At 30.7% G+C, this 72,089-nt stretch overlaps 3 protein-coding genes and 1 long non-coding RNA gene across 4 annotated transcripts in view; 3 read left to right on the top strand and 1 right to left on the bottom strand.

Annotated features, from left to right (window-relative positions):
* LOC107456586 (calcium-activated chloride channel regulator 2) overlaps positions 1-16,579 on the top strand; it is a 29,748-nt gene extending 13,169 nt beyond the window's left edge. Inside the window, exons 7-14 of the mRNA XM_087163570.1 lie at positions 2,652-2,891; positions 4,155-4,445; positions 5,930-6,157; positions 9,196-9,336; positions 11,781-11,922; positions 13,234-13,359; positions 15,205-15,432; positions 16,137-16,579. Coding sequence (XP_087019696.1) covers positions 2,652-2,891; positions 4,155-4,445; positions 5,930-6,157; positions 9,196-9,336; positions 11,781-11,922; positions 13,234-13,359; positions 15,205-15,432; positions 16,137-16,525 — 1,785 coding nt within the window. The 3' untranslated portion in view covers positions 16,526-16,579. The remainder of the gene's footprint in view (positions 1-2,651; positions 2,892-4,154; positions 4,446-5,929; positions 6,158-9,195; positions 9,337-11,780; positions 11,923-13,233; positions 13,360-15,204; positions 15,433-16,136) is intronic.
* A 3,056-nt stretch (positions 16,580-19,635) lies between these two features.
* On the top strand, positions 19,636-27,697 carry LOC147808715 (uncharacterized). Its single transcript, XR_015433654.1, has 3 exons — positions 19,636-19,849; positions 21,015-21,159; positions 25,540-27,697. It is a non-coding gene; the product is annotated as an uncharacterized LOC147808715 (long non-coding RNA).
* A 12,306-nt stretch (positions 27,698-40,003) lies between these two features.
* On the top strand, positions 40,004-45,745 carry mRpS6 (mitochondrial ribosomal protein S6). Its single transcript, XM_016074493.4, has 3 exons — positions 40,004-40,245; positions 41,434-41,573; positions 45,390-45,745. The coding sequence occupies exons 1-3, from the start codon at positions 40,201-40,203 to the stop codon at positions 45,655-45,657; spliced, it is 453 nt and encodes a 150-aa protein (XP_015929979.1). The 5' UTR covers positions 40,004-40,200; the 3' UTR covers positions 45,658-45,745.
* Positions 45,746-48,471: 2,726 nt separating this feature from the next.
* On the bottom strand, positions 48,472-69,526 carry Chd64 (transgelin calponin-3). The gene is made up of 5 exons (XM_016074489.4): positions 69,376-69,526; positions 53,661-53,800; positions 53,055-53,157; positions 51,816-51,923; positions 48,472-49,084 (listed from the first exon to the last, which is right to left on the bottom strand). Exons 1-5 carry the CDS (start codon positions 69,427-69,429, stop codon positions 48,914-48,916), a joined length of 576 nt encoding a protein of 191 aa, XP_015929975.1. The 5' UTR covers positions 69,430-69,526; the 3' UTR covers positions 48,472-48,913.
* Between the last annotated feature and the right edge of the window lie 2,563 nt (positions 69,527-72,089).

Raw genomic sequence — 72,089 nt, 5'->3', positions numbered from 1 at the left:
TTTGTGATTTTTCCTTAATTTATGATAACCAGTGTAGTAACCCTTACAAAAAAATAAGGTGTTTTTGAGGTTGTATTGAGGTTTACAGATGTAAAAAATACATCTGAGATAGAAAATGAAGTTATGTTTTGCACCAAATATAACCTCATTAATTAATCTCAATTTCAACCTCATTTACACCTCCTAAAATCACCCTCATATGTAACTCAGCGATACTTTTAGTTGAGATTGGGTAAAATTTTTCCCACCTCCAAAATACTTATTCGCTTGAAGCGTAGAAAAAATAGCCTGTACACCTCAAAAAATAATCTTTCTAAGCTGGTTCCTCTAAATTAATTTCCAACAGCCTCAAGTGTGAACATCACAACTCCATATTGGTTATAGACCTTAAAAGGTTGATCTTTTAAGGTTGTTTCTGAAGTCAACTTCAAAGAAATCTTAACGCCTCAAAACAACCTCAAAAACACCTTAAATGTTTGGTGGAAGAGAGCAAAAACTGGTAAGAAAATTATTACATCCCAGCTTGTTTTTTCGTGAACTGCATGAGATTAATGATTACTAAGGGTTTTTTTATATTTGCAACATGGTATAGGCCTGTATTAGAGGTAAATAATATATAATAAGTACGAGCATCTTACTGGGTCATCTTTGAAAACTAGTAAAATTTTCTAAATAAATTATATTTTCGAATAAACAGAATTTTTCGATAAACCTAATGATTATATAATGTATTCATAATATAATTACAAAATGACTTCTTCAGTATATCACTCTTTGACAAGCAAACAGCAGTGCAGTTGAAAAATCAACGTAAGCTACAAAAAATTCAAAATTGTGATTTTTTATATATTTGGCGTCTTTGAATCTATTGCAGAAAAAAAAATTTAAAATATAAATTTTATTTTATCATTTTTTTGAAATTCTATTTTAGCGGTCATAGCATTAGCAATAGAAGAGAAATAGTTATCTAGCCACTTTTCTCGGAATTAATCGTGAAGCACTTATGCTGTTTTTTCAATTGCACGGCAACATAGTCCTCGAAAGAGCAGAAAAAGAATTGCATAAGGTAAACACGAAAATAATTTTATTCATTTAATTATTTTTATGTATACTTATGCAAGCTTGTGTGCTCATTCAAAAGACGACTTTTAAGCCCTTGCGAAGTTGAAGAACAGATAATACAAACTGGAGAAAGGCATCACAAAGATGCTATTATGGTTATGGTTAAATTCGAGAACATTATCTCAATTCTACAGAGCATTTGGTGGTTAGACGAGCAAACTCGTTCAGGGTCAGGGTCAAAAATAGTTTTAAAAATTATTATTTATCTTTCACAGTTAAAGCTACGGAGCCAAAATATCAAATGACAACATTTACTTTTTCTCTTATAAAAGGGGCCTCCTTGACCGAGCGGTATCACCCGCCAAACGCTCTGTTAAGCGTGGAGGTGGCGGGTTCGAATCCCGCCGTAACCCTGGATGTATTCTTTGTGATGTCCTTCTCTATTGTGCTATCTGTTCTTCTACTTGACAAAGGTTTATAAGTCTTAATTGAGCACACAAGTCTGCAAATGTATGTTGTATCAATAAACCAACCAAAACTCTTTAAAAACGTATGATCGTAGTAAAAGACTTCAGTTGGAAGTGCTTAGATTTTTAGCACAAACTGATTGCTATGAGCTCAAGAAGAAGGAAACAAGATGCAGCATACAAATCATTGCCCTTCCTTCTCTTTTCCACGTTGTCGTCAGTGTTCTTATAAATTTTAGTCGTCAACGCTTATAAACTTCACAAGATACCCATTTCTTCATTTCTGCTAAGTGCCAACGCTTTTTATACTAGTATCGATCCCAATGCCATTTTAAGTATTTTTAATGGATTAATCACGTTCTGGTGGGGGGGGAGTAGCTGTTGCCATTCGAAATAACTCTGTCAATCCGAAATTCTATCGGTTTTACCTCGACCAAAATAGTTGGGAAAGGTTTTAACTCTATTTTTAACAGCATATCTTATAAATCCTTCGTAATTCTTTTTTTCAATTTTCTCACTAACCTAACATTGATAACCTATTCTCATTAATTTGACCAACAGATTCTCGACCTAAAAAATGAAATCCCAAGATTTATTTTAATTATTATTTTGAAAATTTTTTGCTCTAGATGTTTTGCTATTTGAATAAAAATAAGAACGTTTTCGAGCATTATTTTTTCCGGACTTGTTTTTTAAACTTTTTCTCAATTTGAATCATGTAAAAACTAGAATCTGCTTAGTCAACAACTAATTTATGGAGCTCAGTGCACAAAAATTTAGTATAATATTGTCGAAACATTTGAGTACGGCCAACCATTAGTTGTATTATGCCAAGTCTTTAAATAATACGGTTTTCAATGCTAAAACATGTTAATTTTATATTTTTGTGAATTAAATAAAATTGAACTATTGCACCACATTTATATTTAAACTTTAACTATCCATCTTTGTGTTAACTACAAGAAATTTTCTTCAGCATAATTCCAGACCACTACCAATGGTGCAGATATTATACCTTTATTTCGAGACAGAGAGTTATTAAGAACTTAATTTGTTAGTTTTTTAAATCATCAGTTATTCAATTTGTGAGCATTGAAGCAATTTTTGTTTTATTATTTAAAGGACAGGTTTGCAGCAGTTAAAAATGCATTCTCTCGGTTTGTCTACAATGATTTACCAGGAGGCAGTTATCTGAGTGTATATTTATTTGGAGGTGATGGAAACATGACTTTAGTGACATCTGAGAGACTGATTGATGATATTGAATCGAGAACTATTTATTTGGAAAGTCAGCCTTTGCCTGAAGAAACCTCTAGATCTGAAAACTCTTGTCCTGAATGTGTTTTAAATGACATAATTGAGGCAAGTTCACTTATTTTATAAAATGTATGTCCAGTGCGCAAAATAAAAGAGTGAATAGCTTGAATAACTTTTAATCTAATAATCGGAATTTTAGTATTAGGATGCAGTCTTAATCGCTCAAGGGTCTAACCTTTCTAAAATCCTAGCATACATCACACATTTGGCATGATTTTGAAAAATGTCGCCCGCGTCGAAATGGCGCATTAACTCTTGTCAAAAAAGAGCAATAAGACCCACTAACTCTCACCCAAATCTGCAACTAAAGATTCTTAACTTTATCGTCTTCCCAAACATCGCCAGGACTAATACGATTGTTTACGTGACGAAATCAGACACAAAATCGCTCTTTCTCTAAATAAGCATACCTTTTTTTCGATGCGTTCGGATTACTGACGGTTGTAGTTGTAGTTCCTTTACGTCGCACTAGAACTGCACAATGGGCTATTGGCGACAGTCTGAGAAGCATCCCTGAGGATGATCCGAAGACATGCCATCACAATTTTGATCCTCTGCAGAGGGGATAGTACCTCTGCTTCGGTAGCCCGACGACCTGCACGCGAAGTCGAGTACTTTACGGTAGAACAGTTTAACGAGGACCAATACCGCACACCCTCGGTCCCTACGCAGACTGATCCAAGTGGTCACCCACCAGCACACTGACGGCAGTCAGTGATGCCTGACTTCGGTGATCTGCTGGGAACCGTTTCTTAACGATCAGTCCTCTGCGGAACCGGATTACTGACGGAGGGTGGCATCTATTAAAAAAATATGGTCTTGATTTTACTTTAATTCGCTATATCTCGAAAACTTTTTAAGCTAATCGAAAAAAAATTTTGCACACAATTATAAAATTAATTTATCCAAACAAAATTTCAGGTAAAGATTAATTTCAATATTTTTTCATGTAATAATAATCGAAAATTACTTGAATTCTTGGACATACAAATTTTTACATAATTTTAAAGTATTCAATTTTAAATAGCGCATTATAAAATTTGAACGAAATAGTCCGAATACATCTCAAAAAATCACATTTTAATTAATACGACTTTTTTAAAACTTGATATCTGGACGTTTTAGAAAACTGTTATAACTTTATTCTCTTCTTTTAAGAAAGGAATCGACCTTTTAATAGTTTGTAAGTACTATCCCATTTTCTCTAAAATTTCTACTTTAAAATAATTTCCTTTGAAACAAACGTAAAAACAAATGGAAACTCTTCGTATAATAAAGATAATAAATTTATAATAAATTGTTTTGCAGCATTTAAGGAACAACAGCAATTACTCTCCTCACATTATTCTGATTACAACAAAGCTGAATGTGGATGCCACAATGTATCAGAGTCTCGTTACAGACTTGAAGGATTCTGAAACTCGTCTTCATGTCTTCATGTTTTCAAATGTCCTCCCAACTGCTACAGACAAGCATTCAACTTGGTATTCATTATGTAAGGAAACTGGAAATAATTTCGTTTTCTTGGGAAATGACCTTCTCGGAAATCTGTACAGCAGTTTCTCAAATGCTGTCCTGTCACCAACAAAAGATGCTCAAGTAAGATATGTTGCAATCTTTAAGTTTGATGTGTAGTTTAATTCTTAGTTTCCAAGTTGTTAAATACTTTTATTATAAAAATTGGTTGGAAATTGGTAAATTTCAATTGTAAAATTTTGTTGAAACTCAGTTTCTGTTTACCATGATACTCTTTCCTTCCTGTCTCTGCTTTGAATGATGTCAGCACCGGGTTACCACAATTTACCGATATGTGATTGGATCTTGGCTTATTTTCATATGGATATGCATAGGCATGTCATCAATGTCAAAGGGGCCCCCGATTCTACACTTTAACCAAAAATTATTTTTTTAACATATTCTAAATATTTATGGGTGAATAAATCTATAGATTGATTTCGTTAAGCTTTAATGAAAGGGAAATATGAATATTTTGCATTAACTATAATTGGGTACTTGCACTTCAAGACATGTGACCTATGCATGTGACCTATGACGTAAGCGCCAACTAATCTTTATAAAAAAAATGGCGGATTAAAGTTGAACTTAGTTTCTCGACATAAGTTAGAATGTTAATTAATTGAATACAGAGCCATATCGCACATCAAATTAATTGAAATATAATTCTTTTATTTAACTTAGATTTATTATTTGTTTATGTGTTTTATTGTAACTGTGATATATTTTTGATTTGTGTACCTGGCAACTTCGATGCATAATTAGCTTGCTTATGTTCCACATGGCCTCGTGCCTATCTTTTTGTTAAGTCTCTGTGTAAATATACATTGAAAGAATTAAAATCTTTGAGAAAGAATTTTTGTGAAAGAATTTAGAATGTGTCCCTTAAGAATATTGATACTTGACGAGCTTGGCTTACTCGAAAGAGAATGGAAAGAACAGTTGCAAACGTAAACAAATGATGCCAATTCAACAACCAATCAGGACCGAGATTCCCACACTACGTTCATTAATCATTTACCATACCTGCCAATTCTTCGTGATTTTTCTAAAAATTTAATTTTTACGATTAATTTTGTAGCCAGTTTTGTGCATTCAAAACTCAATTCCTGTTTTAATAAATTTGATTTTAAATAATTTTTACAACGGTTACTATTTTTCGTGTAATCATTGTAAAACAACAACTAAATATGTAAATTATAGAATGTTACGTAAATATATTACACAACTATAAAATATGATTAAGTTTTACCACTTTTGGTTTTAAGCCTTTTGTTTTAATTAATAATCAAAATCATAAATATTACTAATAATAATGTTCATAAAGGGTAATAAATATATGGTAGCGGTAAATACCGTTAAATAATGGACAACTTCAGAATTTACAGAGAATCATTATGACTTTCATTAATTTTATGCTGGTGACTACCTAAAATATCCGAATCTTTTTTGTATTCATGATAAGTCAAAGTGTTTCGACGATTTTTGTCGGTTACTTCGACACCTCCAACAGATTTTTAAAAATAGTTATGCTTATTCAATAAAAATAACATTATTACTATTTGCAGATAACTCAAGATTATCTTAATACACTAGACGAAGAAATGTTACATTTCCCCATTTCAGTCGACGCCAGCATGTCGAAGTCTCTAATTGTGTCATTAACTGGACCTTTGTTCGATTCCGATCCATTGAGGTATGACGCTACTTTTCTCAAAGATCCAGAAAACGAAAGAATATACCCACAGAAACAAGAGCTTCTTCCTGCATGGATATTCAACATCTCAAATCCAAAAGTATGTTTTTTCTAAACACTTTTTCCATACTATTCACTATACTCTATTGCAAGTTAAGAAAAAAGCATTATCCCAATGGCGAGAGCCTGTTTGCATCTAAATGTCTAAAAAAAGTGCATCTTAATGGATGTTAGGTTCCAAGCGCGAACGAATATCAACATGGCCAACTTTTGAAACGACGTACATGGCCTTAATTTGCTTATAAAAATATAGCACGAATTAAATTTCTGTCCAACGAGTTTAACTTTTAAATGCTTTTAATATTGTTTTGAAGCAAATGTATACTTATGTATACTTATACATAATGTATACTTATAATTTGATAGCTAAATAGAACGGAACTATCTGCAGTTGCGGATGATTACTTAAGTCCTATACGTCCTTAAGTCTTAACTACGTCCTTAAGTCCTTAAGTCTTAACTTGCAATGGAATACAAGAGTTTATGAATATTTTCCATGAATTATATGCTAAACTTACAATTGTACAAGGCAATCTATAATGATCACCCTCAATGCTTATTTTTAGAATTCTTGTCTAAAATGAATTCAAAAACATGCACATATCAGGAGATGTGAGTTATTACTTGAACGAGCCAAAACAAAAATGATATCGAAATTTAATGAGTCATTTATGACAAAGGCGTGTTTGAAAACATCAAAATCATTTTGATTCAGAGAATCAGAGAGAAATCAGAGAATCGATTGATTATTATTAAAAACAAAGTTTCATCAGGCAATCAAACTGGTTATGTTTTTTTTTTTTTTATCCTATCTTCGATAGTTATCGACTTATTTCGATTGCACTTGTGTTTTTTTTCCACTTAAATATTGATTTATGACACCAAATATGCCTTCTTTTTGTTACATTTTTGAAAAAGATTATAAAAATGCGTACTAAGGGCAGTAATTATGGAGCACTATTTAGCCGTTCGGTGATCAAAATATCAGGTAATCAATGCATACACAACCAATGTCTAAATTTCAGAATGTTAGAATATTTAGCTTTCATTAAATGAAAGATTAGTTTTTGTCTTAATAGCAATATATTGGTTCCAACTATGAAAGTAGCAATCACATTAGATTAATTATATAACCTCTAATCTTCTTAAGTAAGGCGAAAGGTATAAGAAAAGTTGTCAGTTTAAAATTATCACTTGTGACTACTAGGCTGTGACTTTCTTTTATACAGCACTGCTAATTCACGATAATAAAACAATAATTTTTAAAAATACCATCATTTGCAGGAACAATGTGTCACAGTTTAAGGTCAAAATTAAAAAGACGTCCATACAAATAATTTGTTTAGAAAGGTCTGAGCGGCAGAAATATTTTTTTACTATTTTTCCAGACAGCGGCATCATTGTAAGTAAACTTTGTAACTGACTTTCAAGCTTAGCGAGAACAATTTCTAACTTCTTAAACAGAACTCAGCAGCCGCACATTTCTAACTCTTTCACTGTTTTACTAATTGGTTTTACAAATCACCTGCTCGATATGATTTAAAAAATTTTCGAACCTGTAGACCAAACGTTGTTTTTTCAGAACTTAAAAATCACGTCATTATATGTAAAATTGATTTATTAAATTTTATGATTGGGCATCACTGCATATTACCTAGATTTATTCTCAATCTGAGATATGTTATATAAAAAATAACATCTGAAGTATTTATTTATCAAAAGTTCCTTGAGTAAGCCTTTTTTTAAACAAATATCTGAGTTACATTCGAGAATTTTTTATGAAACTTCTTCTTCTATTGGCATGACAGCCCTTTGTGGGCTGAAGCCTTGCCTAGAACCTTTCTTTGCCCTGATCTTTTCTTTGCGATTATTCCCAGTCAGTAATTCTTAGGATTTTGAAATTCTCTGCTACACAGTCAAGCCACCTGATCTTATTCCTATCTCTAACTCTAGTTCCAATTGGCTTGTAATTGAAGATCTTAAATGTCAGAGAAGAAGGGTGCATTCGACAGATGTGACCCGCAAGCTTTAAGCGACTTATTTTGATGTTATATATGTTGATATCAGCATCTTTGAAAAGCCTGCATAGTTCAAAATTATATCGCTGTCTCCATAAGTCATCCACATTTATAGCACTGAAAAAAATTTTAAATACTTTTTCTCAAAAACAGCAAGCGGGTCTACATATGATTTAGTTAAAGACCATGTTTCGAAACCATAAGTTAAGACAGGTCTAATAATTGTTTTATACTATAGCATTATTTTTGTCCGTCTTTTATTAATTTTGACTGTAGAAATGCTCTTAAACCTTGAAATCATCGATTTGATGCTATAATACGTTTCTTTATTTCTGTGCTTGCTTATATCGTTTAAGACATTAATATGTGAACCAAGATAAGTAAAATTGTCGTCACTTTAGGTTTTAAAATTTCTTAGAATACAGTTATAGTTCACATTAGTATTACTGTGTGCACTCTACCGATTAATAAAATTTAATTTTTGCATAATTTTATTATTTTGTAAATATTTAAAATATATAAATACAGTTACTTTTTAAAAAATGTCTAAATATATTTTAACATTTTTTAAGATTTAAAAAATTGCTAGTCTGTGAATTTGTCACATTCCGAAATGAACCAAAGAATCAATATCAGCTGATAATTACGATTTTAATGATTTAATTTTTTACCCCCTTAAAAAATAAATTGAAACTTCAGGGATACTTTTTTATTCTTTCATAAATAACGTGTACAGGTTTAACTATAACAAAAATGAAACCAAACTAAAAATTTCTAATAAATTCATTTAAATAAATTAACATTGGACTTTTTTTTCCTTTGAGTTTATATTTTTCTACATCTTTTCTTTAAATAAAAAAATAATAATAAACAACTCTACAGCTTGCCAAGACAGTCAGCTTTCCTCTTCTGGATTCATTAGCAGCAATTATTCACTAACCCATCATTCAAAATCATTTTACAACCAGTTTTTAATTCCTAGTCACATTAAAAATAATAAATTCCAAGTATTTCCATTGAAGCCAAAATGAATTACAGCACTATCATTTTTGTTTTCTAGACCGGTGAATACTCCATGCAAACTTTTAGAAAAAAGAGAGCAACAAGTCCCATTCTGATCACTGTAACCGGGAAATCATTAGAAAATGATGATCCAATAATAGCTAAAGTATGGACTGAAACAGCGGAAATGAAAACTAAAGTAAGTACTCATTCATAATATATCACTACACATCAAAAGCATAAACCATGACAAATCTATTAAAGTTTAAAAGAACCAACCACAGTGCTGACGTAAAATGTCCTCAATGGTAGACGGATGATGTATTAGAGTCCCCTTGCTGCCAAGTAAACCGTGGGATGTTTTTGTGGTTTTCCTCCCCATTTAAAGCAAATGTAAATGCGGGTTAGTTCCATCAAAAAATCCTTCCGTTTCTGCTTATCGCCTTTTCTTGTAGTTGAAATTTTTGGGTTATTTCAGTCCCTTTCAATTTGTTCTTTCCGTCTGATGCTAAGTCTTCCTGTAGATCTCAGAACTTTTGGTTCATTGAATTCCTTTTATTCCTAGATTTGCAACAATATTTAGTTGTCGTTTTTTATATATTTACCATAAATCTCTTTATTTGCCCTGAAAATGATAATATCACAAAACATTATCTGGTTAGCCATTCACAAGTTGATGTATTGCTATACCGTCAGTTAGTTGAGAAAGTTTATTTTTGTTCTCCGTGTAACGAATTAAATGATATTAGTTTCATTGAATGAGTGTTTCAAGACAATTTTTCTCCGATAATTGACTCATAACTTCTCGTTTTCATACGCAGTAATATAAAATTACCTTGTTTTTTGAACTTCCATCAGGCAATTAAAAATACAATAAGAGAAAACAGATGCTAGGGGAATAAATGAAAAACTTGAACACACAGAAAAAGAGAACGGATATGAAGGGAATCAAAAACAAAGAAATGCAAAAATAGAAGGTGGAACAGAGAGAATATAATAAAATTCTCTTAACACCTTTTCAAAGACTTACTAGTTATTAGCTAAATAAGTTTGAACTCGCATCTAATCATAACTTATCAACTAGCTTATGGTCAAATGATTCTGCTACATTCATTAGGAAGGGCGGAACACTTACATTAAAGGTTAGTCTTTATACTTATGTATAAGGGCTTGTTTTAATTTTTATTTTATAACCGGCGGTGAACAGCCTATCCAATTTCGAGTTTACAACTTGTAACCTTGAACTCAACCCAGAAGAACTCCTGGATCAAGCATTGGAACCTTCATGGAGAACTTTTCGATGGAACTACTCCACAATTGCGTTACATGGAGTAGAAAAGAGCGAAAAGTTCACTCGGTTAGCGCAACAACAAGGAGATTCTAATCCATGATCCGTCTATCGCTGAGGATATTTTAGGTAGAACTGATGTTTGAGTGAGCTGGGAAGAGAGTATACTTGAGTATACTCCAAGAGAGTATAAGAGAAATTCCGATCATTAGATCAAAAGATATTCAAGGTGATTCTTTTTTTTCCCCTTAGCGCACTATATAAATCATCCTTTCATTTACCAAACTTTAACTCTTTAAAAATATATTATGTCTTGTTTGAAATACATCAAGTTTAACATGATTAATCAAAATTTCACTAAAAATATAAATATGAATTCGAGTATGTAAATATATAAATATAAGTTAAATATAAATAGTATATCGGGATAAATATAAATTTCACGGAAAAAATCTTCAGGAAAAGCTTACAATTAGTTGTCTATGGCAGCGGGTCAGAGATGGTGTTGCGCGGAATTCTGGGATTCCGTAGAAGGCCTACATGGGTTCCGAAAGTTTAAATTCTTTAAACCAGTAATGATTTTTGAAACCTATCATTATATTTATATACAAACAAACCATCATTCATTTGACATTTTAGTTAGTTTTATGAAACCATTTAAATAAAATAACAATTAAAGAAAACTAGCAAATTTGTTTTAATATTTCTTCCAATAACAATATATTAAATATATTATAAAAATGATTTACATTTATAAAAAATTGTATTATTATTTTTCATCAAACGTTTAAATTCAAGATGAAATGCTCAAATCCTAGAATGAAGAATTATGCTTCTCTTATATCCATTTTTAACGTTTATAACAGTTATTTTTCGAAAACAATTATAATTCAACGTACTTTATTCGTTTTCTGGTTATGCCTATACCAAAAACAAATTCACCACTAGTCTAAATGCCACTCTAGACCTGCAATTTTAACTTTTTTGACGTAAAACTTTATAATTTTAAGTCTATTATTGCTAAGACAATGACTGAATAAATATCATTCTTCATATTAAAAATGATCAAAGCAATTTATAGTTAATTATTATTATTATTACTTTTATACAGGTTAGTTTTTTGGGCCACAGCTACTAATTTTATTCATGAACATAGGGTTCCGCCAATAGGTTCGCAATCGTTTAGAGTTCCATATCCGTAGAGAAGTGGGAACCGCTGGTCTGGGGTATAAGTGTCAGTTAAAACTGTTCAGTAAAAATTTAAGTGTTGTTTTAGAAAATATATCATTCTAAGTATATGCTAAATATCTATAAATAAATGATTACATATTAAGAATACATCCTATTGTTTTTAGTTTGTCCAACCTCCCATTCTTATATTTGGAGAAGTAAGGAGAGGACCTCATCCGATTATAAATGCGACAGTTAAAGCTTATGTATACCATCCCAATAATGATGGAGTGTCTGAAATCAATTTACTTGATGATGGACTGGGAAGTAAGTAATGTCATTAAGAAATTAATTGCCGTTAAAGGGTATAGAAATCAGCTACTCTATATTCTATCTAGGTAATGCGCACATTGACCAGGGTAATCCGTTAAGGTGCTAAAATTTGTTTAAGAAATTAAAAACCGTTAAAGGGTATAGAAATCAGCTACTCTATATTCTATCTAGGTAATGTGCACATTAACCAGGGTGATCCGTTAAAGTGTCAAAAATTATTTCATTCTTCACATTTTCTTGCCAGTCAGAGATATATACTTATTATAGATTTTTAAATTAATCTTAATAATATTCTATACAAATTTCATGAATTGATCAATTTCAAATAGACCCCCCCCCTACTTATACATGGATGCTCCTGAGGATAGGAAATGAACAAAGCTGATTCTCGCCTTGGGAGTAAGCCACCCTTAGATTTATACTTATTAGATTATACCCTTAGATTTAGACTGTTCCCAACAAGTTAAATTCCTAAATATAAGCAAAAGGTTTTTAATTTAGCTTTTATTATAAATTTTTAGCTTTACTTTTTATTCTATACGAATTTTTTGATACTGATCTCACGATTTGATCAGTTACTACTGAATGCTACTCCAGCCGCTAACTGCCTCCACTATTCATCTGCCTCCACTATTCATGTGCCAAATAGTCACAGTCGTCCTGTTGCTCAACTCAGATGAAGAAGTGGAGGGTCCACTTCCCGAACAGAGACTCCGTACCAACAAATATTAAGTCAAAAGCATTATTCTTTATACAACAAAAAGTTAAAGTATGTCGCTTCAGTTAGAATTGTTGCTAGAGTAAGATTTTCAATCGAAATTTGTAATTCTGGAAAGGTGCCCATTACTTTGGTAAAATGAGGAAAGCACTTTAATGGAGCTTATCACTTAATCTGTCCATTATCTGATGTAAACATTAATGACTAACGAGTTTTAGACGTAATATTTCAGGACTCACCATTGTCTTATTAAGTTTCAATGACAATGAAAAATAATTTCAGTTTTGGGAACAGGCGAAAGATAATTTAGCTATGCATAATATTTCTGAACAGCAGGGGGGGGAATTTAATCTTCACTTACACTTTACAACCAGATGCGTCCATGTACCCTGGAGATTTCATCCATTTATCATTGTCTATTCAGCTATGATGGAACAATCATAAAAGTTAGAAATAACACATTTTTAAAAATGTATATACATTTGAAACGAGGCTATTGTCTATAAAATTACTATACATATTATTATTTTCTTACTTAAATTATTTATCATTAAATAATTTATTTATTTTTATTATTAAATAATTAGGTGGAGACATAACAAAATTTGATGGAATATACAGTCGGTATTTCACGAATTTCTCATCAACCGGATTTTACACAGTTCGAATAAAAGTTACTGGAGGTATTGATACAAGTGCTGCAATTCACAAAGGTAATAAAACTGAAAAATAGATCATTTCTGCGTTTTTATATACCTTTTGTTATGTTATGTTATGTTATGTTATGTTATGTTATGTTATTAGGTAGTACAAGTTTCGTTATGTTATTAGGTAGTACAAGTTTCGTTATGTTATTAGGTAGTACAAGTTTCGTTATGTTATTAGTTTGTACAAGTTTCGTTATGTTATTAGTTTGTACAAGTTTCGTTATGTTATTAGTTTGTACAAGTTTCGTTATGTTATTAGTTTGTACAAGTTTCGTTATGTTATTAGTTTGTACAAGTTTCGTTATGTTATTAGTTTGTACAAGTTTCGTTATGTTATTAGTTTGTACAAGTTTCGTTATGTTATTAGTTTGTACAAGTTTCGTTATGTTATTAGTTTGTACAAGTTTCGTTATGTTATGTTTATATACCTTTTGTAATTTGCTATTTATGAAGGCAATTTCAAAAGCTAAATCTCATATTTTCTTCTTATTTTTAAAAAAAAAAATTCCTTTTTATAATGTCCTTCTCTTTTTTTGCTACCCTTGTAAAAAAAGCTTATTTTTCATTAGATCCCTTTAGGATAAACTTCGGTTAATTTTTGTACGTAACCGTCAATTTTGGCGATGCTTTTTTGTTGACACTGTGACAGATTTTGCATGCCCATACCATACCAGTACCAGCACCCCACAAAGTTTCTGAAAAAAGCATTAAGCATCATCTTCCACCTTTTCAAAAAGCTCAATGGCATTGTGTTGAGACGTTTTTTCAAGTTACTGAACAGGTTATAGTCATTGGGTGTTAAGTCAGGATAAAAACCCAGATAGCAAATTAAGGTTTATTTTCACTCAGCAAAAACCTTTTAATGTGAACCTAAAAAAGTTTGTTATGCGGTTTACGTGTAAATCTTTTAACCTTAAAACGAGATATGTGACAATCTGCTCTATTCTACGCACATTACCCAAATCCAAAACCTTGGAAAACAACCTTATATATAAGACCTTTGAGTCGAGGTTGACTTATGGTTTTCGAGTGTGAAAAAATCCTTTCATAAAGCTAGTTTCAAGGTGAAAATAATCTTAAATCTAGGTCATTATAAGGTTTCTTTTCGCAGCGTCTTGTATGCTTAGCTGAAATCCACCTTGTCTTGAATTTTTAATGGGCAATGCAATTTGATCCTATCCCTGGTGTGACATCAGATAAACCTCAATTGTTGACATAAGTTACCATTTTTCCTAAGTGGCAATACTTTAAAAAAAAAAAAAAAAAGCTCTAAAAAATAATTTTTAATCCTTTTAGAATGAAAGGATTGAAACTACAATATTTTTGCTTTATTGAAAAAAGGTTTTTAGTACAAATGTTTTCATGACAATGTTGCTCGTGACAGGTTGCAGTAAGGTTACATGCTTTCTGTAATGGTAAGTGCCGGATAATGTTCCATAGAAACTGTTGAAAGAGAGATACGGGCATTGTCGTAGAGAAAGCCTACGATTTTGCCTGCCATTCCTCTTCTTCAAAGCAGAATCTACTGCTTCCGCTATTTCATCACTGTTTCACTATTACCTGTGGTTTCGGGGACCTTAAAGTGGACCTACTTCGAAGACGAAGTGAAAAACCTGTTTCAACGTTTTCGTTGGGCCACGGGTGAGAAACTGGTATGACAGTGGCATACAAACCCTATAACTCAATCTAAAAAATTGCATTGAGATTGTAGTGGCGATTATATAGAAAACAGGCAAATGTTAATCTATAATTATGAAAATTAATTGTAAATATTATAGTTGGAGAAAATAGGAGACTTCATTTTTGCTGTCCACCACAAAGACATGCTGTTCTTCTATTATTCCCTTGCAGGTCCTTCATCATACTGCTGCGGATCATTCCTTCCATCTACCCAACAAGAAAGTGTTACTCAGTTTGCAAGAGAAGCAGGACCAGCTACTTTTGAAGTAACTTCAGTTCCGAGGAATGATCCATATCCACCCTCAAAAGTCACAGACCTAAATATCACACTATCTTTTGATGATGATCTATACATATTGCAATGGAGTGCAGTTGGAAGCAATTATGATCAAGGAGTAGGTAAGTAACCGCAATCTGATGTTGTTTAAGTATTCAATAAAGAAAATTTTGTAAAGTTAAAGTTGCTAACTTTTGAACTTTTTTGAGGAAAGCTGTTGTAAAGGATATATATATATATATATATATATATATATATATATATATATATATATATATATACAGAGAACATATATATGTATATATATATAGTATATATACATATATATATATAGTATATATACATATATATATATATATATATATATATATATATATATATATATATATATACAGAGATGCCAACTGCTCCGGACACGCCAAAATAATTTAAAAAACGGTAAAGAACTACAAACTAAAATTTGCAAATATTTGAACATTTTTGTTAATTTTTTTAAAGGTTTAAAATAACGCAAATGTATAGAAGTGGTGAATATATAAGCCTGCGATTTATTTAGAAATAGTGGTGGATAACAATCTAATAAATCGAATTTATTAAACAAAGAATCACAATTAATAAACTACCACTCGAAAATATTAATTAGCTGTCCGGAGCAAGTTGGCATCTCTGTATATATATAGTAAACTAAATAATAACTTTTAAGATATAACGATTAATTAGTTTATATTAATAAATACTACTTGTGCAAAATGAAAGACTTTTTTTCTTGCAATGTTATTTTTCATGTTGAATATGGTGTTAAGCAAATGTTTATTTTATTTTATAGCTGCTGCTTATGAAATAAAATTATTTCGTGATAGATCTTTGGTAAGACACCGATTTTTTGATTCTGGATTAGAAGTGTACAATGAGACAATAGAAACCACAGAAAAAGCATCTTATGGTACTCAACTCTACCATACATTAGCACTTACGCAACCTTTTGAAAATGGACTCTATTACATAGGGATTCGAGCAGTAGATGAAGCTGGCAACTATGGAGAACCTTCGAATGTTATTTCCATATGGCTGCATACGAGAGCCAGAAGCAGATTAATCGAGTGTGGACCTGTGGCGTTACCCTTCAATTTCGCCTCAAGAAATTATTTTTCATGCTCATTTCTTTATTTGTTCATCATTTATGTTCTATTCAGCGTTATTTTACTGTATAAATAATCATTAAGGAACTATTCATTTCGTTAAAATAAAGATCATGATTGCTTTTTTTTAATGATACTTTTGTTCCTTTTTTGTGTTGAAAAATCATCACACCATTTGTTTAAAAGCAAATTACACTATCATTATGTTTTACTCTAATGAATTCTAACAGATTTTTAAAAATCAAACAATTAAAATCATGATTTATACTACCAATCATAATTATTTGATTTAAATCAATAACTTCTTGACAGGATATAGAAGTCACCCCTTTAATTACTCTAATAGTGTTTAATTGCAAACGAAGCGAAAAAAATTTGGGCTCATACCTTTAATTCCGCTTTTAAGGAAAGGGGCATAGCTTGCAATGCTTTATTAGACAATAAGTATAAAGAAAATTAACATTAATCCAGGAAACAAAGTTCAGAAAACCTCAATCATTTTTAAAATATTCCAAATTTCATGTGTGCAGAATACTCTTTATTCACTGCCAACAATAGATAATTTTAAAATCTTTAGTATGAATGAAACTTAGAAAATTTTTCCCTTTAGATTAACCCCTTCCTTCTCACTCCCGTGAAAATGACGGGGTGAGTTTTCGCTCGCTATTTCTCACTCCCGTGATATTGACGGGCTGGAGTGTTCAGTAGTAATGTGCCAATAAGAGTAAAACTAATTCATTTCTTTTACCCGGAAAACATTTTATTTCTCATTTTACACACAATATAGCAGTACCATTATATTTTTAAGGTAATTGTAAATAATTAGAATATTTTAAACTAGATACTAGCACTAATCAAATACGTGTATTTGGCAAAATAGACACTTTTATGACCGTTTTCTTGAAAATTAACCGATCGATAAGAGGTTAACATATCCGCATATATACCAAGGAACTAACATCAAGTGATTAACACTTCAAAACATGTTTATGCTTTTTTGCTGTGCGAGAATTTTTGAAACCAAGATATAATAGACACCAAAACTTCAAAAGGAAAAAAAAATCCTTGCCGTACCACATTAGTTATTTTTCCTCGTTTGGTGGCCAATACCATTATTATTCGAACTAATTTTCTGAACGGCCAGTGTCATAATCAAATACTAAATTAAAAAAAATAACATACTATATCATTTTTACTGAAAGCCTACTTAGGGTTAAGGCACACAATACAGGAAAAAAAGCAATATAATTTTTAATATTTATTATCTATACCAATGGAAATGTCTTGAAACTAAAAGTACATGAAAAAATACATGCGATATATGCAACTTTTGCGTAAATACTGCAATTTAAATTTCTTTTTTTTTAATGAATTTGATTAATTAAATTTTTTAAACGAAGCAGAGCTGGAACTAGAATTGGAAATTTGGGAATAAAGAATGACTGATGCTCAAAATAAAATTTTAAGCTATTTCTTATCTTGGATAGATATCTTCTATATCTCTCCAAATTTCAGAATTATTTAACATTTTTTTTAATTGTTTACAGAACGGGATTGTTTTAAAAATAAGATTATTTGAAAAAATCGGAGGAAAAATTTTCAAAATTGGATATTTTTTTAATGTAAATACAATAATCATGTCTTATTACAAAATTAAAAATGACTGAATATCGATGATAATTGAATTTTTATATTTGTAGAGAGCGCTGATCCATATGAACAAAAAGCAAAAGGTTAAATTGTCCTTAGGTCATCACGAAACGGGATTTATTCTATACTAGATTCTCTCTTATTTTTTAATTCAGGGTTGCCAACTCACTAGGTATATTGAGAAAATTTATGTTATTTAGTTAAGTTTATGTTTTAATGTGTTATTCTTGTTTGGTTTAAAATTATTTTTCACACCACTACATGTTTGAAAGCATTAGTTTTAATTTGTCTACCAATTTTTAAAATAACAATTTGTTATAATATGGCTGTAGACCCTAATGAAACAAAAACACAATTCTCGCATGTGAAAGGCAGCTCTGTTGATTGCATACAAATCGAAACGAACAGAAGGTATAGTGCTTAACGACATGGAACAAAATAACACATTAAGTGTTATTCTAACTGTATAGCGATGGTGTTTTCTACACTAGGAAGCGCTGCAATAATACTTCCGGGTCCTGCAACAAAACTTTACTGCTGACAGCCTATACTTCCGGGTTGCAGTTTTTGGTGCGTTGTGAAGCCATTGAGTTCACGACGTGATCATAGCGTTTTGAGACACTCTATAGTAGTTTTTCTGGTATACATGTATTTCTTACGAGATTTATTACTTGTGTTTAAAAGAAGAATCGTTATTTCAAAACGTAAAAATTATCAATTGAGAAAAGAATCGTTACACCTCTTACCTTTTAAACAAAATACCAACTTCGAAATTTAAACCTAGATAATAATTTATAAAAGGAACTTAATCTCTCAGCTCGAACAATATGCTAACACTAAATTATGATGATGCACGGCTTGCAACAAGAGCAAACAGTAATAAACAAGTAAAAAGAGGCCAAATCAGAACTGCTGAAAAAGCGAATTCTTTCTAAATCGAGCAACTATGTGACTTTTTTTAACAATACATCTCTAAATAACTAAAAACAAATTTTTACTTCCAACTCACCAGAATGACTTAAAATCTTATGAAATACAGCAGATTTGAGATTTAGAATTATATAATTTATTTCTTTTATTAAAAACAAATTTATCGGTTTGAAAATATCACCTTGCAGAATTAGCTGTAGTAAGCAGCTGTATACTTTGTAACAGGAATTGGAGCAGGTCAAGAGCTCCAGATTGTTGTTGTTTAGATTTATATTGAAAATACCATCCATTCGATCAATACACCTCCGATCACGTCCCGCAATCGACTGATTGTTAAGACACGGTTCCCAGCAGATCACCGAAGTTAAGCATCACTGGCTGCGGGCAGTGTGCGGGTGGGTGACCACTTGGATCAGTCTACGTAGGGACCTAGGATGTGCGGTATTGGTCCTCGTTAAACTGTTCTACCGTAAAGTGCTCGACTTCGCGTGCAGGTCGTCTGGCCATTGAAGCAGGGGTGCCATCCCCTCTACAGAGGATCAAAATTGTGATGACATGTCTTCGGATCATACTCAGGGATGTTTCCCAGACCGTCGCCAATGATATTTGGTCAATTTAGGAATTGGTAACTGGGCGGAGTGAGCTTGACGCTAGCTTTTATCCATCAATCTTCTTATAACCCTATATTGATTGTGTGACCAAACTTTTTCGCCAAAGCAATTGGCGTTGTTTAAACAAAAGCTATTGTTAGAGGAAGCCATTTTCTGTATTTGGCTGCGCGGGATTTCATATTTTATCATCATGAAAGTTTTAATTACAGGTAATTCTTATTAATTAAAGATTTATAATATTAGTGTACGTTTCATAGCAGTATATAAAAAAATTACATGAAATTTTTAAAAAGATTAATGAATTTTATTAAATATCTGTGAATACCACGCGTTAGATTTTAAAGTAAATAGTTTGTAAAATGTATGTATTTTAAGAAAATCGTTATAAAAATTCATGTATCAAAGTTTTTCTCTGCTTCCTTAGAAATCCTTTGTTTGATCTGCCGAAATTGTGTGAAGCAGTTTAGTAATGAAATTTCATTTAGTTGAATTACTTGATCAGGGGTCTGTCCAGGCCGAATTTACTACCGTTTAGCGGTACCTTCACAAATTCAACTTTAGGAAAAACGGTAGTTTCACAAAATACTTTTTCTTAAAATTTTATTTTTGCATCCCTTAAGAAACGATAAATTCATATTTTTACCATATTTTTGTGTTGATTTTTTAATATAATTTTTAATTTTTCACAAATTAATTCTAAAATTTCACAAAATAGGTACCTCTCAGAAAAACCTAGACATACCCCTGTTGATTTATGTTTATTTTAGTGACATAATATAGAGGTATCTTTTTTTTTTCTATGAAATATATTGCTAATTAAAATTTATTATATATAGAAAGATTAATATTGAATTTTCTTAAAAATAGTGAAGAGGGTTTTGATCATGTCTAAAATAATTTGTTTCAATTTTATTGTAAACTAATCTAAAAAAAAATTCTGAGAGAAATGGAACAAATTTAGATAATATTTATCATTTTCATTCACAGTTACTGCATTCATTATTATTCTTTTAGGTTGTCTTAACTATTAAATAAATTATGAGCATGCATACTTTCAAAAAAAAATTTTATTCTATAGGTGTATCACAATTATGTGCAAAACAATTTGTACTCAATAATTTGTTTTATTTAAAATACATAATACAAATACTATAATAAATTAGAAGATAATTCAGATTAGCAAGTTATCTTAAATTTAAGTTATCTTTATTGGATATTAATATGAAATTGAATTTTTTCAATTATTTAACTTCTCAAACTATATCTATAATTGTATTTTTTTCATTACCCTAAGATTTTTGACAGTTTGCGTGGACAATGTAAAGCAAACTTTTCGTATTTCTTCTTTCTCTTCATAAAATACTTTTTTACTAGGTGATTCCTTGGAGAAGTATTTGGCTAATTACTTAAATGCTGAATGAAAATGGGATATCGATGTTTGCACACCCTGGAATCAGTGTGGACAAATTAAGTGTGCAGTTGTGAAGGGACGATTGTGTTTTTGTCTTAATTCATGTTGGTAAGTTGAAATGTAATTTATTTACATATTTAATGATTATGTATCTAAAGCATTTGTTGGCATTGTTAGTATCTTGTGTAACTATTCTAATTCAGATACTTATTTATTTTTTTATTAATATTACTTATGGTTGTGCTATAAAATAATAATTTATTTTGCTTTTCTTAAAAATAAAGGAACTAATGATGTGCAATTGGGTACAATGCCCAACTTTAAAAAACTGGCTTGTGTGGTTAATAAAATTTGTGGGGTTATTGGGGAGATTTTGTTTGGTTATCTGTGGAAGAATAATTCTGGGTAGCCAGCCGCCAGGAACTAATAAAAAGAGAAGGGAACTCAGAAGGTATAACTCGTAACCACCCCCGGACAACTATCTACATGTGTTTTTTTTTTTGTTATTAAATTTGCAAGTTTAAAATCTGTTTAGCACCTTGGCGATTGTAGTTGGCACGGCAGATCACAATACAGAAATATTTCTGAGTTGTTTTTCTCGAACGAAGAGTTTACAGGGGTAGAAGTCCTCCTATATTTCCTATTTTTCCTATATTTTTACAAAAAGCTAAGAAAGCCTCCTATTTTTCCTTTATTTTCTATATTTTTCAAAATTGGCCTATATTTTTTCCCTCTAATATTTTTTTTTTACTATAGAAGACAATTTTCTAGATTTTTCTTTCCTCAAATAGTCATGATCATTTTGAAATTCACTTGTACTCAATACTGCTTAATGACAATGGGTAAGTGAACACATAGTGTTCTCCCCCCTTCCCTATCTCTTGTTTTAGTGCTTTCTAAGCTTATACTACTTTCTATGACTTTTTTTTTTCTGAGTAGATGGCAAACTAAATTATGTTAATATTTTGCTTCAAAATGTTAACTTTCAATTAGATTATTTAAGTTTTTATTTTATTATCTTTGATTAATTTGTTTTTATATTTATTGTGTTTAATTTATAAGTACAAGTAGAAGATGCCAAATCATTTGACACGATTTCGTGATGATTGGCTTGATTTAGAGGATAAAAACAATGGTCAAAAAGTTTAGGACTGGTACCAAAAAAGGTAAAGATGATTATAATGCCTACTGTAAACATCAGTAATAGTGGCAAAATTCAGCTTTTGCAGCATTCAAGCTCTAGAAAACGTAAAAAGACTTATAATGAGAAAAAGGATACTTCTCAAAAGCGTCTCGTAATTGCTGCTGGCAATAGTGTTTGTTTGGAGCCAGGAGCCAGCTCTACTGAATCAAAAAAAGTATGGACTCTTACTTCTGAAGACAAAATATTGCAATCTGAAATTATATGGACAATCCATGTTGCCCTGAACAATTATTCCTTTTTTGTCGCAGGATGCTATAAAAGAAGTATTTTCATCTGTCTTCCCAGACTCAAATTTGTGCACTGGGATGACCTTATGTTCCACCAAAGTGTCTTATTCTATATCACATGGACTTGGTCCTTACTTTTTGAAGCAAATCACCAACGAATTCAAGAGAGAAAAACCTTATTACTCATTAATGTTTGACGAGACCCTTAATGAGCAAAACTTGAAACAACTTGATGTGCACATTCGATATTGGTGCTCTTGTGATGGTGGTATATCCGAAAGATACTTGGGTTCAGAATTGTTGGGGCATGCAACTGCTCTCAACATTTTTAATGCAATATAATCAATTCTAAATTCTTGTGAAATAGATTTAAAGCATATAGTGATGCTTGGGTCTGATGGGCCGAATGTTAATAAATGTGTTTTTCAACTATTCGACAAAGAAGTTACAGAGATTGGGAAGTATGGATTAATAAATTTGGGCACATGTAATTTACATGTTATTCATAATGCCCTTGGAAAAGGTTTAGCTATTGAAGAATTTGGGAATATTATTGACTTTTTGGAAAACATTTATTCATGGCTTTCCTAATTTCCTTCCAGGAAAGAGGATCTCAAAAAGGAAATTGATAATTTTGGTTGTGAATATTCTAAAGTGTTGCGATACGTGAGCAACAGATGGCTTTCTGTTGTTACTGTCTGCGAAAGAATCCTGCATCTTTTGCCTTCTTTAGAGGAGTGTTTTATAGAAGATCTACCTAAACAGAAAAGTAGTTTGGTAAAGCTTTATAGATTTCCAAGCATTAAAAAAGTCTTAGAAGATCCTTTATTATCAGCTTATTTACATTATTTACATTTCCTTATCAGTGTTGGATCAATTTTTGATAATATTTTAAAGCTATTACATTAAAAATAACTCATTGATTCACACTTTATACAATGAGTTAAGTGATTTGATAATAAAAATCATGCGACGCCAATCACCATTCAACTGCGGAAAATTGTTTATATAATTTTTTTTATCAAATTTTTTATAGTGTTTTATAATTAAGTTTTAAAGTTATTCATATATCATCCGTGCTTTTCAATTTAATTTAGATCTTTTTTGCCCTATTTTTTATTCCAGAAAATCCTATATTTTTTTCCTAGAAAATCCTATATTTTTTTCAAAACAATCCTATTTTTTTCTCATTGGTCACTTCTACCCCTGAGTTTAGAAATTTCTCTTGCTGAAAGATCAGCGTATGCATCAACATTTTGTTAATCTTGAAAACGTCACTATAAAGCGATTCAATGAAGTAATTAAAACTTTGTGAATTTTACTTGGGCTAATGTTCTGTGAATCAGCTTTATCTGTGGATGAATGTATTGGTTAAGATCACATGCATTTAAACTGCCAGGGCCATATTCAACTGGCAAACATCTTTGAAGAATGCATAGCAAAGTTGCTAAAAAAAGAAGTGTATTTATACACAACTTTATATACTAATAATATAAAAATATTGTAATCTTGTCTTGACATTTAGCCAGATAACCAGAACTCATCCCATACAAATAAGAAAGAGTAGTCACAGTCAGATATCTGTTTAGAAGAGATTTGGGTCCGTTAACGAACTATTCACAAAATATCTTTTCATAAAAACGGACATTTCACAAAATAATTTATCCTTTACTCAGACCCTTCACAAATTCGTTTATCTTCATTATTGTTTTGTTAATCGAATAAGCCCTTCCCGGGGGGGGGGAGAACGACAGATGTAATCTAAATAAATTTTGTCTTCGGCAGACACTTCTTCCTTTATTCGTCCGAAATGAATATTCTGCGTTCAGCAGTATAGGCAAAATACCAAATATTTGTATGTTGCATCTCTAATTTAGTAGCAGCAATTGCTGTTTATTTTTTAAATTTTAATTTTTTTAATTATAATTTTACAGTGTTGGACATAATCTTGTAAGTCTTTACAATTTAAAAACTCCTTGAAAAAGTTTTTTTTTTTATTTTTTATTTTGCAATAACAGACCCTATTTGCACAAATTCACAAAAGCAGGACCCTGGTTGAAAGAATGTGACTTAACGTTTATTTTATATTCACAAATTACAAGTAATTTTTTTCCAATTTTACAAATACGGACCTTTTACAGAATGTCTGGACAGATCCCTGACAGTACTTGAACAGATTTAGTACTATGATGCTGTAAAGAAAAATATTCAGTAGAGAGTTTTTTTCTAATATTCTTATCTGTGCTACTTTACACAATGCAGAAAATTTTTTAGATGCAATAGAATATTTTATGACTAGTTCTCTCTCTCAATGATTCTGGTTCTACCCTTAAAGGACAGAGGGAAGATTGTTTAGAGCATTGTACCTGAATTATAAATACTCTTCCACTTTAAATGCCTTTGGTAAAATATACTAAATGAATAATGCTAATAACGCTAATGAATAATGCCAATTGCTATTTCTAAATAGCAATGGGTATATGTTCAACACTAAAAGAGATTATAAAAAATTTTAGATTGCACGGAGATTGATCTAATTTTATTCTTTGTTAGCTTAAATGAGATCTAGACTTAACAGAAGCTAATATGAGTGTCTCAGTTAGTATCTTTCTCTTTTATTACTATAATGTTTTGATTATTCGGAGAATTGTATATTTTTAACAGTGGCATTATACCTTAATCGTTGTGAGTTTTTTTTCCCCAACTGTATTGTTATAGTATGGATTGTTTACTGTTAGTACAGCACTGTTTATAAATTATTACAGTATTAATAAAATAATTAAAGTCAGAATGAATTAAATGATCTTTTAATGTTTATCAGTATTTGTCTTTAATCACACCGTGGTTAAGGAAAAGACAGTGCCCTACCAGTTAGTATATTCCTCTTTTATTAATAATATATATTCTTTTACTTTGATTATTTCAAAAATATTTATTACTTTTGTTTTTATCAGTGGCATTTATTGCATTCTAAATAAAAACTAATTTAATGTTTGATCTAGATACTAATAAGTTTAGAAAATTAATTTATGATTTTATTTTTTATTCTTGTAAAAGGTTTAGAAAATAATATTCATTAAGGAACTGGTGATGTCGACAGAATTTAGATGATTAGATACTATAAAACTGGGAACAGTGCAATCAAACCTGAACAATGGACAAACACATCAACATGTACTGGCTCATCATTAAAAGTCAGCGTGGGGATAACACAACATGCACATTCCATGATCCATCATGGACTCGTGCCTTTAAGAAGCCTACGTGGCTGTCTCTAGGGTAAACGGTGACTCAACAGTGCACACACCAACTGAACAATTGGCTGTGGGGTCATTTATGTTGTGTAAAGAAAATATAATAAAATCTGTGCTGTGACTAACTATTAAATGCTGTGATGTAATGTCCTGTGATTGTCTTGTTCTTAAAGCCATTAGTCTTTATATGTAAACCCTGATTGATGCTGCAATAGAAATATTAAATAATATTAATCAGACACTTTCCCTCTCTTTCAGATGTAAGTAACCTGACTAAATTGGGGATCTGCAAAAAGAAAAAATCGAGCAACAAAGCTAATGTTGCAATAATTTACACTCCTTTTTTATGTCTTGATTTTAAAGTGACAGATGTGTCAAATCCCCGAGTATGAGTTTGAGTGATGCTTCCTCCCAAAAGAGTTGTGAGACCACTCTGAAAGTGTCGCAAGTATGCCATATGCGTGGGAAAAGATGGATATGCCAGATTTAATAATAATAAAAAAATTTCTGTGCTTATAACTTAAAACTTATACTTCTGTGCTAAAAGTTCTTTCACTCTGTAATTCAAATTGATTCAAACTAATGTATGCAATCCTTTATTAGATTCACAATTTGAAGAGTTGTGCTTTTATCTATATACTTAACCATTGGTTGAAATCTTAACAAGGTATCTTGATTACAATATTAATTTGAAGCAACTTGTTCTCTTCTAGCTTTTGCCTGGATTCTGCTGATGATTCATGTTTGTCCCGGGGAATGGTCTCACAGCATTGTCTGCTTAAAGCTTTTCTGTGAGATATATTTACCAGGACTTGATTTTCTACAATGGTTTATGCAGAGTCTCATTTAGTTTGAAGAATATCTCTGTACCGTAACAAGATAACATTTCAGTCATTGATTTTGCTATATGTATTAAATATAATTGTATATTTTTTAAATTCATAAAAATAATTAAGCTCTTTATTTTCGGGCACGGTTGTCAGTTATTAATATAACTGAAGTCTTTGATTGGATTCTGATCCACTGTAGAATTTTAAAGTAACATGATTTCTATTTTTTTATCTAGAAAAATGCTTTTATTTTACAGCTGACTAAGCAGACAATAGCATAGCTGCCAACTGTTCAGAATTTTTCGGATTTGTTCCTAATTTTTAAATCCAATCTGATATTTTTATAAAAATTCTGAATTTTCATAAAATTTTTGATTTTAAACCAATCCTTTTTTCTGATCGCCACAAGCATGCATCCTGTGATTATTGTGCTAAAGTAATTTTTAGTAGCTTTTTATTGGAAAATATTATTCCAATAGCTGTCTGTTGCTGATTATTTCACTAAATTATTATTTTTTGAAATTTTTTTTTTGTAGTATTTAAACACTTGCATCAGAAATATTTGTTTATGATGTAGATTATTATTTACCAGTGTTTTATAATTTGGAGATAAATAATTATATATTAATAGGTAATGTTTGTTTTTAATATATTATACCGGTATTCCTAATTATAAAACATTAATATTATAAGTTTCCCACAAAAGATAGTGTTTATAGTTTTGTTTTACTAATTTACATATTTAAATGTATGTCTATTAATGTTATGATTTAATAATTAAATTTTTATCTTACTCTCGTAATTAGTGCGTATAATTTTGTCGCATATAGTGTTCCTCATTTTTGATTCATAAGGTTGGCAGCTATGCAATAGTTATAAAGAAAGACTTAGCTGCTCTTTTTCTCAGGATGATGCCACTGATAGTGGTCATAGACCTTATATGATTGCATCTGCAAGCACCTTCATAGAGTCAAGCTAGCTACCATACTCTGTCTATTGTGTAAGAACAAAAACAAATATACGTGCTTCAAATTCTCAGATCCAACTTGAATAATTTTTTTTTCTTCCTTTTTTATACTTTTTACATATGCTGTACTCTTACCACTAAAAATAAATATATTCAAAAGAAAATTTATCTCATTTATTTATTCTTTCTTGAAGATGTATATCAAGAGAAAGATACTATTTTATAGTACATATGTATCCAAGGTGCTACTACTATAACACTGCAACTATTTCAGTTTAAATGAATCTCAAGTTAGAATTTAATGCTACTATATTTAATTAAAATTTTGAAAATACGTCCAATAGTACGTTTAGAAGTTATTTGACTAAAATATTGATAAGTATTGTACAAGGGCTAGCTCTTGACCTGAGAAAAAAACAAGAGTTTCGGGAAACGAAAAGCGTTAGTTAACTTATTTTTAACGAACTGTAATTCAACTTTTTTTTTATTTTCAACTAGCTAAATATCCACTCTTCGAACAGGATTAATAAAATCAAAAAAACAATAACTCGGTACTGAACAACCCAATGAAATCGTGGACAAAACTGAACGGTATATACTGACAAAATTAATAAGCAAAAACATAACAAAAACTGTTTTTTGTTGTTCAGCCCATTAAAATTGAGATTAACTGTATTCAACATTACTAGGCATAATATCGAAATTAACCATTAACTTGGAATTTTTGTAAATAAGTAATTTTTTTAATTTATATAATAGGAATTACCCATATTAATTAAGCATCATTGGCGACAATAATAGTATGGCGCTTGTTTACGATTAATCTATACGAATAAGTACCTGAACTCCATAAATGTTGCTTTTTGTAACATAACGGCTTACTTTTTAGTATTTCAATATGCATCTATTACATTACTTAAATGAACTGAGCGTCAGCATTAACACTTTGACTCAGAATTTTCATTAAATATATTTTTTTTCATTATTTCTTTGTATTTATTCATGTCAGGATAGGTGAGAAATAAATTTAGAAGTTTAATAATATTTGGTGAGATGAAATATAACGTGAAACACCATGTCTTTTCCTGCATAAAAAGTCAAATATTTCAAACGCGGTTCACTTCCAAACAATTTAACTAATATGCAGTTATTTAAATCTTAGCGAAACAGTTATTTATAATTGAAACTTCTTTAATTTACAAAATCATTAATACATTTTTGAATATGAATCAAAAAAAGATTTTTCCAAACTAATTATTTTGAATTTTATATTTCAGTAAAATATATAATTCCGTAATCTAACAAATATTTTTTATCAGCTGTTTGACTTTTTATTTTTAAAGAGAGAATACCAAAAATATATATATATTCTTACTAGGAATTAAAAGGCCAGAGAAAAAGAAAAGAGGGACAGCTGTTAATAAAACTGAAGTAATTTTCTACGTTTTTCCTAAGCAAATTAGTACCACTTTCCCATTAATTTTGCCTTTCATTGCAAAAGAATTTTTTTTTTAATTTTAATTACCGCTGTTTTTAAATTATTTACTTATACCGAAACACATTTTGACAGACGTGACAAATTAAATACGTGATTTCAGATAACTTCAGAGATAATTTGGTGACATAGTGCTACCACGTAAATTTTTTTTTCATTGTTGTTGTTTACGTCGCACTAAAGCTGCTCAATGGGCTATTGGTAACGGTTTGGTAAACATTCCTGACAATCATCTGAAGACATGCCATCACAATTTTGAACTCTGCCGAGGTGAGGCTCCCTTCGCTTCGATAGACCGACGACATGCGCGTGAAGTCAAGTACTTACGTATAACATTTTAACGAGAAACAATACCTCACACCCTCGGTCCCTTCACAGATTGATCCAAGTAGTTTTTCACCCGCACGCTGACAGCAGCCAGTTATGCTCGACTTCGGTGATCTGCTGAGAACGTGTCAACAATCAGTCAATTGCGGAACTGTTGTTGATTGAAATTATGACGTAGCGAGAAAAAAAAACTAAATAAAGTACAAGCAATAACTCTTTTTTATTGTTATCAAATAGAGCTATAAAGTATCAATGATGTTATCTTTAAGATTTTTGAGGAAACAACGGCTAAGGCTTAACCAGTCAACCCCGCTTAAAGGAATATCATCAGTTCCAGCCAAATCTATGCAATTGAGCGGGTTATTCGATTAAAAGGATAGTGCAATATTCTATCCTAAATTTCTGCGAAATTTTATTTTTAATGGTATTTAATGCAAATTATAGTGTTTTGATTAAATAAACTTAGTTTTATGATCAATAAACAATTTTGATTAATAGTATCTGTGTTAGTATCATAAAATATAAATGTCATTTAAAGTTATATAAAAATAAATCAATATTAGTGAATAGTATAATATATAGGTTAGGTACTAAAATATTATTTGATCCCTTCCGAAAAAATCTATAATTGAAGACTATTTTTATACCCGTTTAATTCGTCAATTTATCAAAATTAGATTTTCCCTTTCAGTTTCTATTAAGACTTTCATGAATAATTGCGTATTCCTCTCAAACGTATAGTCAAATTATTTATTTTAAATTTTTTTTTCTAACCTCGTCTTGAGAATTTCCAAATTAATGAGCTGTTTTAGTTTGGAATTTTTTTTAATATATCGTTTCCCAGATTCATTGCCCCCCCCCCTCTATTAATTCAAATCCATCCTTTTCTTGCTGAACTTGCAATCATTCTCAGAGTTATTCTCTGGTTTAAGCAATAATTATTCTTACTTAAGAGAAAGACACACTGTATACTGATTTGTTACGTTTTTGAAATTTTTTCTTATGAAAGCTAATAGCGCACCAGGAGGGGACCACAAATCTTGACTACAAAACAAATCACTCTGTACCTTTTTAAAATTCTAAATGATGTGTAAGTAAGTACAATTTGTCTAAAGTAAGAACTCCCCTATTCGTCTGGACCTGTGGGGGTGACTATGGTAACAAGGTATAACTATTTCAAATAGGGGTGTGGGTCACTATTTAGGATATATTTTGTCTCGGGTGGGGGAGAGAAAGGGAATCATTTTTCTTCATATTGCCCTAAAGCAGTGTTTCCCAAAGTGTGGTACGCGTACCCCCAGGGGTACGGGAACAGTTTAGCGAGGGTACGCGTCCTTATGCGAAATATCTTGCAATAAACGAAAATTTCAAACAAACTTATTTAAAAAGAAAGCTAGCCATGAAAATTTAAGATTACGTATTTTTCTATTTGCTATTTTTTGCGGAGTTTGCAGTTAATAATTAGTGGTCTCAACAGCCAGTTGTGATTTTTAACTTTTGTGCAATTTTTTTTATAGTAAAAAATACACTCATTTTTTTATTAGTGGTACACAGCATTACGAAAAATTTAGAAAGGGTACACAAAAGTCATAAGTTTGGGAAAAACTCCCCTAAAGTAAAGAGAAGCTACCCTCCCTGAAATTCGCTATTCTTGTTTCCTTAGCAGCAGACGGCCTCAGATTTAGTGGCGGGGGGAGTTCTTACCGTAAACAAACTATAATTCAAAGAGGGGTAAAACACTCGTCGCTCACTTCAATGTATAACTAGCAGCAAGATTAGATTTTTTTTTTTTTTCAATTTTACCCCTAACACCTGTTTAGACCAACTAATGAACAGGACCCTTTTGAAGTGACCACCTATTGTATCCTTATCTTAACTGAAAAACGAAAATTTCATTTTAGTTAGTGAAGCATTTCTCCAAAATAAACAAATTTTTTTCATTTCAGTACCTCTTCTTCATGCAATTAGGCGGGGACAAAAAACAAAGAATGTCAGTTTAAACGGGGAAGTTTAACATTAGTTGCATACAAAATGATTTGGTTCCATTCGTGTAAGCTTGTTATTCGATTATCCGACATGTAATTAAGTGGACATGACGCAAGAAAGTTCCAATCCGTTTTTCGCTCGAACGGTTTGTAATATAATGTTTTAATGTGAACAGTAACCTTCGTGCGACGAACTATTAGTATGCCAAATTTCATTGCTCTCTGTCGGATGGTTTAGTCCAGGGGTGGCAAACCTTTATGTCTCAACGTGCAATTTTTTCTAAAAAAATGTTTAATGAACTAATTAATGTATAGTTTGTCTAAAGTAAAAACTCGCCTAGCCATTTGTCAAGACCCTTGGCGGTGACTATGGTAACGAGGTCTAACTATTTCAAGGGATGTGGGGTCATTGCTTAGGACAGATTTTGGCTAAGATTCAGCGAGAGTAAGAGGACTTTTTTTCCAGTCTATTGTGTTAGCCCTAGAGTGAAGAGAAGCTACCTTCCCTCCCCCCCAATGCCCTCCTGTGTTAACATTGTTCGTCAATTCGGACATTAACAGGGCAGATTTGTTGGCCTCTCTTACAAGGGCACCATATTAGGTGGGCCAACGTTGCTCCCACAGTAAGGACAGATAGTACAGAGAAGAAAAGAACATCCATGCCTTGCCCGGGATTCGATCCCAGAACCTTTCTGGTGCAAAGGCAGTTCCCTAACCCCTCCACAGGCCGGTCGGCTAGCTACCTTCCCTGGAATACGCTATTCTTGTATCCATAGCAGCAGACGGCCTCAGACCATGTGGCGGGGGGAGTTCTTAGCTTAGACAAACTATAAATACTCTGTTAAATTCTGCATCCATTTATAATTACATTCATGTTTTTAAAATATAGGAAAAAACAAGTGAGTGCGAGCGAAAAGGACACATAGCCTCTAACATAATTGGATATAAATAGGAGAACAGATTTTAAATTATCTTAAGTTAAAGCTAGACGCCCGGTGGCTGAGTGGTAGTGCTTTGCGCTCCCGTGCCACCGGTCCTGGGTTCGATCCTCAGGCCGGGCAAGGTTGACTCAGCCTTTCATCCCTTAAGTGGGGAGACAAATGAGTACCAAGCATGCTTGGGAACTAAACACTTGGGGTTCCGCGTTCGGCTGACCACCTAACTGGAACATCTGCTCCTGTACCCCAGAGCCCAATGTCAAGAAAACTGAGATGGGCCCAGTAGGCCTTGGCCCCCTAGGGGCTGTCGCGCCACTGAGTTTAGTTTAAGTTAAAGCTACATTTTTTTCCTTCGGCGTAATTTAGTTAAGCTAAGATTATAAGAAGTAAAATTATGACCGCGGCAGTACCTATAGAGTGGGGGGAGTCCCTCCCCCCTCCCTATATATATATGTGTGTGTAACATAAAGCGCTTCAACTAATCTTTTTATGTTATTCCTTTGTCGAAGTCTTTTTCTTAATTTACTATTCTAAACTAAACGCTCTTGCACTTTAATATTCACATCCTGTCTTGTAATCTACTTTTGGTTACTCGAGTAACAGTTTTGATTTTTCCCCTTATTTGAACTGTGAGAAAGACTTTTTAACTCGCCTTATTTAAAATATAGATTTTGTTTTATAACCATCGTTGAACAGCCGACCCAATTTTAGGTTTACGACTCCTAATGTTCAACTCTGTAACCTTGTAATTTTGAACAAATTCAGAAGACAAGGAAATTTTTGTTTCAGTACCCTCAGAGGTATTGATTTGTTATAGGAACATGGACGACTTTGCAACTCGATAGATTTAACTTGCATCAGTCACCATTTACTACACGGACAGTCTTCGGCCGGCTGTGGATGAACCCACGAACTCTTGGGCATGGGTTCAGTGCCCTACTATCCAGGCCTATAATAGATAGATTTTATTTTATTTTATATCCGTCGTAGAACAGCTGATCCAATTTTTGGGTTTACGACCAGTAATGTTCAACTCCGTAGTTTTGTAATTTTATAATTAAAAACTGGAAAGTTCCGCCCCTTGTTTACGTTGCTGATCAACCCTCATGGTTGCTTCTCATTAATCATTGCGGATTAAGAGAAAAAAACCGTTTATTTCCTTAAATTACGATCGAATTGCTATTTACATTTTGAAGATGACTAAATTTAGACAAAACAATAAAATTGGTACCAATCAATAAAATTGGAACATCCTGTAGAGTTAATACTCAGTGAAGATGGAACCAAGGGAAAGAGTATTCGCCTCCGAATGAGGTGAACCAGATTCGAATCCCAATAATGGCTGGTCGATACGAATTCCGCACCCGGCTTGCACCTACTACAGTGCTGATGCAAAATATCCTCCACGGTAGACGGATTATAGGATTTCGTGGTTTTTTTCTTCGTGTAACGCAAACGCGGGTTAGTTTCAATAAAAAAATTTCCCAACACTTGATCCAAGAGTTCCCTTGTCTTCTGGATTGGGTACAAAATTACAAGGCGACGTTGTTGAACATTGGTAACAGTAAACCCAAAATTGGGTCGGCTGTTGAACAACGATTATGAAATAAAATAAAAACCACGCGCTCCAATCACAATATTTTTCAGTAATATCCCGATTTTTTTTTTTTTTTTTTTTGAGAGTCAGATTTAAAGCTCTTAAATATCATTACTTAAACTGCATAACATATTTGAGTTTGGATGGAGTTGGATGACTGCATTCAAATCATCCTATTACAATCATTGTTGTCGAAACTGGTTGTCGTAATAATTTCATTTAAAAACAATAAAAGGTTTCAACTTAAACAGGGCATTTCATAAAGTTCAACCTTAATGTATATTTTTAAAATCCTTGATGAAATTTAAGTAAAAAAACGAGTACACACATTAAGGGTCATAAATTAATATTTAGGTAAGGAAAAAAAAATCAAAATTTAATGAATCACGACTGATGAAGGTGGGATTGACTAAAAACTTGTGATTACTAGAGAAAACAAAACTTAGAAGGCGATTAAAACTTAACACGTTCGTGTGTCATCGGCCATTCAAACTGGTTTTCTATTTTTCATACCGCCTATTTACCAATTAATTTAACTGATACGATGAAGTTGTCATTTTTTCTCCTCTATGAAATATCAATTTGCAGCTTTCACAACGTGTTAGATGTAATTACAGAACACCCTGTATGATATACAGTATTTTACGTGATTATTAATTAGGTAATTTTCACAATCAAATTTAAATTTTAATAAGATAAATAGCTTTTCTAATACCTAAAATTTAAAAATATCATTTTTTAACTTCTTGTAATTACTACGTCTCTTCAAAATTATGTTGAAAAATTATGATGTTAAGAATGATATAAAATGTTTCATACCTTTTAAAATACACTTCTTTTTATAATCATTAATGAATAAAATACAAATAATCTTTAATTCTTAAAGGAACTTCAACATTAGTTTTGGACAAATAAATTTTACTGTAATGTGAAAATATTTTTAAATTCTTGAATTTAACTTCATAGATACGACGGAAATGCGAATTGCCATAGCATTTGTGCTCATATTTTCGACCGCTCTTTAGAATGAGCTATTGTAAAAAGTTGCATAGATTTTACGAAAAAAAGAACAACTTAGTGTTCAAACGATATTGAGGAGCATTTAGAATGTCGAAGGCACTCTGGAAAAAAAAAAAAAATAAAATTCTGCTGCTTTTATCCTTGTGTTTCATACTAGGTTTATCAGGCATGTTGCAAATATTGATGAGCTTTCTTTAATATCATTGATGTTTGGAACAGTGTAGTCGATTCTGGTAATGCTGTCATTAAACTATAACTGAAATTTCATCTAGAAAGAGTCAGTCCAGTTTGAGCTTTATCCTAAGCACACTTCTCTTCAAATACAATTAATCCATATATAAAACGTAGCAAATCAAAATTGAAACATTATTTATTGATTACCAGTTAACCTCACTATTTTCCTTAGTAATAAGCAATGAAAACTCACCACTCATGCTCTAAGGAAAATCTTTTTCAATGGTGCATTAGAGTTCAAACAGCGATTTTACAAATAAACAATTAAAAATAAATAATAAAAAGTACTGTTAAATTAATGGGGTATGCCTTTTTATTCTATGCATGAATCATGGGGATAAGTATAGGCTTACTGTTTGCGGGTTGCAGCCCAAGGATAGTCAAAGGGTCATCTAAGAAATGACAAAAATAAATAAAATAAAAAAAGCTATATTCAATAATTTTTTTGAAAAAAATGTCAAAATTCCAAAACTGCTAAACAGTATGAGAAAGAGCCTTAGTGCAGATTATACATAAAAGGCCAATTCTATACATGCAAATAAAATAAAAATTATATATATATATTTTTTTCATGAGTAAAAAATTAACTAAATATTTAACAAATCTCATTTTCTGTATTAAATTTATGAAAATTTATTTTAGCCATGATAAAAAAATGAAAAAAAAAAAAATTATATATGTGTAACATGTTATGAAAAAATGAAACTTTACTTTACTTGTAGCTTTTTTTAAGACTATGTACAAAAGCAGCTTCTTTTTTATATTAGGTTTTATTTCATACCAAACTTTGAGTACATTAACATTGATACAAATGGTAAATAAATTAAGAATTAAATATACTTTTTATGACCATTTAAACTGTAGTTGATTTAGACTAAGAAGAAATAATACACTTCTCCATTTGATTACAAAACAAGAAATTATTATTTTAGGCTATAAAGTAGCAGTAACCATGTAAGCATAAACAAATACTGTTAATTCAAATAATAAAAAACAATTTAATTCTATTTACTTAAGCTGATTTGAAATGAGATCCACAATCCCTTAAGATGTTCTTTGGTCTCCTTATGTTTCTAAACAAAGCATAAAAAATAAATGCCCTTTTAACATAAAACGATAGTTGTACTGTAAAAAAAATTTCTTCCTTCATGTTTCAGCATTCATACATAACTTTTTCAGAAAAAAAAAATCTATATATATATATATATATATATATATATATATATATATATATATATATATATATATATATATATATATGCTAGCAACATTTAGACCAATTTAAATTAGATATTCATTCAACACAAAACAATCCTATAAAAAATTTTAAAAAAAACTTTGATGAAATAAAAATTAGAGTAAATTATTTACACTTTTTAATATTGTGTTCAATAAACAAATTTTGTGTATTATAAAATCATATTATGATTGTGAGAAATAGAGACACTTTTTTGAAAAGCCACACAATCTCCGGTACACAAAAAAATATATGAAAACAGGCACGAAAGCCACACATCAATTAAAACGAAAATGTATTAAAATTCATCTGAAAGTAAGATCCAGTCAGTGGTGTTACATCCTTTAGAACTGCTCTTAGAAGATATTAGAGGGTATGTTGTAATTTTGCAGTACAGCCAATGGTGGATACGATGTATTTTAGATGTAAATATAAACTACGAAGAAGTTAAGATACGTTTTCTACAGCCTCATGGACCCTCACTGTCATACTCGTACCCACAGAAGCCTTTGATATTGAAAGTAAATAAATCACAGATCATTTAGAAGGTTGAAGTACTAACAACAGGTTAAGATTTTTTCATACCGTCTAATGAGATAAAAATAATTAACAAAAAAATAGCACTACATCATTCCTAACTATTTCATAAAATTTTATAATGCTTATATGTTTAAAAAATTACTAATTCTGTTCATAACATATTGTAACAGAGTTAATAATCATAATTTAAAAAAATATTTTCTATGAAATAAATGTTATTCATATCTTGTAACTATTTCACATATTTTTTGCATATCAAAAGGTAAACCATTTTTTAATAAGAAAAATATAATACACTTGTAATGTTATTTTCGATACATTTTAGGAGACAAAAGTATGGGATAAATACTACTTTTGGTATGAATGATCATTGATTTATATATTGGTTTAAGAATTTTAGGCTTTTTTCTCAGTTTTCCATGTATATTGTATGAAATGTCTTAAAGGGGAAAAAAGTTGTACAGCATACCACTTTCAATTAATAAAAATTTTGGTTTGCAATAATTAATGTTTTTTTTTTTTTTTTTTTTAAATTTCTATGCTACAAATTTGAAAGGTGTAGAAGAATGTTGTAGTTAAAAAAAAATATTTCTTTCATAATTCTTTGAGACCACATATCACAGGTCAAATCAGGTTGCTTTGAAAGTTGACCTAGCCTCAGAAAGTCATATAAGGTATCAAATGAAAGGTTTATTGCAATGGTGTTTCAAATCTTTTTTTAAACACCATTTACTTTCTTCTAAAGTAAAAAAAAAGTAACTTATAAAATAAAAGTTCTTAAAGTAACTTTTTTTAAGTAAAAAAAAAAAATACAGTTATTTATATGTATGCAAGTTAGTGGTTTTTTCAGTGAAAATGGTATTTTTTCAAGTGTTTATAACTTGGACAAATTTCAAATTAAAAACTGTTCGAATTGTTTACTTTATCATGTGTGCATGTTCCACCAAATTTCATTAAAATAGTAGGGGGGTCAGTTCAAAAGTGATTGATATATTGTTCAATGACTCATTATGAAATTTTTCCTTTGCTAATATTTCTTTCTACTTATTATATAAATATAATTCAAATTTTAAAGGATCTTTTTGATTGATAGTTTCTAAATCAAAAAATAAAAAATTTTACTCTTATATGCTTCAAATATAGATTTTTATATATTTATTATTTGATTGTTACAAAATTGTTTTTCTAATAAAGCAGTGGTAAGTTTAAAAAAAGCAACATTTTTATACTGCCACTTGATGCACATTTGACCTAACTCTTAATACACAGCAGTAAATAATATGTAATCAAAAATCTAATCTATCATCATGAAAGTAAGTAGTCAACTATTCGAAAATATATTTCATGTAACATGAATTTTTTTCATTTCCAATATTATTGTTATTTCCACAGAATTTTTATCATTTCAATATTATTGCTTATCATGATGTGCTTAGATTCACAAATATATTATTACTTTTCATTACTTCCAAATAAATATATAATAATTGATAACCACATAAAAATTTTACCGATAATTTTTCTCTTGCCATAGTTTTATTAACTAGCGAAAATTTTATTTTATTAAAACTGCGGGTTACAAATTCATTTATAAAATGTTAGAAGTAGAAACACTTTTAATGTCGAATAAACATAATATATAAACACTTAAACATCAATTTGAACTTTACTCCAGAATTATTTTTTATGTTACAATTATAATGCTTAATAATTAAGTACAAATGTTAGGAAATATGCATAGGATGATTAGACATTACATGGCATAATTATTCTTTTAATTTAGATCCGAATTTTCTTTTCCTTACAACAGAATGTAAGAAAATTATATAAATATTGCAGCTAAGCTTTTATAAGAGAATACTTAATTTAAAAGTATTAAGAGCAAAGTATTAAGAACATACTCTTAATATCAAAATGACATACTTTTATTTAAAAACAAATAATAAACATAGCAAAGAAAACATTCATTTTTATTGTTACATTTATAAATATCTAAAAATTCGAAAACATTTTCGCCTAATATCTTTTTTAAACACAAATCTCCTCTTTTCCAGTGTCTGTTTACGAAATAAATGTAAACACAATCCATCAATGAACCAATTGTTTCATCACACCAAATACGAGATTACGCGAGAACACAGACAGGCGTGCACAAAATTATTGAAATTTTTATTTTAATTCACAATAAACGCGATAACTTCCCAAATTCTTGCAACCATGAGTGATAGTCAACAGCCAATCACAATGCGAAAAGCCCATTGATCCGACGTCATCATTTCCTTGTTGCCATTCTGTAGTAGAAACTATGGTTTAAAATTAGTTACCAATTCCTTAAAAGATAGAGACCCGTCGCCAATAACCCATTGTGCAGCTCTAGTGCGACGTAAGTGAATTACAACAATTGCAGCAACACCTCCGATCACCAACAAGAGAGAATGGGTACCTGATTGGTGAAATATGTCTCGCTGCATCTGAACTTCCTAGGTGTGTGTGTATTTTTAGAAACTTCGTGTTGTTGTTGTTGTTGTTGTTAATTTACGTCGTACTAGAGCTGCACAATGGGCTATTGGCGACGGTCTGGGAAACATCCCGGAGGATGATCCGAAGACATGCCATCACAATTTTGATCCTCTGCGGAGGGGATGGCATCCCCGCTTCGGTAGCCCGACGACCTGCGCGCGAAGTCGAGCACTTTACGGTAGCACAGTTTAACGAGGACCAATACCGCACACCCTCGTTCCCTACGCAGATTGATCCAAGTGGTCACCCACCCGCACACTGATCGTAGTCAGAAACTTCGTGCAAGATTATAAAACAAAAAAATATCGCGCATGAGCGAATCGCATTTTGTGCGATCGCATATGCGACTTGAATGCTGTGAAACAGTTCCATTATTTTCCTTCTAAAATCTCTCCAATCAGGTACTCCCTTTCTCTAGATTATGATCAGAAATGTGTATTTCATCAAACGTGAATGGTTCCTTAGCTAAGAAATTCTAGAATAGTGATTGAGCATATTTAAGTAAGCATTTTTACTGCCTGTACTTTTTCCTCGTGTGAGGAAATTGCTAATAGCAAGAATGCTTCTTAAAACCATTACTTTTCAGTCGTTCACTCTTGGTTATTTTCGGTTAGACAAAAATAGAGAGGTAAAGGCTTCATGGAAAATTTATAAATAAACAACATGAAGTTTCTTGAATTTATAAAAAAATAAAGCTTTTATATAATTTAAACTTCGTCAGCTTCGAAATTCATACATTTTTACATATATATTTAATTTCATTTTTTTCAAATCATGCCTCTTTTTGAATTCAATGTTCTACTAAAAGCATTGCCTAGAGTGAGTATTACCTATAACTATTTATACTCAAAATCCAAGTACGATTATTTGATTTATTCTGCATTGTGTGTTGTTGGGGGTTTGAAAATCTTAGTCAATTGTCTTAAAAAGTTGAGTATCTTTTCACGTTCAAACATCAAGAAATTGGAGTTGGGACTTCCGACAACAACTTACAAAATGTACTATTGTATTTCTCATTGCTTAACTGATAATCTCCTTTTGACGAATGCTAAATATTAAAATATTGTAATATTGAACACGATAAAAGAAGATTATAGACTGAAATTTCATCAGTGTATCTATATATATTTATCTAGAAAAATAAATTAAAATTCAAAATAAGTTATTTTAATACTTAATGTGTGTTATTTGGAGAGATTGCCATATCGTGATTTGTGGCAGAATAATCGCCAAGTCTTCTCAAATTCCTGGCAGCAGCCCGTTAGAAACTAAAAAAAACATCACAGAAAGGGACCAATTCAAAGAGGTATGGGATATTTCTGTATTGTGATCTGTAGCGCCAATTACAATTGGCAAGGTGCTAAATAGTTTAAACGTGCAATTTTATTTTTTTTTAAAAAACCTGTAGATTTTTGCCCGAGGGGGTGGCTATGAGTTATACCTTTCGATGGTCCCTTTCTGTGATGTTTTTTTTTAGTTTCAAGCAGGCCTCTGCCCGGAAGTTTCCAAGATTTGGGGATTATTCTGCCACAGATTACTATACGGAAATCTCCACTTTATGTCCTTAATAATTATTTCTCATTAAAATGTTTATTTACATTATTTGATGATAGGTTTTGCTCAAAGTACTCAAATGGAGTAAAAAAATGCATTAGACACATTTTGTATTTAAATTATATTTTTAAAAAGATAAATTATAGGTAAAATGTTATTGCAGCGCAATGTTACCAATTCACATTTCTGTACTTTCTAAATAATCTACTTTATTATGAAAGTGCTACAGAGGTACATGCATAAATAGTATGACTGCAAACTTGATATCAAATAATCAATATTTTTAGAATAATTTGTGTATTTTGTTGTACATTTTGTATGTGTTCCCAACTTTTATGTAATTTCTGTCCTCAGTGTGAAAAGTGCTAAAAGATTCTTTAGTGTGAAAAGTGCTAAAAGTGTCCTCACTGTGAAAAGTGCTAAAAGATTACTCTACTATATTATTTATTACAGACTGAGATTACTGCTGCCTTAAAAAGAGTTGGTACTAGATTATTAGATGAAGGTGTAATCATACATAAAATAGAAAATCTTGGGCTCAAAGATTTACCATATCGTATGATACAAGATGGGCAACCTTTCTTCAAAGGCCAGTAAGTAAAGTAAAATATTTAACTGGATTCTGATTAATTCTAGAATCTAAATTGTTATTTCTTTTACATATATATCAGGGCTCGAAATGAACGGTGTTCCGTTGGTCCGTGACCGCTAAAATCGAAGTCGGACCAGCATAAAATAATAAACAGTGGTCCGCCGGACCACCATCCGCCGCAGCCGATCTCCGTTTTAAAAAAAAAACTAGCGTGCGAGATCTCCGTAAAAAAAAATTTAAAAAATAAATAAAGCTAGCGAAGTTAAATCTTGTTTCGCGGATGCGTCACATGGAGAGTTGCTGAAGGAGAGAAATAGGGGAGGTAGCGGGGTGGGTTCATGACGTGCACCATCCGTCGCAGCCTAGGGTCAATTCGCAGCCAATCTCCGTGAAAAAAAGGAAGCAAGCGCGCGTGAGGAAGGCGAAGTTAAATCTTGTTTTGCGCATGCGTTACATCGGCGCTGAAGGAGAGAAATAGGGGAGGTAGCGGGGTTGGTTCATGACGTCATTGTCAATCGACGACGCGGCCTGATGATGTTTCATTATTTTGGGCTCTCTCTTCGTAAAAATTTATGATTTTAAAAAAAAAATCATGATTTTTTCAATCAAACATTTTAATTTTTTTATTTTTTATTTGCAGCTAATAGGAACGCGTAGATGGGCTAGTAAAGTTTTGTGCGGACTAGTAAAATGTTTTAGTTACTGGTCCTATGGACCAGTAATTTTTTTAAAAAAATTTCTACCCCTGTATATATATGTACAGGTAGTCCCGTATATGTTGCCTCAAACATCTAGTAGCAGTTAGGTTTGCTATGCGAATTGCGTAGCAAACCTATAACCAGAAAAGCTATTGTGCGCTGCTAGAGGTGCTTCCTTAATATGAACTGTTTCTTTGTGTCTCTTTAAAGAGTGCCTTTGTTTTACTAAAATATCTTAACTCCATCTTTGTTAATTGTAAAAATTATTGTCAAAAACTGTATTCAAATAGTCTCAGAATTAGCAATTTTGTTATAATTCAATAATTTAGAGATCTTGTCAAATTAGTTGCCAAAACATTGAATTGTGCTAAAACAGTTTAAACTGAACCTATTTGAATGCAATTTTTAATAATAAGAAGAAAGCATAAATAAAAATAATTTAATGTTTATGTAAATGAAAGTAAAATGTTCAAAGCTTTATGGAGTAACGGTTCATAATAGAAAAGCAAACTTCAATGTATACATTGACATTTCTGAACATTGGTTTCCTGTGCAAAAATCGTTACATAATGTGTCTACCTTCCTTAAAAGCTTGTTACAACATTTACAGAACAGTTACTGCATACACTACCCTACAATAATTGAAAAAATGCTGCCAGGATTTGACAGTTTTTTTTCCTTTAAATTTCTTAAGAAATACTTTGAGGATTATTTCATGCTTTCAGAAATGTTTTGTTTAGCAATTTCTCAAACTTATCACTAAAGTTTGACACTTTCTTAGGTTTGTAGGATCAGCAATAAATTTTGAATGAGAAAAAAAAGATGTTTTTGAACAAGCTATGTCAAAAAAATAAAGCAATAAACTTCTTTTGATTACTTTCATTATTGTTGTCAATTAAATTAAACAAAATTTTGAGTGCAATTTTTAATTAAAAACAAAATTACTATTTTAAAATTTGAAAAAAAGTTTTACAAATTGTACAAGATATGAGCCTTTTAAGCAGTTTTTTCATGCTGTGCATGCCCGGAAAACATTTTTAAAGAAATTCACACATTTGTTGTGAATCATATTTGTTTGCAATCATATTTGGTCATTTTGGTTGTGAATCTAATTTGAAATCCACTTCTGAAGTCAATAATGCAAACTTCAAGTGGCCCAGGTTCGAATCCCAGCAATGGCTTGTAAATATGGAGTCTGCTTCGGGCTTGCACCCATCCCAGTGTGAATGTAAAATAGTCAGGTTTATAATTACAAGTCACAGTAGTTGAACATTAATACTCATAAAACCAAAAAAAAAAAAAAAAAAAAGTGGATTGACTGTTCAACACCAGTTATAAAATAAGGACAATAATATTGTGCAGGAAACAGATACTATAATCAGAAAATTATTTGGGACTTGTTTAATATTTTTAAGTGGGAAACCAAGGATGATGAACCACACTCAGTTCGACACTAAGCAAATTTGATGTATAACAATATCAAATTGATGAGATTGATGCTTTCATAAGATCACCAATGGATATTAGAAGAATTATGAAATGATAATGACAGATCATTCACTAAAATTTGTTTATTTTTATTAAAGTTTGTCCTATTTTAAGCTTCACTCATTAAAGTATATCTCACTTGTGCTTCAATTTTTCTCAAACAAAGCTTCTTACTGACTCGTCTTGGCACCCTTATTGATGATGTGAAAAGTGTATTATAACTTTTTAGCTGTTTACAGTCATAATTTTATTCTAAAAACTATTACAAAACTTCCTAGACAAAATCATACATTATTTTTAAAATGAATCAACTCAAAATATTTTGCTGAATATGAATTATGTATTTAATATACATATCAATTAAGCCCATGTTCTATTTAATTTAAACTGCACTAAGTGTCAACAAACTTTTGTCTTGTGTTAGCATTCAATATTCTTTATGTGTTTTAAAAAGAATTCATATCAAGAGAAATAAAAGATTAGCATATAGATACAGAATATAAGATTTTAAACAATTCAGAATTTACTCAGCCATGAAACTTCTATCATATTACACATGATTTTACGACATCTTGGCTTTAAATTTGTGTGAATAACAACCAAAAAATTTTATCTTCGTTTGAGAATACTGGATCATATCATGTTATTTATCTGTCCACCGCACCGAGGCAGAATCGCTGCGACATTGTTGCATAATGTTCCGAAGTTCTTGCAGAAATATTTTTCTTTTGAAAAGTAAAAAATTTTACTTTTCTTTTTTACAGAAATTTACATGTAATATTTGAATCATGCATAATAATCACTTTTTGACTCTCTCAATTTACGCCGGTACTATCGCAAATCGATGTATGTTTCAACTTTCAATTGTATTTTCGGCAGCTATTATTATTGATTTTTACGTGGTTTTTAAACATACCGATATATTTCAAACAATATGAAAAATTCGAATCGTTCATTTGAGTATTTATTTTTTAAGGCAATAATTCTATCGAAATTTTCTTAGTTATTGCTATTGATTTCTCCATAGTTTTTAAATCCGATGTTTTTATACAATATCATTTCTTACAAAAACCTAATCTCGAAACTACGGAATGTATACTTTTTAATTATTTATTTATTGTGATGATTATTTACAAAATGCGAAGAGGTAAATAATTTGTACAACCCCTCCCCCCCCCCCCCAACAAAATGTGAGAATATCACCCTTAATATTAGAGTAAAAAAATTATTAAGTGTTCAATTAAGAAAAATTGAAGTCTTTTTTTATTTTTTAAAAAAAACACATCATATTTGTTATTTTAAATTAATAACATACATGTTTTTTATTATTAAAATAATCTTGCGGAAAGATATTAGTGCTAGAGAGTTTAGTCGCAGATAGCTCAAAAAAATTCTGCTACAAGGATCCAACACATGTATCAATCATCATTTTTATCTGATTTATATTTATATAAAATTCTAAATAAAGTAAAATCAATAACAAAAAAAATTTTGCTCACCCAATGGTTAAATAGCATTAACACTTAACAGTAAGTGTGCATCGCAAGAACTATGGTAGGAAAGTGTAAAAGAGCTTCTCAAATGACCTAAATAAGATTGTTGTTAATCTATAACATTTCTTTGCTTTTTAGCCAATTTATTTTTTACTTCATGGGTTCAATGAACAGTTTTAAAAATGTTGATGATATCTGTAAGCGTGACTTGGACCTTCTAAGATTTGGTTTTGCCAATGCCTATAAAGATCTAAATCAAGACTGCAGTCTGCAAGAAGAACTACTGCCTCCTGCTTATCGAGAAAGTGTTCAGAAAATGATGAACCAAGGAAGAAGATATAAACAACTCACTAAACGACATTATAAACATGAAAGAGACTATTCATTCTTTGATGTGTATATGTAGTCAACAGTAATTGTAAACCCGATGTAAGTGTAAACCTCATCTATTATCTTATAAAGCAAAAATAAATAGCAATATTATAACATTTAAAGTGACTTATTTCACTGGCTTTAACCTTGTCTCAATTGTGTATAACATTAAAACCAACCCAGATTATCAATTCCTTTGTTATCCAATACCTCTTTCGACACACTTTAAATGCGTTCCGACAAATGCTTCATCATTATTTTAGCTGTCACCTGATTGATTCATTTTTGGACCTTGTGACATTAAAACCTACATTTAATTACTGCAGTGGCAATTCCAAAAATTTACCATTCGCTACAATAATAGAGATGTTTAAGCTGGCATTGCTAGTTTACTTACCTGCTTACTAAAAATTTATCAATGATCAATCAGTAACAAATGGTAACCAATTGGAAGACATTTCATTTCAAACTAGTGTAAACAAACATTGTCATTACCATTGTTCCATCATGTGAGTGATTTCTTATAATCTAGTGATTTTATTAAGACTCTGACTGAGGTATCTCGATCAAACAGAAAACAAAATATTATCAATGAATTTTTTTATTGATGTTGTACATTATTTAAAATACACTTGTAAGAATTTTTATTAAACTTCTTTTTTAGTCATTAATTGTTTTAATTAGTTTACTGTTTATATACTCTTAAAATCTATTTAAATTACCAACAATTTCTCATATTAATCAACAATTTCTCATTTTTCCAACATACCCTTGTCGGATAATCAGTGCTATATTGTTAATTCTTTGAAATAAATTATGATAAACTGACAAAAGATAGTAAATTATGCAACTGTTCAACATTGTTTATCTATATTTTTCATTTCAATATGTAAATAAATAAACTTTTTTTAGGTTGATAGAAATTTATAATTGCAGCCCACGCTGACACCTCTTCTAAAACCACTTCTTAACTTTTCATAACATATGTTTTGTGAAATGTGTAAATTTTTATTTCGGAACTAGCTAGCGAGATATATTAGACATAACACTTATTTGAAAATTCGGCAACTAATATATCATTAATTCCAAAAAAAAAAAATTTATTTCAATATATACATCTGTTATTATGTTCCTTATGATGTTTAATTTGTCAGATTTACTCATGCTATAAATTTTCAAATACTCTAATCAAAATAAACTTAAGTGAGCTAGATAACTAGGCAAACCTGATACTGCAAGACAAAATTTTATGTAAAATGCCAAAAAAATACCAAAATTTTAAAATATATGTTTTTTTAATTACAATACATAGAATAAATTGTGAAAAGGATATGCATTTATAAAATATTCCATAAGTATTTCTCATTGAACTTTTAAATTCAAAATAAATGAACCAAAATCAAGAATAAAGAAATAAGTTTCTCCGATAACTATTCTCAACAGTGCAAGTTTTTTTAAAACAATAATTCAGCTTCTTTTTATTCATTTTCAGCATATGCTTTAGTCTTTTTTTTTTTTTGGTTTATGCTATGAACTTTTGCTACTGTGTTCAGTAGCTACTGAACTTTTGTTTATACTGTCAGGGCTCCACCAAAAGAGGCTCAATTGATTAAGATCCCTCTAGAAATAACTTTAATAAACAATACAGTATAATGCAAAGCTGCGTAACAACCATAAATAAAAACTTTCCATCTCACCCCCAAACTCAGCATTAAAATCACGTGGAATGATTGATGATCTAATCAGTGATTTTTAGAAGTTCATTGAAGTAAGAGGTGGATACTAACCTCCTCTGCTTCTGTACCACTTTTTTTTTATACACAATACCAACCCTTAGGGGACCGGTTTGCATTATGGCTATGAAGCCAACCTTTTTTGTCTGCATATTCTTTGTTATATATATTAGTTTAATGGTATAAGAACTAGTTGTGGAAATCAGTGTTCTAAAAATCAGCCTAGCACCGAAAAAAAAAGGAAAAAAATTTAAAAAAAATTCACTTTGGTCTCACATTACCATGGATTCTGAAAAAAAAAATAGGCAAATCCCCCCTAAGATTTCAATTAATTTTTAGTTTATTCTATTTGGAGATTACCATATGACAAATTTATGCGATTTGAAATAATTCAGGCTGGGTGGCGCAGTTGGTTTGTCGTCGGCCTTCTGAGCCCAAGTCTGCGGGTTCGATCCCCGGCCCAGACGCCGGATTTTCGGGATGCAGAAAATCCTCAGCGGCCATGTCGTATGATTATGCGGCATGTAAAAGATCCCTGGAGTGCCTTATTGGCTCTTGGCATTTCCGGCAAAATTAAATTCCTAGTGTACTTTAGCATCCAAATAGAGTCTCGGTGCTGCCATCGAGTGTGGCAGAAACTAGACGTACAAATTAACATGACCAACGGTATCTCACCCATTGTGGTGGTCCTGAAAGAGTGGATGCCACCTCTGGAGAACACACTAGGTCTGCTCACCGGCAAGACCGATAATGCAGCTCATTGGAAATAAAAAATAAATTAAAAAAATAATTCACGGTTTCAAATAAAAATCAAAAACTATGCATAGTTTAAAAAAAAAAAAAACTCCATAAAGCTTTTATAAAAACCAGAGTTTTCTGTCAAATCATTAGTTGGGCATTTTCTGTGAAGCATTTGCCTGGGAACAATACTACAGAACAGTTTCATGTAAAAACACCACTTTCAACTCTTCATTATTTTACCCCTATTCCTCCCATTGAAAATGAAGTTGTTTTTTTAATATAGAGAAGGGTAGTTTGATTATCTAATATAGACAAGTATATGCCTAAATAAATTTAAAAGTAATACATTTACAAAGTTTTAAACAGACAAAATACACTTTTTAAATTTTTTTTATTTAAAATGCCATATAAAACAAACAATTCTTTTGTGACAATTTAATATCTTAATGGAATGAATTAATGTGAACACAAAAATATTTAACATTACAATAGTAAAAATGTAAATTTTGATTAAATAGCTAAAATATAATTTTTTAGCTCAGTATCTCATGAAAATCAGTGATTCTTTACAAGAAAATTACATTTTTATCTAAAAAAAATATGTTTATCCTATATTAACATTGGCAATTTTACAGAGTGTTGCAAAAAAAAGGGAACAAGTAATTTCAATGATTAGTTATAAAAATTTGGCATTTACAGAGTTTCATATTTTACCTATGCACAGTTCATGTTGCCAATTATAGAGTATTTACTTTTTGAACAACTTGGAACATAGAGAGGACATCAGTCTTATAAAATCTGTAAACATTACATAGTTTACATATGACGTGTGTTTCCAAAATTGATACCACTCTGGGTAGCACCTTTGTTAGATCCATACTGTAGGCTTATAACACCTTGTCCAGCCTTCAATTGCTCATCAGAGAATTGGCGCACATTGGCCTCTGCTTCTTTTGGTCCAATACTTCTAAATCCAAATTTAGATGCCTGTTGAGAAAAAAAATTTCGTATTGAATTAGAAATAACTAACGTTACTACAGCGTGTCCCAACTAAATAAAATCATCTTAATTTTTTCTTATGACTGGTTGCCAGGAAAACCAATTAACAAACATGTACCTATATTATTAAAGTATATCTAAACATATATTTACAAGGAGTTCCTCACTTCCTGCCACTTCTGATTATAGCCAAAAGATAACCATATTTTTATCTAGCTTATTTGTGATGTTGTAAACCATTTACCTATCCCAGGAGGACAATCGAAGAAATGTTAAATTCTGTTTCAGTGATGACAATCTTAATTTCTGCCACAGAGTGATGCTGCTTTATTGTGCATGGCGGTAGCCCTCCAGATTTTCTTGGGGGAGAAGGTCGTGAGAAAAGGCAGGACATTCATAACATGTACCTTATTATACGAAAACCACCTATATTATAATTTTGCCGCATAAATGAAAACATTCTCTTGCTGGAAATTCAGACTTGGGTTGATAATTTTTTTTGTAATCAGTAGCTTTCATACGTCTTGAGATACATCCGTTTTGGCTTTAGGCTCTGTTATCAGTTAACTTAGCTATATCATGAAATAAAAAATTGACTAGTTGCCCATTGGAGGAGACTACTAACAAAAACAATGATTGATATCTTTTTTTTTTCCTTCTCATTTCCACAAGTTTACCAAAAACTTTCTAGTTTATTAACAATGTATAAAATATTAATTTTTTTTCTTTGAAGTGAAAAAACAAAAAGTAATCAGAAATTTTTTCAAGTATTACAAAAGAAAAAATTCTGACTATTGATTTGAAAATTGTTTCTCAACTGCTGGTCCGTGGATTAAAATTTTATTAGTACAGTACAGAACCCGTTATCCGGAAATCAGAAAACCAAAAAACCGGAACGAAATTCCATATATTTTCTCGCCATTTTTAAAAAAAAAATTTTTTTTTCCTCATAAGATTTCACGATTTTTCTTTCTTTTTTTAAAGATGTTTACCTTACCATCATTTTGGAAATAATCATTAGTGTATTACTTCATCGTTTTTTTCTTATTTTTAAGATTATTTCCAATTTTTTTTTTTTTAGTTGGGTTCAACAATAAAAAAACTGCTTTTTGTAGCGATTCAGAAAACCGGAAAAATCAGTTATCCGGAATAGCGATGGTCCCGACCGTTCCGGATAATCGGTTCCCTACTGTATTAATATAATTTTTCTTTCATATTTAAAAAAGTTTTAGCTCAAAATATTTTTACAGTAGAGAGTATTCGAATGATCAGAAACAAACTGGTAAAAAAATTGTGTAACTGATTTAATTTTGAATATGTAAAATTATACCTTCAGTCCAAATTATTAACTTTACCGGTCCGTGATAAAACACTGAAATATTTTACCAGTCCTTTGCATAAATCAGGTTGAGAAACACTGGCTTAGAATATCTGTTAGACATATTCATAGAAAGATGAAAAAAATATAGTCTCCAAATGTTTCATTCATTTTCAGTAGAAATGGGTCAATCTTAATGAAAACATAAGAAAGTGGGGGGAGAAATGACCATTTCTTTTATGAAATATTTCTGATGACTATGATTATTTATCTATTTAGTTGATAACTAAGAAATATTTTTCTAATAACCCTCCTGAATCAAAGAAAAACTTTATTTTTATTCAGTGTATCAAATAGCAATTTTTTTTTCTTCATTTTTTAGCTAAATGTGGCAGGCTTAATATTGGATGTATAAATTATTATAAACATTTTTTTTTTCAATACAATCGAAATTTAACATTATGTATTAAATTTTTATAATAATTTAAAACGCCATGCCTTTTAACCAAGTCACTGAAAATTAGGTATAATTACCTAAATTATCAGACTTGTTATTTATCAGCTATATCAAGTAAGATTTACATATAATAAAAAACTTACAATAGTCAACAGCTTAGCATTATAAAATGATCTGTGATTAAAACTATAGTAGTTTTCGCAAATAGTTTTAATCCACTTCACTGCTAATTATTAAACAAACTCTTTAATAATATCACTGCTAATTATTAAACAGAGTAGTATCTAAATTCTCTAACATAGACAAAGATATATCACTGTTATTTATCTTTAACTAAATAAAATGAAAGTGTAATCTACTAAAATATTTTTTTTAAGTATTTTCTATAAAATTAATATTGAATACATAAACATTAATATTGAATAATCGCTAGACCTTACAGAGCTACAGAAAAAAAAATTTCAGTAACCATTTTTCAGTCATGTTATTGAAATAAGTCAATTTTTTTTAAATTTCATACTCTTGCTAAATTTTTATACTTTATCTACACAATATAAGCGTCCCTTAGAAGAGAGTAATTTCTGTGTTTAAAGAATCACTTTAATAGTCATTTATTACTGTTTAAATGAATGATAATTTTTTTACTCTATGATTGATTTGAACAGAATTTGGGGTAGCTAAAAATGCTTGACATGGATTCTGTTTTATTTCTTCTTTTATTTTGAATAAAAGTTTAAATGTTGTTAATTATTAAAAAAATTTTTGAATATCAGCAGGACAGAGTCTCTAGTAACTTAAGAATGTGGGGGCCCAGATCAAATATCCCACTTAGACAATCTTTATGACCGCACTGAGAATACAATTGTACATTAAATATTACATTAGTAAAAATATTAAAATATAAATATTAATGTTTCTGAATATTAAAAAATAAATGTATTTACTTTTCTTGCAAGAGATTGCAAACATATAAGGACTGAGGTAAGATTCTGTTGTTCCCACAAATCTACAGTTTGGAATGTTTCCTCAGCTGGTACACCCAATTTTTTCACCTAAAAAAGAAAATATTTAATTTTATTTGCACTAATTATCAGATATTTAACAATTTAAATCATGATTTTTATTTAATTTTTTCAAAAACAATATATTTATTTAAATAAATAAAATCAAATAATAATGATTAGTATATTTTATCACACTTTTAAAAAAAATCTTTAGCTGTGAGAACAAAAATATATCTCCTACAGTAATATTTTTTTTTATATGAGCTTATAGGGCATTAGTTTTGAGGGCATTTCCTGCATTTTGTATTTTCTGTAAATAGAAGAATGAATTTGTATACAAAAAAAAATTTGTCAGTTTATATTTAAATATTATTTAGAGCTTAAATGTTACTAACGTACTGAACTAAAATTAGGCATTTTTTCGGTATTATATTTCTAGTAATATTAGTGATTTAGGTCATCTTCAATTTAACACAAAATACGTAATACATAAAAAAAAGTAAATAATTTTTGTCCCTTCTGAAATTGAGTCAATTTTTTAATTATATAATTATATGAATTTACTTTTATACATGAATAAATAATGTCTCTTAGAATAATTTAATGAAGATTTAATAATTTACGTAAGAATAGTTTATATAAAAAAATTATTTAAATTTAGAAAAATCCATTTAATCCTATCTAAACAAATAGAAATTTTTCTTCTTTTTTTGTCGGTACTAATGCATAATAGAGGGTAAAAATTTCTTGTACTAATAATTCAAGATAGTTTGGTAGCAGAATGTAATTCCTATTATTTTCATTTAATAGTTCGAATATATTGGTAGCAGGATGATTTTATTTTGATTGTGTAATTGTAAAATTTGAATAAGCCTTAAAGTACAGATATTTAATTTAAAAAAACGAAAGAAATTTAAAAAAAACGAAAGGCAGGTGATTAAAAAAATTGCTTCTTCCAGATTGATGCTAAAAAAATTAATCACTTGACTTGTTTTCCTTTTAAATGAAGATTTTTTTTAATATTAACAAGATTTACTTAAAAATTATTGAAATTAATTATTTTTCAAGATCATTTTAGTAACGTAAGTAAATTAAAAATTGCCCAATACTTTTTTTTTTTAATAGAACAGACATTTTCTTAAACTCAAAAATAATTACTAAATGAATTTCAAAAGATACCTGTTCGAGGAAAAGATTTATATTTTCCATACACTTGAAAGCCATTTTAGTATTATTGATTTTCTTTTCAGGAATGGAACCCGGTTGCAAAACATTAATCAATCTAAAAATAGAAATCAACATTATTTATTAAAGAGTCGCCATTAAACATTATTGAAGAGTCAACATTATTTATTAATATAAGAGATTAACTGATTACCATTACATTACGAAACATTGAAGTGAAAAAAAGTAAAATTACTTTTTAAATTTATTAGGAAGGACAAAAAGGCTATTTTTATAGTTATTTATATTTATATTCTATAACGACCATGATGCACTTTAAATGTGAAAGAAATAATTCGAACTTAAATCTAAAAAAATATTTTGTTAAGAAATAAGGTAATAGTACCATTTATTTCATACGTTATTAATTATGAACTAGAAAAATTTTGATCTTGCGATTATGAAAACTACAATTGATGAACTTAATTGAAATTTTTATGACTTATTTCAAATGCTAACACACTCAGAAAAAAGAATATATTCGATGCATGCTTAGCTTCTTTTTTTTTCCATTAATTTAAATCAAAAATAGTTTGAGAAAGAAATTGAAGCACAGTTTACCTGCATAAAACTTGACCATCCTTAAGTAGTTCATAAAACTTTTCTCTGTCGCCAGAAGTATCTATATCTTCTAGTTGCATAACATCTTTCATCCATTCTAGGGTTTGACCTGCCAAAGCTGTGTCGTACTTTGATTGAATCTATGGAAGAAAATATATTACATTATAGAGAGTTGAAATATATATATTGTTTTAAAGCTATATAAAGTGATCGGAAAAACTACTATATTTTTGTAGTTAACTACAACTACTTTGTTATAAATGTAATTAACTACAACTACTTTTTTTCTTGAATGTAGTGACTACAAACTACTTTGGAATTGTAGTTACTTACTTAAGGAGACGAACTTCGGAAGATAACTTAATTTACAACCATGTTCAAAATGGTTTTGAATAAGAAATTGGCTTACATTAAATGTAAGGGAATAATTTATATATTTTTTATAATTTAAATTTTTTTTTGATATTATACAAATTTTTTTTATATTTACCCATGCATTATCTGTTTTAAATAAATAATAAGTACTATATTTATTTTTTATTCATCTGGTTAAAAAGCTTTTACTTTTTTCCTCACATGTGATGATTTTCAAACAACTTATCAATTATAAGTTTCGAAAGCACTTCTGTAATTTGAACTTTTTTTTTTTTAACTCAGCTCAAATTACTCAGTTTATAACTGTGTTATTTTATACTACCACACCATTAAAAAATTTTTTAACCTTTTCAAAATTATCAAGAGAATATCTATAAATAAAACTTTCTTTTTATACGGGATTTACATTAAACTAAGAGTCATAGATAGTCCCTGGGGTCGTATGGATTTCTTTTACAAAAGATAAGGAATGAGTCAGAGGAAATATGTAGGCGTTTTATCAATCACTTTATTGACATTCATTTCCTTTCGCATTTTTTGAATAATAATTCTTACTAATAAGCTGAGCTTTAATCAGCATTATTAATTAAGTAAAGAAATATGACTGCATGCGTTGACAATCTCTATCAAAAAATAAATATTGATACGAGTAAACATAAAAGTTACAGATATTCCAAGGATACGAATGGGAAAGAAAAGAAAAAGGGATCAATTTTTTCATAAAATTGATGTTCCACCATATGTTCTAGAAATGAGCTCTTGCTCCCTCTTGGAGGTTCGAGCCAAGAGAATTTCAATCCGAGCCAGAGATACATAGGATTACTTTAGAGCCCTAGCCACAGATTTTAGTCAGATAAAGACCAAATTTTACGGTCTCGTCACTTGGAATTTGATGTCTAAATAAGAGATTTAGTAAATTAAAACCTTTTCTACCGCTAACCTGTAAAAAAAGCACGTTACTAAGACTCCACAAAGCAAAACGTATATAAAAGAGAGCTATACCACTGGAAAAACACTTCTCGACAAATGCTATTTTACAAACATTAGTAATTTAAAATTTAGAAAAAAGGAAAAAGTAAATAATGAAGTTTCAAATGCTGAGGTTGCTATATAAATAGGCAAACAAATTCTGTTATGATTACTTCTCTACGACGTAATCATGCCTCTTTTCGATATATTTTTTTTTTAAATTACCATTTGAAACTTTTGAGTTTACCCGATTTCACTTTTACCGCACTTTACCCTAGAAAGGGAAACAGATTTTGTCACGAAAAGTTTCTCTCGTGATAAAGCGTCTTCTTATGATCCATTTACACTTCATCTGATTTCTTTTTTAATTTACAAGTGGTACTACCTTATCGATGTTGCATAAAACAAAAAAGATTCCAGTCTTTTTGTTTACATCCCTTGTTTTGTGAATTATTGAAAAGAACTGCTCATAATTTCGTGAAATAGGTATCCGATTCTGACACCATGTTTTCCAAGCAGTTTCAGTTTTATATAATCAATTAAACATGTGACGATTAACTGTAACATCCGTTATACAAGTCTTGTGCAGCATCTAATTTCACGATAAATCTTTTTATGAAATGGGCTGTTTTTACGAAAGAAATTTGTTGCGAGGAGTCTGTTAATAAACCTATTTCTCCTTAAATGATCCTTGCATGAACTAAACATGTATGTATATAACTACTACTGGAATGGATATTTGAACACTATGATTTCTTTTTCGAAAACTGTGATATGATTTGTCAAACATAATAAATTTTCTTGCATTTATCTACGCAAGTTTTTTTGTCAATTTAAACTTCACTTCCTGTGGATTTTCTTTCTTCGATACACTTCATTCTATAACAGTTTGCCTGTTTAGAAGAAGTTTGATTCAGTTAACGAACACTTCCCAAATGATTTTATCATAAAAATGTACCCTTCATAAGTATTTTATTGTAGAAATGAACCCTTCACAATATTTTTTTACTTGAAAAATGAGCCATTCAGAAACTTTTTATTTAGAAAACAAGTCTACGACGCCTTCAGTTCATAATTTTAAATTCCTTGAATCAACGAAATTCGATTCAGTAAATTATAAAGAGATTCTTCTAAAAAAAGGGGGACCTTCCACAAATTGTCTGAATAAAAATCACTGATGTTAGTGATTTTTTTTTCCACAAAATTTGAAAAGTACCGAACTGTACTGTCACAAATTATGGATAGATTTTTTCACAAAAAGTCTTAAAAATAAATATTTTAAAAAAAACGACTTCTGTTCCCCATTTTTATTTGAAGTAACTTTCAATTTTCTCATGCCACCTATATAGTACATAGGAAAATGCTTTAGCAATTATAGCAAAAAAAAGATTACTTCACAATTAAAAAAAAATACTTAAATCTTGTTTAGATTTTAATAATTTCTAAAGGTTACTTTAATTATTAAATTAATCTACTTGGATATGAATTCTAGGAATTTCGTTGCAGATAAAAGAAAATTATCTCTGTTTTTTAGTATATCGTGAAGTAATGTTTTCATTGTAAAACAAACGTTGTCTATTTTTCAGATAAGATTCTAACCGTTGGAATGAAAAAGATACAGATGATAACAAAAGGAATTAAACTAAATATTTATTCATAGAAATATTCTAAGAAATAAATTACTTTGTACTTTACAGTGTTTGATATTGCTGGACTGTTATTAGACTTTGTGGAACTTGAAATATTTGAAGCGACAGTATTTGCTTTAAAATGTTTTTTTTCTTGACAAAATATTGGTACATCTAATATATCGACCTTTTGCTGAAACCCGAGACTTAATTAATAAATTTTATTAGCTATTGTGAACATATTAATCAGCAAAAGACTCAATACGATTATTTTAAAAATACGGAACAATCTAGATTTTATTTAATACTTTTAAAAATATCTAGCGAATGAATGAAGAATGAAGTTTTTTTCATCATATAGTTTTATTAATACACTGCTGGACAATTGCTAAGGACGGATAACACTATCATCCATAGCAACCACAAAATGAAAGGAAGCAAAATGTGGAAAATAAGAATAAGTGCGGGATATAGTAAGAAGAGGTATGCGTATGCAAATTTTTTTTCCACGTCTGCTCATCACGTGGTAGCGCTGATAAGGGCTTTAAAGGTTTTGACGCGTGTGGAGAGTTGTTGTTTCAAGTCAAAGTTTTACAGGAAAGATTTAGTTGACGTACTTGAAATTTTCGGCATGTCTTCCCGATATCACTTAGATGATTTTAAGCGTAGCAGAATTATTGGAAAGATCGAAGAAGAGCGAAAAATAACAGATGTTGCCAGGGAGTCACAGCATTGTTTCACGGCTGTGGAAATCCTTTAAAACTACTGGAATGTGTAGTAGGCGGCACGGGGGAGGTCGTGTTAGAAGTACGACGCCTGCAGAATATAGATACATCGTCCTATAAGCGAAAAGGAACAGGCGCACCACAGCTCAGCAGGTGGCAAATCAGTTTCTTGCTGCCACAGGAAAGCAGATCTCCCGAAAAACTGTTGCCAGACGTTTGAGGGGATGTGGACTATACACCCGCAGACCTGTTGTGTGTGTCCCATTGTCCAGACAGCACCTTACTGCCCGTTTGCAATGGTGTCGTGGGCATCACAATTGAACTGAACAGGACTGGGCATGCGTACTGTTCTCAGATGAGAGTAGATTTTGTCTGCCATCGGATTGTAGACGCCAAGTGATCTGGCGCGAGAGTGGTACTGGTCATCGCCCAGAAAATATCCAGGAAAGGGACCATTATCCGACATGCAGTGTCATGGTGTGGGCCGGCATCATGATCAATAGCCGAACGCGCCTATATGTGGTTGCGAATGATGCTATGACGGACCAACGATGCATTGATGAAGTTCTACTTCCTCATGTTCGTCTTTTCCGTGGTGCTGTCGATGATAAATTTGTTTTTATGGACGACAACGCAACATGTCATCGAACACTCGCTGTTCAGGATTGTCTAGACAGCGAGGGTATTCAGCGCCTCGTATGGCAATCACGTTCTCCAGATCTAAACCCCATTGAAAATGTTTGGGATACTTTGGGGAGGCAACTTGCTGGTTGAAACTATCCTCCGACAAACAAGAACACCCTCATCCGTGCACCGACAGAGTAATGGGATAAATTGCCTCATCAACTGCTGGATAATGTTGTGCAAAGTATGATACGAAGTGTAGAATGTTGCATCACACTCCACCGCAGACATATCCCGTACTGACACCTTTCTTCAAGTTGCCTGCTGACATTTAGATGCATTGTTCCATTTTTCTGTACGCAGCATCAAATGAACAGTTTTTTTCTTTCAAATATTTCATAGCTTTTGTACTTTCCAGAACAATAAATATTCTTTATTCTAATGTCTGAACAGTGTGGCAACTATTTTTTATCCTACTAGGCCTCATGTCTCGCTTAATGTTATGCTACAATGCAATTTGTGATCCGTCCTTAGCAATTGTCCAGCAGTGTATTAGTATTAAAATTGGGTTTTATGTCAGTTGAATTCACAGGTCTAGAGCGGTATTTTAGTCTAGTTCTTAATTTTAGTTCATGCTTAAACAGAAAATGAATTAAAATACGATTTAAAATAAAATAAAAACGAAAAAAGAAAATAAGCGTTGAAAATGGTTATCAGAGACACATACTTCCTCACTCTTGAATTAAGCTATTTTTATTCGATGCGAAATACTAAAATTTCTCACAAATCCATATATCCTTTTTATAATTCATTCATTTTATTGCTGTAAAGAAACATTGTTTTTGAAGTTTCCTTTTTTTTCAAGCATTTTGATTAAATAATAACATATAAGTAACAAATATAAAAATAAAAAAGTGGATTATTAATTGAAACGGTCAAAGGGAGTCGTATGTAACATTTTAACGAAAATAAGTTTTTTGTTAGCATACCGAGTCTAGAAAATACCGAGTAATTTTCTAGACAGTCGAATCCATCAATTTGGATGAAATTGAAACAATCTTCCCACAATAAATAGTTTTTTTTTTTCTTCGAAAGTGCAGATTTGTAACATACCCCCTTTTAACACTGACAGCTTCAATTGAATACAATTTCAATTACAGGTTTCGAAAATCTTGACTTGCTAAAAATTTATCAACTTTCGGAATACTTGTGATCGTATACGGAACCATAGTGTTCCGCGGAACACCATTAGGGAACCGCTGGCCTAGAACAAAAGCAGCTTGTGTATGTAATGTCCGAAGGCAAGAGATATTTTTAAACATCGAAACAATAACAGAGGTAGACGCGGTCGCCAAAAAGAATTGAATTTACAACCAACTTTTCTCATGATTTTAGAGATAGAACTTTAACGGAAATGAAAACAGAAATGATTCGAATAACTTCCACGCTCCCAGCTTGCGGATGTGAGAGGGAGAATTATGGTTGAGGAAGAACATTATTAATGCATTAAACAGGGTGGACGCTGACTTCGAATTTCGTGTAGGCTGTGACTGAAATAGTTGACAAAACGATAAAAAATTGTGTAGAAAATTATTTTCGCAAAGTATGCCCGACCAGTTTATCGATTTTTCGCCTCTCTCTTTTTTTTTTTTTTGACACTTCAAGTAAAGTGTTTTAATAAACAGAGAATGGCGTCAAGAAAGTTATCAATCGTTTCACATCGAACTATTTGTTTATATTCTATCATAAGTTGCGTTTTTTTTCTTAAGAATTGCAAGTATTCTCGAAGAAAAAATGTTTACTTTTGGTTATCATAGATCCTAAAAGTTATATTTTTTAAATCAAACAGTTAAGGAAGATTTCCTTTTGTGATGCAAGAAAATATAAATAAAATAACTAGATAAATGCATAGGTGGGGCACACACAAAAATGTATTGTTCGATTTGAGATTGCGTCATTTTAATCTAAACCTCCATTTTAATCCTTAACGTAAATAGAATAAAATGTAGATGTATCTTTAAGTTTAAAAATTAAGTGCAAAAAAAGCATAGAAAATCAAATTGAAAATCTCGATGAGTCATAATGAAAGAAGTTACGTTCTCTTAATCAAACAGTAAAGAAGGATTTATTTATTTTTTGTGACTGAATTAAATTAAATAAAATAACTAGATAAATGAATAGGTGGGGCACGCACAAAAAAATGTATAGTTCTACTCAGGTTGAGTTGTATCATTCTAATCTATAACTCCATTTTAATCAGTAACGTGAATAGAATATAGATGTATCTTAAGTTTAAAAGTTATGTACAAAAGAAGCGTACAAAATTGAAGTGAACATCTCGACGAATCATAATCAAAAGAGTTATAATCTCTTAATCAAACTGTTAAGGAGGATTTCTTTTTTGTAATTCAAGAAAATATAAATAAAATAACTAGATAATTGCATAGATGAGGAACGTACAAATATGTATACTTCCAAAATTAGATCGTATTACTTCTAGTCCAAAGCTCCATTTTAACCCTTAACCTAAATGGAATATAAGATTAATGTATCTTTAAGATTCAAAAATATGTGCATACATCAATTAAATTAAACTTGATTTTAACCCTTTGACGCAGATGGGACACCTGTGTGCCTTCTTTTCTGACTCTCGAATTAGAAGCTAAAATGTATATTGGTATTTATTAATTATAAAAAAGAAACTGTCTAATAGTTACGAAAACAAATCTGTTAAGATTATCGAAATAAAATTTGTACTAATATATTAAATCCAAAAAAGGAGTTTGAAAAAAAATTTCAGCCATATTCAAAAATTTATGAATTGATTTCGAAAAATTAAAGAAATTTCTGTGATGAGTATTTCTCTTAGATTTAAATAACTGCAAATGAGTGCAAATTTTTAAAAAAATACATTGTTTGGAAGTGAGCCACGTTGCAAAGATTTTACCTTTAACGCTGAAAAAGACTCCGGTGTTTCATGCTGTATTGCATACCAACTGATTATTAAAATGCTGAATATACAATATTTTTCACTTATTTTAATTAAATTTAATTAATTTATTTCACTTATGTAAATAAATGCAAAATAATGAAAAATGCACGAAGAAAATTTTTAATATTCTGTTTCAAAGGGATAAATAAAAAGAGATATTTTTAGGTATAATTTAATATACTCGTATTATCTTTAAATAGAATAAAAAATTAACCACATTTAATAAATAGTAAAAGGAAAGTTTGCTACCATTTTACGCAATTTATATATAGAAAACTAACATTCATAAGTATTTGAAAAATTCTGAATTTAAATCTTCTGCTGAAAGCATTTCAAATAAATTTAAACAATCAATGAAATAATATATTTTGAGGTCTGATTAAGCACTAGATAAAATTTCTGTTTCATAACGACATTAAGAAAAATAAATTAGTTAATTTTGTGAGCGATATTTCATTTTAACGAGTAATTTTAAGCTGCCTCAAGATTGCGAACAGTTTATAATATAGTTTATATTTCAATTTATAAGAATTGATACGATTTATTAGGTTCTTTGGCATAAAAAATGTCTCATCTACAATGAAGTCATTGCAGAATAGCTCGAAATTAACTTGCTTTTAATTTTTAAATTGTATATAAAAGAAAAAATTCATGGGTTGAAACGGCTGTTAGATAGCTTGTCTTTTTAAGATATTGAGAGAATAATCTTGAAACAGCAACTTGACAAACAGCCAAGCTGTGGCTAAGGGAACAGAGCGCTCACCTTTCAATGAGGTAAACCGAGTTCGAATCCCAGCAATGGCTGGTTCGACACGAATGACGCACCCGGCTCGCACCGACTACAGTGATGACGTAAAATATCCTCAATGGTAGACGAATCATGGGTTAGAGTCCCCTCTCCATCAGGCTAACCGTGGGAGCTTTTCGTGTTTTTGTTCTCCATGTAACGCAGATAAAAGTTAGTTCTATCAAAAAGTTCTCCACGAAGGCAAATTTCTCCTAATACTTGATCCAGGAGTTCCCTTGTCTTCTGGATTGGAAATTAAGATTTCAAAGCTACCGTGTTTAACATTAATAGTTGCAGGGATCTGTTTAGATGAAATTTGGGTCCGTTAACGGACCTTCACAAAATATCTTTTTATAAAAAGGACCCTTCACGAAATAATTTATCTTTTAATCGGACCCTTCACAAATTTTTTATCTTCCTTATTGTTTTGTTAATCGAATAAACCCTTCCCAGGAAGGGGGAGGGAAGAAAGACAGAAGTAAACGAACTAAATTTTGTCTTCGGCAGACGCTTCTTCCCTTATTCCTCCGAAATGAATATTCTGCGTTCAGCAGTATAGGCTAAATACCAAATATTTATATGGTGCATCGCTAATTTAGTATTTACAATAACTGTTTATTTTTGAAAATTTAATTTTTTTAATCATAATTTTACAGTGTTGAGCATAATCTTGTACGTCTTTACAATTTAAAAACTACTTGAAAAAGTTTTTTTTTGCAATAACCGAACCCTATTTGCACAAATTCACAAAAGCGGACTCTGGTTGAAAGAATGTGACTTAACGTTGATTCTATATTCACAAATTACGAGTCATTTTTTCACAATTTTACAAATACGGACCTTTCACAAAATGTCTGGACAGATCACTGGTAGTGTAAACCCGAAATTGGTCCAGCTGTTCAACAACGGTTATTAAAAAATAAATAAATAAACAGCCATTGCCATTACAATGCGGCAGGTACATCGGAAAATGCAGAGTTATAGCTCTATGGAAAGCTCCGTATATAGAGTGTTTATAAAAAATTTTCAACAGAATAAGATAGATTATCCCATCGTAATTTATTTTCTGAAAATTATTCAATTACCAGGAAGTTGAATAAATTATTTATAAATCGCTCGCAATAAGATCAAATATTCACGAAAAAAGTACTAATATGGAAATTATTGTATAGGACACGAAAATAACGAATTATGGTAACTCGACTTGACAGTTCGACCCACTGACCCAAGTGAATGTTTATCTCGCACCCCTTGTTTATCCTTGACACTGTGACGTCATATGAATGTCACTTTCCAAAAAAATAAATAAATAAACTAGCTTAAGACTTCCAGGAAAGCCCAGAGTAAAGCTATTGCGTCACAGACATTTATAGTGTGTGTGTTCAGTTCTTCCTTGATACGCTGCATGAAAAATTTTTGTTTATTCATCTGTCCTTTTTCTTTTTTTCTCATCCTCGTTCGAAAAGGAAATGAGCTGTAAATCTCACAAGTGGCGAGAAAAATGGCGGGAAAATTTAGAAGATAAATATTTCTTACTCAGCGTAAATCAATTGCCAAACTGAAGCACTTATTTAGCATTTGTATGTGTATTAAATTACGAGAAAAAGCGTGAATTATTTATATTTGTATTTTCATAAATAATAACTGAAAAAACTCAAGGGAAAATGCTTGTTTATTTATAAACGTAAGCATTTTGACCCAGACGAAAGCAATTACTACGAAAACTTGTGAAATTAATAAATAAATGGATAGATTTCTGAAGGCGAATATTTCTTCAGTTCTGTTCACTTTAAATGCTTTATTATTTCATTATTCAGCATTAAAAAAATATATGACGTTCCCGTAAACACCACCATTAATAAATATTTTTTTGAATCCATATTAAAAATGGAGACAAGAGGTATATATATTGGGGGTCACAAATTACTACTTAAATTTGAAAAAAAAAAAACTTTTTTGAAGTAAGACATAAGAAAGGTGAGTGTTCGGACATCCACACCTGTTGAATTGTATTTTGAAATTTGAAAGTATTTCTGACAATCATCATTTAACTCCTGTTTCTGACATCCTCAATTAATTCCTTAGATTTCGAAAGCTTGTTTTTTTCTTTTTTTTTCGTTTATATTATAATGAGTGGTCCCCAATGTGTACAATTGTCTTCATTTTTCAAAAGGATTTTTAAAACGCAAATCAAGTGTGATCTTTACGGAACACCTTGTTTACGAAAGTCAAATACAAATGTTTGTAAATAATTTAAGCTTCATGGGAGAAATGTGAACATTTATAGATTACCTATTTTGTGCATTTCATGCAACAACTTTAACCTTTTTTTTAAAAAACTAAAATAGAAGTTATGACTGTATTTGCGTACAACATAACGGATTAAACGGCTCACTGAGTGCATCGAATTAATTCTCAACAAAATAATTCGAAAAATTATTATTTTGTTTGTATTTGCTTAATTTCAAAAATTTTCCCGAAAGTTTTCATTCATATTTCAATATTTTAAAAACAATAATAATTAATGGATCTTCTTTTAAAAAGTGAAATAAGTCATGGAAAGCAGAGATTCAATTCTCAACTAAATTACAGAATTAAAACAATCGCAAAAAATTTTTCAAAGTTATCATAAATTAAAACTTGTAAACATTAGAGGGTAATCGTAAAAGTTTTACTTATTAAAGCATTACGAAAAGAAATAGGAACTCATAAATATAAATATTTCAAGGCAGTAAATTTTCTAGCTCTATGAGAAATTGTTCTCTAAGCCTTAAACTTAAAATAAAACGAAATCTTTCAAATTTTCGCTTTCTCACTCCCTTTGCCTGCTGCAAAACTCCTACGTGGAAGCTTCGCTGCAATTTATTGAAGTTGAAGGAAAAACAATTATACAGTATTGCTTAAAAGGGAATCGCGTTATTTTCACTGATTTAACTTTTTTTATCATTATTTTTGATTTGTGTAAATTAGTTTACCAAGTTTTTATTTTATTTATTAATAATTATATTTTAAATATATATAATTTTTAGATAGCTTATAGCAGAAAATACATTATTTTTAGAAAATCTGAATGCGATCATAAATATCTCTTTCGAGTATTTTTCCCCTCAGCATTAAAACTCCTCATCTTAACTGAACAATTAAACTGAATTCCAATATGATATCCTGTACAAATTAAACTTACTTTCAAATTAAGATTTTCAGATGTAATTCCTAAGCGTAAATAAATTAGTATGCATATAGGCCTGGTGTTTATTAATTATACGTTATTTATTTCAAAAAATGAAAGAATGAAAAGAAAACAGCAACTTTTAAAAAAAATACTTTTAAGTTATAAATATTTTCTCTTAACTTTAGAACAAGTATTAAAGTTTTAAAATAAATTAATGTTAATTTTATACAATCATTGTACAATCATAGCTTAAAATCATTTTCTTTGTGAAATTGAGTCAGACGTTTTTGAAAATTTACAAAAAAAATATAGGAATGCCAGTGAAGCAGAAATTAAGTTTATATTGCAATAAACTGCTTACGAAAAACAAAATCTAAAAAGTATAGCACCCTTATTTTAAATTAACCTGCACATTGTATAATTTAAAGAAACAGATTGTTTGAAAACTTGGAACAACAATGGTGATTTTTCAATGCTTGTAAATTATGGTGATTCATTTAACATGCCATCATTTATAGAATATATTCTATAGAATTTGTCTGTATTTTACGTCAAAACAAAACAGACTGAGGTATTTTTTAAGGTCCAAAACATAAATTTTATTTCTAATATTGATTAAGAAATTTGTATTTATAATATGGAGTATTAAAAAATAAATTAATACTTTTTTGAAGTTAATTTTATTATGACCTGACCAAACTAAAAAACTGGTAGAAACTTTATAATAACAACATACACCTCATTATCTTTCCAATAATTTAAAAAAAAAAATTCTGTTAGAGAATCTGTGTGACGATTTCTCTTTTTAGAATATTAAATTGGAAAGGTAAAGCAGGAAGTTTTCAAATGTTCTAATATGAAAGTTTTTTTAGTTTTCGCAAGACGCTGGTCAGCTTATTTGTAAAGACAGCGTTATAATTTGACTCTAGAGATTCTGGACAAGGAGAAAATATAGAAAGTAAAGATCCATTTTTTTTTCTCTTTTTTAATCATTAATGAATTCTGATTATTTCGTTCAACCAGTGAACATTCATTTCATAACTATCCAAAATTACGAAACTGTAAATGTTTGATTTTTAAACACTCATTTCACAATAGAAAGAAATCCCAGCTGTCAAACTTTTCAAACTTCATGACGATAAATTTCGAACGCAGACGATTGTGTTCGGAAGAAGAAACCACTTCTACTGTGTCAGGAGAGCATCCCATTAAATTCCTATACGGTTACGTGGTTATTTCGAAACACCTGAAATGTTTAAAGTCGCCGTTACACGCCTAAGGCCACTCAAGCGAAAGTTAAGCAGGAAAAAAAAATTATCTTCATCCGGCTTTTAAGAAATGGCGCGAAAAAAACAAAACGGGTTTTCTGCACTCTTCTGCGTAGGAGGTAACTAATTCACAAAATGAAAAAGAAAAATTTTTTTTTCAATGAACTAATAATTTTAAGTATTCTATTGTTTAGGGAAAAAAAGAAACAGCTTAACTATTTTTCTTTTTTTCTTTTTTTAAACTGGAATTTCAAAGAAACATATTGACACATTAATGAGGAAGGGTAGATTTGAAAAGGATAATTGGAAATTCCAAATTGCAACAGCCATCTTCTCTTTTCATTCATTGTTTGCAAAATACTGCTCCGCTGTAATTGCGATTAGTCCTACACGAGAGCGATGGAGAAAAAAAAAACAATTGGTGCTAACGAAACTAAACTAAACTCAATGACAAAAATATTAAATGGGCGACAAACTACGCCCGACGCGAAATTAAAATTAAAAAGAATTATCGAACAGGAAAGGGTACCACACCTCGAGATCTCGAAATCGTTAATTCCATAGGCCTAAGGGCCGGGATTGCCTGGTTGATAGGGCACTGGGCCCATAGCCAACAGTTCGTGGGTTCGATCCCAGCCGGTCGAAGACTCCCCGTGTAGTAAATGGTGACTGATGCACGTTAAATCTGTCGAATCATAAAGTCCTCCATGTTCCCATAACAAATCAATACTTCTGGGGATACTGATCCAGAAGTTTCCTTGTCTTCTGGATTGGTTCAAAATTACAAGGCTACGGAGTTGAACATTAGTAGTCGTAAACCCAAAAATTGGGTCGGCTGTTCAACAACGGATATATAATTCCATAGGCCTACAGCCGTGGCCCAGGGGATAGAGCGTTCGCCTTCTAATGAGGTGAACTGGGTTCGAATTCCAGCGATGACTGGTTGATATGAATTCCGTACCCGGTTCGCACAGACCACAGTGATGAGGTAAAACTATGGTAGACGGATCATGGTTAGAGTCCTTTAGCCGTCAGTTTAACCGTGGGTTGTTGTTAATTTACGTCGCACTAGAGCTGCACAATCGGCTATTGGCAACGGTCTGGGAAACATTCCGGAGGATGATCCGAAGACATGCCATCACAATTTCGATCCTTTGCGGAGGGGATGGCACCCCCGCTTCGGTAGCCCGACGACCTGCGCGTTACGGTAGCACAGTTTAGTGTGGACCAATACCGCACACCCTCCGTCCCTACGCAGACTGATCCAAGTTGTCACTTACCCCCACACTGACCGTAGCCAGTGATGCTTGACTTCGGTGATCTGCTGGGAGCCGTGTCTTAACGATCAGTCCACTGCGGGACAGATTAACCGTGGGAAGTTTTCGTGGTTTTCCTCCTCAGGTAGCGCAAATGCGAGTTAGTTCTAAGAGAAAGTTTTCTACGAAGGCTAATTTCTCCCAATACTTGATCCAGAAGTTCCCTTGTCTTCTGAATTGGGTTCAAAATTACAAGGCTACGGAGATGAACATCGTAAATCCTAGATTGGGTCGGCTGTTCAACGATGGTTATAAAATAAAGTACCATAGGACTAATTCCTGAGATCCTGTATTGTGTATCAATTATGAAAAAGGTCAATCAGTTCTAGAATCAAAACTATGTACTCATAAAACTATATATTTTAGATCCACAGAGTAAAATTGCCCACTCCCAACAATAAATCTCAAAATAGTAAAATGCTGATTTATTTGACGAGTGAATTGACTTTTGTTTAAACAATGAAGTTTTAAATATTCTATTAAGTTTTAAATAATTTTAATGAAGTTTTAAATAATTCATTAAACATTGATGTGACAATCTAAAACTGAAAAAGGAAAAACTGTATAATCTGATTAACTTGAAACTTTTCGAAAGAGCAAATTTTGATATCTGAATTCGTAGTTTCAATAAATCAAGACATCAAAATTTAGGAAATCAGAACTACGGTGGACTCAAAAGAAATTTCGTCAACAAAATCCAATGCATTTTTAATTTATTAATAAAAAATTTTAATTTCTGACGATAAAATTTGAACAATCTGCTAGTTTGATCAACTGAACTATTTAAATCAACAAGGAATAAATAAATATTTATTTACGTCAAATGTATTACGTAAGAAAAGTTTAATTGTGGATTTAGTGGATTAGTTTTAAGATCAAAACAATTTTATCTTTTAAATTTCAATACAGTTTAAAACATCTTTTGCAATTTAACATAAATTAAGCATGATTAACAAAATAAGGTTATTTTAGATAGTCTTGCAATAAATTTTAAGCAGAATTAAAAAATTCATTTCCGAATTTAATTACGTAGCAGGATGTGTCATTATTAACTGTCATTTTAGTAATTTTGAGAAAAAATCCGCTTTAAAAATTAAACGAAACAAATAAATTGTAGGAAAAAAAAAACATTTTTAATATTTTTCCCATTGAAAACCGAATGTTAAAGAGATAAGGCAAAAGAATCAAAGCTCTTAATTACACCATTAAATTTATAAAATTGGAGAACTTGAAGCAATATAGTGATATGCCACATTCTTTCCTAAGGTAACCTTTCATATCTAAAACTTCATAGTATTGTTTCCAGATAGGTATTTAGCAAATATCTTACATTTCCACTAAATGATGGACAGTACATAAAATTATCTTATTGTTTGCTTGGATTCTGTAAAGATTTTAAACAGAAACATTCTCTTGAAATACTCATGAAGATGTGGTTTATCATTAGATTTCTCATATCCTTCAATTAAAAAAAACTGTCTTAAGATTTTCAAGCTCATAACAAAAAATACATTTATACATATTAATAAAAGATAAACCTTGAAACTGATTCATGCATTTGTTTCAAATTTTCTAAGTATACATTTTAAAAATTAAGATGTTTTTTTTTTTTTTAAATTCAGAAATCCAATAAAATCAATACCAAAAAATTGATAAAATACTAATATTTCAAAATAAACATATTGTCACTACATTTCACTTAAATATTAATTTTTACGAAAAATACAATTCGTTAAAAAAACCATTAAATCATTGATACATTTTTGAATCATAAGAGTTAAACATACAAAACAAACATCAAAGCTAAAATTTTTATCTAACGCCCTTATCCTTAGAGGAGATAAAAAGATAAACATTACTTTGCTATGGGCTTCAGCAGCTAATCCAGATTTGGTAGCACGATTTTCAGCCATTTCAATCAATAACCGATCACTTCAACAGAAATAAAAACAACCAAAAAGTGTAATAATTAATGTTTTCTCGACTTCTTATCCTTGTTGAATGAGATGAAATGATGAAGTGACAGTGAGAAATTTCAGTAGAAATCGACCGGCGTTCTTTGATCACCAGAGGGCGCAAAGATCGATATGGAAGGGGGGATGATAAAGCAGGTGGCTGGAATCGTCTGCTCGGTGAATCCATGGCCATAACGGGAAAACTGTGTGATTTGTATAACGAAGACGTGACCTAATGTCGTCTGAATCACTGATTGACCAAGGACTGCTGGAAAGTTAGATCAAGGGAACGCCTTTTTATTTATTCAACGTATGGAGCGTATGTTTGCTTCTTGATCTAGTTCGAAAAATAAACTCAGTGATGCAAATGAATTGAAAAAATAGGATTATAAGTTCAAAATAAAAAACGGAAAGGTTACACTTCGAGATGAAACACAATTTTACGAACTCCTAATAGTTTGAAAGCTTACCTTATTAATTATATAAATATAAAATATATGAAACTTAGTTTATTGTTATTGAAATCGAAAGAAATAAAAATGTGCGTACAGTTGCGTACAAAGCAAAGGCATCTGGGTGCCTGAGGCAAACTATTTAATTAGATACTTTTAAAAAGAAGAGTTTATTCTCTGAAGAGGGAAACAAAACCAAATTTAATTAAAAGAAATATCGTTGAAAAGATATATATTTATGAAAATGTTAACTTATATTTTGGATTAATTTTTCGTATAAATGTTAGTTAAGTTTTATATGAGTCTGGGTGCGTAGTTCGTATGGTAATAATAAATTTAATTTTCAATAATGTATGGTAAATTAATTTTATTATTTTCAACAAATCTAATAAATCAATGTAATAATCTCAAATCTAATAAGCATTTAATAAAAATGACTTTAATTTTTTTTTTATTAAATCTGTGGGGGAAATCATATTTTATTTTTCATAAAATGCTCTGGTTTAGTTAAACATGTAACAATCAAAAAAATTTATTTCATTATGAAATTCAATTCTGTTAATGGATTTTATTTTATTTTTTTAATAATCAGCCTTTGAACAGCCGACTCAATTCTGAGTTTGCAACTAGCAATGTAATTTTTTGGCCAACCCAGAAGACCAGTGATCATTTAGATGGAACTAATCCGCATTTGCGTTACATTGAACGGAAAAACCCCGAAAACCTCTCACTGTCAGTCTGATAGCAACGGGCACTCTAACCCATGGTCCGTCTATCACTGGAGATATTATACGACAGCACTGTGGTCGGTATGAGCCGAGTGCAGAGTTAATATCGACTAACCAAAGCTGGGATTCAAACCTGGGTCACCTCATTGGGAGGTTAGCTCTCTATCTTCTGAGCCACCACGGCTTAAGGTCATAGATTACAAATTTAGTCGACAGGCCATTCTATTTTCGTCAAATAATTTTCTTTTGTTTGCTCTTTGTCAACATCAGATAAAAATAATTTTTAAACTTTACCTCGTTACAAAACAGAGAGGCTAGTAATTTCCGGACTGTAGGGGGGGGGGGAGATAGAGAAGTGTAAAAACAGTAGTGTAAGAGAAGTGTAAACAGAGAAGTGTAATAAAATTTTAAAGATATTTTGAATTTCACAAATCAGGTTAAAAGAAAAAAAATTGTGGTTTCATTCACGAGTTTAGTTTTTTTAATTTGAAAATTTTTTGTTTGTTTATTATGGATACATGGATACATTTTTCTGAAAAATTGCTTGGAAACTAACCCAATAAAATATTTTCTTACCAGTTATGTTGTTTTGGGATCTTGGCATACAAAGGCATACTCGGCATACTACTTTCCTGCTTACTTTTGGCATTAAGGGTACCGCAAGAGAAATAGTTTATAGCAAATGCTCGATCACCTCTATTGGTAATTTGAAATTTTAAGTTCAGATAAACCTGGAGAAAACAATGGAGTTTCAAATGCTGAAAAAATGTATTCAAAATATCAAAATGTAACCAAATTATGACAACATAACTTCCCCACAGCGTAATCTTAACTAACTCTGAAATAATTGGCATATACGAGTATATACTTATGTATACAGTAAAACTACTCTTTGTTCCACAGTAAAGCAAAAATGACCTTTACTAATATAATTATGTTTAAAAACAAATTTACCAATTATGAATAGTAGAACTGTCTTAAATAAGTAAATAATCATGTTTTTTTTGTTTCAGTTTGCATTTAATCTTATATCATAAAACGTAGTTAGCTATGAAAAATTAGAAGACCTTTGTTTGTTTGAAATGCTTAGTTTTTTTTCTAAAATAGCTTATTTTTACTAATTTAACTTCCAACTCTAAAAATAAATCATTGATAGCATCGTCTTTAATGCACTCTGACTGCAACAAGAGGTTTTCGATCTCTTTCAGAGATCGTCAAAAAGAGCTCTTTAAATATGAGCCACTCACAAAGCCACTCACAATATTTTGAATACATTTTACTAAACTTATTTGTTTAGTTAATATTTTTTGTTTTGATATTTTTTTTCGTGTTTCATTATTTGATCTTTTCCGCATTTGGTGGAGAAATTTAGCGGGCGTTTAGGGGAGGTTTTAATGGCCTAGGCCTCTCCAAAATGTTTTCTAAACAAGGTAGATGG

This window comes from Parasteatoda tepidariorum, chromosome 5 (assembly GCF_982258835.1).
Source record: "Parasteatoda tepidariorum strain Cologne lab strain chromosome 5, Ptep-v5.0, whole genome shotgun sequence".
In the NCBI taxonomy this organism is placed as follows: Eukaryota; Metazoa; Arthropoda; class Arachnida; order Araneae; family Theridiidae; genus Parasteatoda; species Parasteatoda tepidariorum.
This window is presented reverse-complemented; position numbering and strand designations above follow the sequence as displayed.

Bases quoted from the DNA above. Each gene is read 5' to 3' on its own strand.
- mRpS6 (XM_016074493.4), top strand. From the start codon at position 40,201: ATGCCTCTTTTTGAATTCAATGTTCTACTAAAAGCATTGCCTAGA. The intron at 40,246-41,433 runs GTGAGTATTACC...TATTTATTACAG, and splicing joins TACTAAAAGCATTGCCTAGA to ACTGAGATTACTGCTGCCTT. The intron at 41,574-45,389 runs GTAAGTAAAGTA...TTTGCTTTTTAG, and splicing joins CAACCTTTCTTCAAAGGCCA to CCAATTTATTTTTTACTTCA.
- Chd64 (XM_016074489.4), bottom strand. From the start codon at position 69,429: ATGGCTGAAAATCGTGCTACCAAATCTGGATTAGCTGCTGAAGCCCAT. The intron at 53,801-69,375 runs GTAATGTTTATC...TTTCTTCCATAG, and splicing joins CTGCTGAAGCCCATAGCAAA to ATTCAATCAAAGTACGACAC. The intron at 51,924-53,054 runs GTATCTTTTGAA...TTTCTTTTTTAG, and splicing joins TAAATCTTTTCCTCGAACAG to GTGAAAAAATTGGGTGTACC.